The following is a 72,089-nucleotide window of genomic DNA, read 5'->3' as shown; positions in this document are numbered from 1 at the left end:
TATTAACACATACCAAGTAAATATTAACTTAAAATGAATAATAAACATAAATGTAGGAGTTAAAACTGTAATTCTTGTGGAAGAAAACATAGAAGAATATTTCTGTGATCATGCAATAAGCAAATATACTTATTTGCTTATAAATAAGACACACACACACAAAAATCAAAAAAATGATAAATTTAGCTTCATCAAAATTAAAATCTTCTGGTTTTGAAAGATGCTGTTAGGCAAATGAATAGCAAAATGGTTACTGAGGGAATATATTTGTAAAATGTGTATTTTATAACATACTTGTATTGGAAATATTTAAAAACCCTTACTACTCAATATGAGATAAAGAACCCACTTTAAAAAATGAAGGAAAGAGTTGATCAAACATTTCATTAAAGCAGAAGTATAAATAGCCAATAAGCATAGGAAAAGATTCTAAGCATATTAGTCAACAGAAAAATGCAAATTAGAACAATACTATGACAATACTCATCAGAACAACAAAAATTAAGACTAACAAGACCATGTCCTGGCAAAAATGTGGAGCAATGTGGTACATTATACATGGTTAGTGGGAGTGCAAAATTGTACAAACACTTTGTAAAATCTTCAGCAATTTCTTAGAAAGCAAGATATGCACTTACCACTCTGACAATCACATTCCTAGGTATAAAATGTGATACTACTTCAAATAAAAAATTAACTACTGATAAATGCAAAACCATGAATGATTCTCTAATGACTAATGCTAAATGAAAGAAGCCAGAAGCAAAACGATACATTATGTATGAGTCCATTTATATGACTTCCTGGAACAGGCAAAATCAAAGCTACAGAAAACAAACTAGTGGTTTTTGGAAGAGACGATTAATTGCCAAATGCCATGAGAGAATTTAAGGAGCTTAAGAAACAGTCTGTAGCTTATTTTGGCAGTAACATGGCCCTATCTATTTACCCAAATTCATAGAACTGTGTGCTTTAAAATAGGGAATTTCACTGTATTTAAATTGAACCTAAGTATAACTCAGTTTAAAAAAATCTACCCTTTTGGGCTTCCCTGGTGGTCCATTGGTTAAGAATCTGCTTGCCAATCCAGGGGATATGGGTTCAATCACTAGTTCGGGAAGAGTTCACATGCTGCAGAGCAACTAAGTCTACAAGCCACAACTACTGAGCCCATGTGCTGCGACTACTGAAGCTCATGTGCCTAGACCCCATGCTCTGCAACAAGAGAAGCCACCACAATCAGAAGCCCGTGCAATGCAACAAAGATTAGCCCCCACTTGTAGCAACTAGAGAAAGCCTGTGTGCAGCAATGAAGACCCAGTGCAGCCAAAAATAAATAAATAAATCTAAAAAAAAAAAAAAGCCCCCCCTTTTATTCTACTGGTCTGTCTACTTGCAACCAACAGTAGCCAAAACCTGGAAGCCATTGTCATTACTGCTACCTTGAATTTATTTGGTGACGGCTTTGGGATACGAGGGTAGGGGATGAGGGTCAGTAGTGCAACTAAAAACAGTGTGATCTATGTTGAATAACTGTTGCTTTCAGAGCTTTAAAATTAAAGGCTTTGAGGGCTTTTAATTAAAATTACAGTCCAAGAATCTCTGTACTTAGATTGTAACTCTCTTTAAGAGAAGAACTCATTTTTGTTTGCGTGTTTTATCTTTTTTTTTTTTTTTTTTTTTTTTTGGTCTTTCTAAAAATATTCCTATGGATTCATAGAGTAGCATGTGCTTAACAAATGTTTGATTAAATGAATGGAGGAGCATTGTGAATGAATGCATTTAAGAATTATAATCAAGAGTGTTAGAAATGAATGTTTCAACAGACGGGTATGGTCTACAAGAGAAAGTTGATTTGAATACTTTAGTGACTGTGTTTCAGTAGTTTTGCTGGGATAGAGAGAGATGCAATTCCACACTCTACTGCAGATTATTTGCAAATGTCTGAGGATGTTTTAGGTTGTAATAATGATTAAGGACATTCAATGACTGTGGGCCAGATATTATGTTTTCCTGCAGTGTTTGCAACAGTTCTGTGTAATTAAATATCACGCTGTGTCTTACTTGACTTTAGAATGTCATGTAGGTGAAGCACCTCTTTATAATTATTTTAGCTTAGAGGTGATTTCATTTTATACACAAACAGAAAAGCTTTCTGCATAGTTTTAGCCACCATAAGCTTTCCAAGAATGCAAACACCATGTAAGTAGAGAGAAAGTGTAATTTGATGCATTGGAATTTTACTGAAAAGTATTCACTACTTCAAAAAATATTTTAATGCCATGAATGTTGAGATGCAGTTAAAGTGTCTATGTAAGAATGCATTCATGGTTATTGCATTTACAGTGATACGTTCTGTAAGTGTGAGCATCTGTGATCTTCATCATAATTTCTTGTGGAGTCTTGTCCAACATGTATGTATCAAAAAACAATCCTTTTATAAATTATTTTTTCTTTTCTCCTTTATACTGTAATTTGGGCTTAAGATAACATATGCAGACAAGCTTAACTTTATACATTTTCTCTTGGCCTAAATCTGATGTTGTAATTGTTGTCGAAGTTGTGTCCAGCTCTTTGAGAACCCATGGAGAATACTCATTAGGTTCCTCTGTCCATGGGATTTCCCAGGCGAGAATACTGGAGTGGGTTGCCAGTTCCTTCTCCAAGGGATTAAACCTGTGTCGGCTGCCATAGCAGGTAAATCTGATGTAACTGAGAGCAAGCTGTGGGTAATCATTGAGCTTTTTATACTTCTCTTTCATGTATACATATAGCACAAGTCCAGTCATCCCACATTTATTATTTTAGTTTTAATATGCTTTAACATATTTTCCCACTTTTATGGTGATATAATTGACAAATACAACTGTAAGGTATGTAAACTATATACATGATGATTTGATATATGTATACATTGTGAAAAGGACCCCTCCCCATCAAGTTAATTAACAAATCCATGACCTTACATATTTCCTTTTTCTGTGTGAGAATATTTAAGTTCTATTCTCTTAACAAATTTCACTTATACAATATAATATTAGCAGCTGTAGTCTCCAATTATACACTAGATTTCTGACCTTATCCATATTGTAACTGAAAGTTTGTGCTTTTATCTCTTATTTTAATTTTTAATTTGAAATAATCTCCATCCACATCAAGCATGTTATTTGTCGTAGTTAACTGTAAAAATGGTAAATAGCAAGAAGAGCACTTTTCTAAAGAAATTAAGCCACACTCTTCAAGTAATTATGATTTATCATTCAGATGACATTAAATATATTATAATATTTAATGTCTATAATTCAACAGTAGGAAAGTCTTCTGAGTCAGGTAATATAAGAAAGAAAAATGATGATAAAGGAAAAATATGAAAAAAAGATTTAGTGTAGAAGAAATCAAGCAGATTAGCTATTGATCTAGTATAGTGTTAATAGAACATAATGAATAATAGAGGAATAAAGCAATATGTGAGTGCAAAGTTGCTTCAGTCATGTCTGACTCTTTGTGACCCTGTTTGTATAGCCTGCTGGGGTCCTCACCTCAGTCCATGGGATTCCCGAGGCAAGGGCACTGGAGTGGGTTGCCATGTACTCCTCCAGAGGATCTTCCCCATCCTGGGATTAAACCTGCATCTCGGGAGGCGGTCCTAAGATGGCAGAGGAATAAGACAGGGAGACCACTTTCTCCCCTACAAATTCATCAAAAGAACATTTTAACGCTGAGTAAATTCCCCCAGAACAACTTCTGAATGCTGGCAGAGGACATCAGGCACCCAGAAAAGCAGCTCATTGTCTTTGAAAGGAGGTAGGGAAAGATATAAAAGACAAAACAGAAAGACAAAAGAAGTAGGGATGGAGCTCCATCCTGGGAAGGGAGTCTTAAAAAGAGAGAAGTTTACAAACACCAGGAAACACTCTCACTGCTGAGTCTGTGGCCAGCCTTGGAAGCACAGAAGGCAACATAACAGGGAGGAAAAATAAATAAATAATTAAAACCCACATATTACAAGCCCAACAGTAACTCCCCCAGCGGAGAAGCAGCGCAGATGCCTGCAACCGCCATTAGCAAGTGGGGGCTGGGCAGGGAGGCGCGGGCTGCACTGCTTAGAGTAAGGATCTGGCCTGAATGCCCCAAGCGCAATCTGAGAGAACTAACTTGGGCTATCAAACCAGACTGTGGGATAACTACCACGTGAAAAGCCAGCCCTAACCTAAGATGGAGAAGGCGATGGCACCCCACTCCAGTACTCTTGCCTGGAAAATCCCATGGACGGAGGAGCCTGGTGGGCTGCAGTCCATGAGGTCGCTAAGAGTCAGAGAGGACTGAGCGACTTCACTTTCACTTTTCACTTCCATGCATTGGAGAAGGAAATGGCAACCCACTCCAGTGTTCTTGCCTGGAGAATCCCAGGGATGGGGGAGCCTGGTGGGCTGCCATCTATGGGGTTGCACAGAGTCAGACATGACTGAAGCGACTTAGCAGCAGCAACCTAAGACACCACCAGGCCCTCGCACAGAACAAAGGACTGAACAGAGATAGCCGGCTGCAGACCATCCCCCTCCGGTGACAGGCAGCCAGAGCCAGAAGGGGGCAATTGCAGCCCCAGAGAGGCATTATCTACCAAACTGCAAGTAGGCTTCAGGCTTCTTTGCTAACTAAGACTTCTTGGAGTTCTGGACGGTCAACATCCGCCTGAGAAGATGTGCTGGTTTTACATCCAGAAAACTGAGCGGCAGGGACAGGGAAGGCAATAAGTTGCAGTGACCGCACTTGCCAAACACCCCATCACCTGAGCTGCTCGGACCTGGGAAGGGCACAAAATGCAGGCCCAACCGAGTCTGTGCCTCTGAGGACTACCCGAGTGCCTGAACCTGAGCGTCTTAGACCTGGGAGGTGCATGCAGCCCAGGGCCAGCCTCGGACGGTTCTGGTGGAGCAACCTAGAGCCTGAACAGTGTGGGCAGGGAGGGTACATGTGCCGTGAGCGGGGGCAGGCCCAGTGTGGCTGAGGAAATGCGAGCACACGCCAGTGTTATTTGTTTGCAGTGCCCCTCCCTCTCTACAGCACGACTGAACAAGTGAGCCTTAAAAAAGTGTCCACCCGCCCCCCCCCCCCCACTTTGTGTCAGGGCAGAAATTAGACACTGAAGAGACCAGCAAACAAAAGAAGCTAAAACAGAGGGAACCGCCTTGGAAGTGACAGGTACAATAGATTAAAACCCTGTCATTAGTACCAACTACATAGGAAGGGGCCTATAGATCTTGAGAAATATAAGCCGGACCAAGGAACTATCCAAAAATGAACTGACCCTACAATACCCACAACAACACCAAAGAAAGTCCTAGATATATTTACTATTTTTATGATCATTCTTTTTTTTTTTTAATTTTTAAGTCCTCTATTACTCCTTTAATTTTCACTTTTATAACCTACTATTACTTTGCAAAAAAAAAAAAAAAGACCCTATTTTTTAAAAGCAAACTTCATATATATATATATATATATATATTTTATAATTTTTGTGACTTTGTGGGTTTTTTTTTCCCTCTTTTTTTCTTCTTTTCTTTAACAGTGTATTTTTGAAATTCCAAACTCTACTCTAGATTTTTAATCTTTGCTTTTTGGTATTTGTTATCAATTTTGTACACTTAAGAACGCTATCTTCAGTACCCATTTTTACTTGGGGGCGAGATTACTGGCTTGACTGCTCTCTCCTCCTTTGGACTTTCCTTTTTCTCCACTAGGTCGCCTGTGTCTCCTCCCTACCCCTTCTCTTCTCTACCCAAATCTGTAAATTTCTGTGTTCCAGATGATGGAGAACACTTAGGGAACTGATTACTGGCTGGATCTGTCTCCCTCCTTTTGATTCCCCCCTTTTATCCTCCTGGCCATCTCTGTCTACTTCCTCCCTCTTCGCTTCTCTGTATAACTCCATAAACATCTCTGAGTGGTACAGTTGTGGAGTGCACATAAGGAAGTTATTACTGGCTAGCTTGCTCCCTACTCTTTTGATTCCACCTGATCTCAGTCAGGTCACCTCTAACTCCCTCCTCCCTCTTCTCTTCTCCATGTAACTCTGTGAACCTCTCTGGGTGTCCCTCACTGTGGAGAAACTTTTCATCTTTAACCTAGATGTTTTACCAACAGTTCTGTAGAGAAGGAGAAGTCTTGAGACTACTGTAAAAATAAGACTGAAAACCAGAAGCAGGAGGCTTAAGTCCAAACCCTGAGAACACCAGAGAACTCCTGACTCCAGGGAAAGGAGCTCATCAAACGCCTCCATACCTACACTGAAAGCAAACACCACCCAAGGGCCAACAAGTTCCAGAGCAAGACATACCACGCAAATTCTCCAGCAACACAGGAACACAGCCCTGACCTCCAATATACAGGCTGCCCAAAGTTACTCCAAACCCATTAACATCTCATAACTCATTACTGGACACTTAATTGCACTCCAGAGAGAAGAAATCCAGCTCCACCCACCAGAACACCGACACAAGCTTCCCTAACCAGGAAACCTTAACAAACCACCTGTACAAACCCACACACAGCAAGGAAACGCCACAATAAAGAGAACTCCACAAACTGCCAGAATACAGAAAGGACACCCCAAAATCAGCAATTTAAACAAGATGAAGAGACAGAGGAATACCCAGCAGATAAAGGAACAGGATAAAGGCCCACCAAACCAAACAAAAGAGGAAGAGATAGGGAATCTACCTGATAAAGAATTAGAATTCCAAATAATGATAGTAAAATTGATCCAAAATCTTGAAATCAAAATGGAATCACAGATAAATAGCCTGGAGACAAAGATTGAGAAGAAGCAAGAAAGGTTTAACAAGTACCTAGAAAATAAAGAAAAGAGTCAATATATAATGAATAATGCAATAAATGAGACCAAAAACACTCTGGAGGCAACAAATAGAAGATTAACAGAGGCAGAAGATAGGATTAGTGAATTAGAAGATCAGATCAGATCAGATCAGATGTCCTACTCTTTGCGACCCCATGAATGGCAGCACGCCAGGCCTCCCTGTCCATCACCAACTCCCGGAGTTCATTGAGACTCATGTCCATAGAGTCAGTGATGCAATCCAGCCATCTCGTCCTCTGTCGTCCCCTTCTCCTCCTGCCCCGAATCCCTCCCAGCATCAGAGTCTTTTCCAATGAGTCAACTCTTCGCATGAGGTGGCCAAAGTACTGGAGTTTCAGCTTTAGCATCATTCCTTCCAAAGAAATCCCAGGGCTGATCTCCTTCAGAATGGACTGGTTGGATCTCCTTGCAGTCCAAGGGACTCTCAAGAGCCTTCTCCAACACCACAGTTCAAAAGCATCAATTCTTCAGCACTCAGTCTTCTTCACAGTCCAACTCTCGCATCCATACATGACCACAGGAAAAACCATAGCCTTGACTAGATGAACCTTTGTTGGCAAAGTAATGTCTCTGCTTTTGAATATGCTATCTAGGTTGGTCATAACTTTCCTTCCAAGGACTAAGCGTCTTTTAACTTCATGGCTACAGTCACCATCTGTAGTGATTTTGGAGTCCCCCAAAATAAAGTCTGACACTGTTTCCACTGTTTCCCCATCTATTTCCCATGAAGTGATGGGACCAGATGCCATGATCTTCGTTTTCTGAATGTTGAGCTTTAAGCCAACTTTTTCACTCTCCCCTTTCACTTTCATCAAGAGGTTTTTTAGTTCCTCTTCACTTTCTGCCATAAGGGTGGTGTCATCTGCCTATCTCAGTTTATTGAGATTTCTCCCGGCAATCTTGATTCCAGCCTGTGTTTCTTACACTCCAGCGTTTCTCATGATGTACTCTGCATAGAAGTTAAATAAGCAGGGTGACAATATACAGCCTTGACGAACACCTTTTCCTATTTGGAACCAGTCTGTTGTTCCATGTCCAGTTCTAACTGTTGCTTCCTGACCTGCATACAAATTTCTCAAGAGGCAGATCAGGAGGTCTGGTATTCCCATCTCTTTCAGAATTTTCCATAGTTTATTGTGATCAATAAAGCAGAAATAGATGTTTTTTCTGGAACTCTCTTGCTTTTTCGATGATCCAGCGGATGTTGGCAATTTGATCTCTGGTTCCTCTGCCTTTTCTAAAACCAGCTTGAACATCACGAAGTACACGCTTCACATATTGCTGAAGCCTGGCTTGGAGAATTTTGAACATTACTTCACTAGCGTGTGAGATGAGTGCAATTGTGCAGTAGTTTGAGCATTCTTTGGCATTGCCTTTCTTTGGGATTGGAATGAAAACTGACCTTTTCCAGTCCTGTGGCCACTGCTGAGTTTTCCAAATTTGCTGGCATATTGAGTGCAGCACTTTCACAGCATCATCTTTCAGGATTTGAAATCGCTCAACTGGAATTCCATCACCTCCCTTGCTTTGTTCGTAGTGATGCTTCCTAAGGCCCACTTGACTTCACATTCCAGGATGTCTGGCTCTAGGTCAGTGATCACACCATCGGGATTATCTGGGTCATGAAGATCTTTTTTTGTACAGTTCTTCTGTGTATTCTTGCCACCTCTTCTTCATATCTTCTGCTTCTGTTAGGTCCATACCATTTCTGTCCTTTATTGAGCCCATCTTTGCATGAAATGTTCCTTTGGTATCTCTGATTTTCTTGAAGAGATCCCTAGTCTTTCCCATTCTTTTGTTTTCCTCTATTTCTTTGTAATGATCGCTGAAGAAGGCTTTCTTATCTCTTGTTGCTATTCTTTGGAACTCTGCAATCAGATGCTTATATCTTTCTTTTTCTCCTTTGCTTTTTGCTTCTCTTCTTTTCACAGATATTTGTAAGGCCTCCCCAGACAGCCATTTTACTCTTTTGCATTTCTTTTCCATGGGGATGGTCTTGATCTCTGTCTCCTGTACAATGTCATGAACCTCATTCCATAGTTCATCAGGCACTCTATCTATCAGATCTAGGCCCTTGAATCTATTTCTCACTTCCACTGTACAATCATAAGGGCTTTGATTTAGGTCATACCTGAATGGTCTAATGGTTTTCCCTACTTTCTTCAATTTAAGTCTGAATTTGGCAATAAGGAGTTCATGGTCTGAGCCACAGTCAGCTCCTGGTCTTGTTTTTGCTGACTGTATAGAGCTTCTCCATCTTTGGTTGCAAAGAATATAATCCATCTGATTTCAGTGCTGACCATCTGGTGATGTCCATGTATAGAGGCTTCTCTTGTGTTGTTGGAAGAGGGTGTTTATTATGACCAGTGCATTTTCTTGGCAAAACTCTATTAGTCTTTGCCCTGCTTCATTCTGTATTCCAAGGCCAAATTTGCCTGTAACTCCAGGTGTTTCTTGACTTTCTACTTTTGCATTCCAGTCCCCTATAATGAAAAAGGACATCTTTTTTGGGTGTTAGTTCCAAAAGTTCTTATAGGTCTTCATAGAACCGTTCAACTTCAGTTCTTCAGCGTTACTGGTAGGGCATAGACTTGGATTACTGTGATGTTGAATGGTTTGCCTTGGAAACGAACAGAGATCATTCTGTCGTTTTTGAGATTGCATCCACGTACTGCCTTTCGGACTCTTTTGTTGACCATCATGGCCACTCCATTTCTTCTGAGGGATTCCTGCCCGCAGTAGTAGATATAATGGTCATCTGAGTTAAATTCACCCATTCCAGTCCATTTCAGTTCACTGATTCCTAGAATGTCAACATTCATTCTTGCCATCTCTTGTTTGACCACTTCCAATTTGCCTTGAATCATGGACCTGACATTCCAGGTTCCTACGCTATATTGCTCTTTACAGCATCGGACCTTGCTTCTATCACCAGTCACATCCACAGCTGGGTATTCTTTTTGCTTTGGCTGCATCCCTTCATTCTTTCTGAAATTATTTCTCCACTGATCTCCAGTAGCATATTGGGCCCCTACTGTCCTGGGGAGTTTCTCTTTCAGTATCCTATCATTTTGCCTTTTCATGCTGTTCATGGGGTTCTCAAGGCAAGAATACTGACGTGGTTTGCCATTCCCTTCTCCAGTGGACCACATTCTGTCAGATCTCTCCACCATGACCCGCCCGTCTTGGGTTGCCCCACGGGCATGGCTTAGTTTCATTGTCGCGGCTGCCTGCGTTTTGGCGCACCCATCACAGCTGCCTGCACTTTGGCGCGCCTGTCACAGCTGCCTGAGGTCAGGGACAGCGACGAGAAGAGTTACCCCGTGTCCAAGATCAGGGGCAGTGAAGAGAGGAGTTACCCCGCATCCGAGGTCAGGGGCGGTGGCCGGGAGGAGATAACCCACACCCCAAGCCCGAGGCCAGGGGCAGCGGGTGGGAGGACCAACCCCAGGTCCAAGGAGCTGTGGCTGCACGGGCTCAGGAGGGCCTAGAGGAGCTATCCCATGTTGAAGGTCAGGAAGGGCGGTGTTGAGGAGATACCCCTTGTCCAAGGTAAGGAGCAATGGCTGCTCTTTGCTGGAGCAGCTGTGAAGAGATACCCCACGCCCAAGGTAAGAGAAACCTAAGTAAGACAGTAGGTGTTGCAAGAGGGCATCAGAGGGCAAACACACTGCAACCATACTCATAGAAAATAGTCAATCTAATCACACTAGGACCACAGCCTTGTCTAACTCAATGAATTAGAAGATAGAATGTAAAAATAAATGAATCAGAGAGGAAAAAAGAAAAACGAATTAAAAGAAATGAGGCCAATCTCAGAGACCTTCAGGACAATATTGAACACTACAACATTCAAATTATAGGAGTCCAAGAAGAAGAAGACAAAAAGAAAGACCATGAGAAAATACTTGAGGAGATAATAGTTGAAAATTTCCAAAAATGGGGAAGGAAATAATCACCCAAGTCCAAGAAACCCAGAGAGTCCCAAACAGGATAAACCCAAGGCGAAACACCCCAAGACACATATTAATTAAATTAACAAATATCAAACACAAAGAACAAATATTAAAAGCAGCAAGGGAAAAATGACAAATATCACACAAGGGAATTCCCATAAGGGTAACAGCTGATCTTTCAATAGAAACTCTTCAAGCCAGGAGGGAATGGCAAGGCATACTTAAAGTGATGAAAGAAAATAACCTACAGCCCAGATTATTGTACCCAGCAAGAATCTCATTCAAATATGAAGGAGAAATCAAAAGCTTTACAGACTAGCAAAAGCTGAAAGAATTCAGCACCACCAAACCAGCTCTCCAACAAATGTAAAGGATCTTCTCTAGACAGGAAACACAAAAAGAGTGTATAAACTCAAACCCAAAATAATAAAGCAAATGGCAACAGGATCATACTTATCAATAATTACCTTAAACGTAAATGGGTTGAATGCCCCAACCAAAAGACAAAGACTGGCTGAATGGATACAAAAACAAGACCCCTATATATGTTGTGTACAAGAGACCCACCTCAAAACAGAGGACACATACAAACTGAAAGTGAAGGCCTGGAAAAAGATTTTCCATGCAACTAGAGACCAAAAGAAAGCAGGAGTAGCAATACTCATATCAGATAAAATAGACTTTAAAACAAAGGCTGTGAAAAGAGACCAAGAAGGACACTACATAATGATCAAAGGATCAATCCAAGAAGAAGATATAACAATTATACCTATATATGCACCCAACATAGGAGCACCGCAATATGTAAGACAAATACTAACAAGTGTGAAAGGGGAAATTAACAACACAATAATAGTAGGAGACTTTAATACCCCCCTCACACCTATGGATAGATCAACTAAACAGAAAATTAACAAGGAAACACACTTTAAATGATACAATAGACCAGTTAGACCTAATTGATATCTATAGGGCATTTCACCCCAAAACGATGAATTTCACCTTTTTCTCAAATCCACAGGGAACCTTCTCCAGGATAGATCACATCCTGGGCCATAAATCTAGTCTTGATAAATTCAAAAAAAAATTGAAAGCATTCCAAGCATCTTTTCTGACCACAATGCAGTAAGATTAGATTTCAATTACAAGAGAAAAACTATTAAAAATTCCAACATATGGAGGCTGAAAACACGCTGCTGAATAACCAACAAATCACAGAAGAAGTAAAAAAAGAAATCAAAATATGCATAGAAACGAAGGAAAATGAAAACACAACAACCCAAAACCTGTGGGACACTGTAAAAGCAGTCCTAAGGGGAAAGTTCATAGCAATACAGGCACACCTCAAGAAACAAGAAAAAAGTCAAATAAATAACCTAACTCTACACCTAAAGCAACTAGAACAGGAAGAAATGAAGAACCCAAGGGTTAGTAGAAGGAAATAAATATTAAAAATCAGGGCAGAAATAAATGCAAAAGAAACAAAAGACACCATAGCAAAAATCAACAAAGCCAAAAGCTGGTTCTTTGAAAGGATAAATAAAATTGACAAACCATTAGCCAGACTCATCAAGAAACAAAGGGAGAAAAATCAAATCAATAAAATTAGAAATGAAAATGGAGAGATCACAACTGACAACACAGAAATACAAAGGATCATAAGAGACTACTATCAGGAATTACATGCCAATAAAATGGACAATGTGGAAGAAATGGACAAATTCTTAGAAAAGTACAACTTTCCAAAACTGGACCAGGAAGAAATAGAAAATCTTAACAGACCCATCAGAAGCACGGAAATTGAAACTGTAATCAGAAATCTTCCAGCAAACAAAAGCCCAGGTCCAGACGGCTTCACAGCTGAATTCTACCAAAAATCTAGAGAAGAGCTAACACCTATCCTGCTCAAACTCTTCCAGAAAATTGCAGAAGAAGGTAAACTTCCAAACTCATTCTATGAGGCCACCATCACCCTTAAAACAAAACCTGAAAAAGATGCCACAAAAAAAGAAAACTACAGGCCAATATCACTGATGAACATAGATGCAAAAATCCTTAACAAAATTCTAGCAATAAGAATCCAACAACACATTAAAAAGATCATATACCATGACCAAATGGGCTTTATCCCAGGGATGCAAAGATTCTTCACTATCTGCAAATCAATCAATGTAATACACCACATTAACAAATTGAAAAATAAAAGCCATATGATTATCTCAATAGATGCAGAGAAAGCCTTTGACAAAATTCAACATCCGTCTATGATAAAAACTCTCCAGAAAGCAGAAATAGAAGGAACATACCTCAACATAATAAAAGCTATATATGACAAACCCACAGCAAACATTATCCTCAAAGGTGAAAAATTGAAAGCATTTCCCCTAAAGTCAGGAAGAAGACAAGGGTGCCCACTCTCACCATTAATATTCAATGTAGTTTTGGGAGTTTTGGCCACAGCAATAAGAGCAGAAAAAGAAATAAAAGGAATCCAAATTGGAAAAGAAGAAGTAAAACTCTCACTGTTTGTAGATGACATGATCCTCTACATAGAAAACCCTAAAGACTCAACCAGAAAATTACTAGAGCTAATCAATGAATATAGTAAAGTTGCAGGATATAAAATCAAAACACAGAAACCCCTTGCATTCTTATACACTAATAATGAGAAAATAGAAAGAGAAATTAAGGAAACAATTCCATTCACCATTGCAACGGAAAGAATAAAATACTTAGGAATATATCTACCTAAAGAAACAAAAGACCTATATATAGAAAACTATAAAACACTGGTGAAAAAAATCAAAGAGGACACTAATAGATGGAGAAATATACCATGTTCATGGATTGGAAGAATCAATATAGTGAAAATGAGTATACTACCCAAAGCAATTTATAGATTCAATGCAATCTCTATTAAGCTACCAATTGTATTTTTCACAGAGCTAGAACAAATAATTTCACAATTTGTATGGAAATACAAAAAACCTCGAAGCCAAAGCAATCTTGAGAAAGAAGAATGGAACTGGAGGAATCAACCTACCTGACTTCAGGCTCTACTACAAAGCCACAGTCATCAGGACAGTATGGTACTGGCACAAAGACAGAAATATAGATCACTGGAACAAAATAGAAAGCCCAGAGATAAATCCACGCACCTATGGACATCTTATCTTTGACAAGGGAAGCAAGAATATACAATGGAGAAAGACAATCTCTTTAACAAGTGGTGCTGGGAAAACTGGTCCACCACTTGTAAAAGAATGAAGCTAAACACTTTCTAACAACATACACAAAAATAAACTCAAAATGGATTAAAAATCTAAATGTAAGACCAGAAACTAGAAAACTCCTAGAGGAGAACATAGGCAAAACACTCTCTGACATACTTCACAGCAGGATCCTCTATGACCCACCTCCCAGAATATTGGAAATAAAAGCAAAAATAAACAAATGGGACCTAATTAAACTTAAAAGCTTTGCACCACAAAGGGAACTATAAGCAAGGTGAAAAGACAGCCTTCAGAATGGGAGAAAATAATAGCAAATGAAGCAACAAACAACTAATCTCAAAAATATACAAGCAACTCCTGCACCTCAATTCCAGAAAAATAAACGACCCAATCAAAAAATGGGCCAAAGAACTAAATAGACATTTCTCCAAAGAAGACATACAGATGGCTAACAAACACATGAAAAGATGCTCAACATCACTAATTATCAGAGAAATGCACATCAAAACCACAATGAGGTACCATTTCATGCTGGTCAGAATGGCTTTGATCCAAAAGTCTACAAGCAATAAATGCTGGAAAGGGTGTGGAGAAAAGGGAACCCTCTTACACTCTTGGTGGGAATGCAAACTAGTACAGCCACTATGGAGAACAGTGTGGAGATTCCTTAAAAAACTGGAAATAGAACTGCCTTATGATCCAGCAATCCCATTGCTGGGCATACACACTGAAGAAACCAGAATTGAAAGAGACACATGTACACCAATGTTCATCACAGCACTGTTTATAATAGCCAGGACATGGAAGCATCCTAGATGTCAATCAGCAGACGAATGGATAAGAAAGCTGTGGTACATATACACAATGGAGTATTACTCAACCATTAAAAAGAATACATTTGAATCAGTTCTAATGAGGTGGATGAAACTGGATATAGAGTGAAGTAAGCCAGAAAGAAAAACACCAATACAGTATGCTGCTGCTGCTGCTAAGTCACTTCAGTCGTGTCCGACTCTGTGCGACCCCATAGATGACAGCCCACCATTCTCCCCCGTCCCTGGGATTCTCCAGCCAAGAACACTGGAGTGGGTTGCCATTTCCTTCTCCAATGCATGAAAGTGAAAAGTGAAAGTGAAGTCGTTCAGTCCTGTCTGACTCCTAGCGACCCCATGGACTGCAGCCTACCAGGCTCCTCCGTCCATGGAATTTTCTAGGCAAGAGTACTGGAGTGGGGTGCCATCGCCTTCTAATGCATATATATGGAATTTAGAAAGATGGTGATGCTAACCCTGTATGTGAGACAGCAAAAGAGACACAGATGTATAGAACAGTCTTTTGGACTCTGTGGGAGAGGGAAAAAGTGGGATGATTTGGAAGAATGGCATTGAAACTTGTATAATATCATATATGAAACAAATCGCCAGTCCAGGTTTGATGCATGATACTGGATGCTTGGGGCTGGTGCACTGAGACGACCCAGAGGGATGGTATGGGGAGGGAGGAGGGAGGGGGGTTCAGAATGGGGAACATGTGTATACCTGTGGTGGATTCATGTTGATGTATGGCAAAACCAATACAATATTGTAAAGTAATTAACCTCCAATTAAAAATAAATAAATGTATATTAAAAAAACACACCTGTGTCTCTTATGTCTCCTATATTGGCAGGTGGGTTCCTTACCACTAGCACCACTTGGGAAGCCCTAGTAGAGAACCACCTAAGGTAAATTTCAAACTTTCAACTAAATAGAAGTCCTTCTTTATATGATTTTTCCTTTATTTTTTAATATCATTTTGCTATCTGTTATGGACTTAACTGTTTGTCTTCAGAATTATTTTTTGAAATCCTAACCTCAAATGTGATAGTATTTGAGGATAGGGCTTTTAGGAGATAATTAAGTTTAAATGAGCTTATAAGAATGGTGTCCTTATCCCATTGGGCTGGTCTCCTTTTAAGAAGACTCAGAGACTCCAAGTCTCTCTCCCTATCTGCCCACACAGAGAAAATGCCATGTGAGATAACAGCAGGAAGGCAACTGTCAGTAAGTGAGAAAGAGTGTCCTCATTAGGAAACAAACTCTTTAGCATTTTGATCTTGGACTTTGAAAGTGCAGAAGTCTGAGAAAATAAATTTCTGTTGCTTACACCACCCTGTCAATGGTATTTTGCTAAGGCATCCCTAGCAGACCAATATACTACCTATTGTCCCCACTAACCATTTTTAACTTACAGGACAGAGCTTGCTGTCCCTTTTACTTAGTCATATATTCCCAGACATATTCTCTATATTAGATATTATTTAAGTTACTAGGGGTATAGCAGTGTACTATACCTATAAAAATTTCAACCTCATAGAACTTACACTCTGGTAGGAAAGAGAAAAGAAAATAGATCAATAATTTCACAATTATAGAATCAATTAATTGCTAAGACAATCATGACAAACAGCAAGATGGAAGTAATGGTAGGGATTGATACTCTAAAGAGTCAGAGAGTCCTTTCTGAGAAGACAACTGGATAGAAACATGAATGAAGGGAGCAAGATGATCATGTGACTGTGGAGTGGAAGAGGATACTTAGCAAGTGCAAAAGCCTCAAGGCAGTAATAGGCTTGGCATAGCAGAAGAATCACCCAAAGGCTGGAGTCTTGACCTCTATGAGCAAGTGAGAGTAAGAAGGGAGAGTTTCAGGCTTTGGTAAGAACTTCGAGGAGAGTGTTGGAAGATGCATGAGTATGGTCTGTTAGAATTTTAAAGGGATATTTGGACAACGATTTGAATAATTGAATTTAAGGAGAATGAAGGAAAAAACAGGCTATTATTAATAAGAAACACTCATCCTTTATGTTTTCATTCTTAATTTTTCAACAGTACCCTGTGAGAGTTAGCTTGTCAAAGGTTGCAGTTGAAGAATAAGAAGAAATAAGAAGAAAAACAGACAGTATGGATTAATTCTCAAGTTAATATAAACTCTTTTCCAGGAGTTGGATGAAATGAATTGTCCCATAGACAATTTTACTTCAATCCCTCAAAGATTTAGGGAGGCTAGCCTCAAAAGAGTGATGAAATTATATCTGTATTCTGCTAAGGTACTGTGATTATAAAATCAGTAGTTGTATGTATCCATTTAAAAAATACAGCTGCATATTTCAATAGACTTTGGTTATTCATGGAAAAGTTATATAAGTTTATTAGCAATTTTTACAGTCATATGAAATGCAATCAACTGACTTAGGCTAATATCAAATAAATTTCATCTTGGAAAACAAATGAAATAGCATCCTGTTTTACAAACAACTATGAAGAAATAGTATCTTTCATATGTCATATAGTAAACATTAAATTTTTATGTGCATGTGTTGTATGTGTGTATATGTGTCTGATTTTAAAGGAATTTCTTTCATATACTGAAAAGAAATATTTGCATTCATGTGATCTGGAATATTGGAGAAGGAAATAGCAAACCACTCCAGTATTCTTGCGAGGAAAATCAGATGAACAGAGGAACCTGGCAGGCTATAGTCCATAGGGTTATACATGACTGAAAGACTAAACAAAAACAACAACCTAGAATATATACTACTGAAGTAACTGTTAGTCAATTAAATGTCATGAATCATAGTCATTTTTATGGCTGTATTGTATTCAATTATTAGAAAATTGTGTCTAAATGACACAATAATGTCAATATTTCCAAAATCAAGTCCATTGCTATTCCTTAAAATACTGCTTCATTAATTGTCTTGATAGCTCATATTTTGCCAGGCCAAAAATTATGAGAAATATAGTATTTTATTAATAATAGTCAATATTCTTTCTGGCTTGGCCTGAATCTACCAAATTTCCTGAATTATATTCAACCTCTAAGCACTGTTCACATGTACTACAATATGTAATTATGTTTCTTTCCTCTTTTCCTACCATCATTGATCACATGCACCACTCTTGTTTCTGATGTAAAACTCTTCATTATCCAATAGGTTTCAACAGTGTTTGCGTTAACTTCTATCCATCAAAACCTTATGAGACTTTAACTCACGGTTTCTCCATGTTGTCCCAGTCCCCAGTTGGAAACTTAAAAACACTGATGTTTGAACCCTTTTCTTTCAGAGGCTTTCTCTGTTTTGAGAAAACTGGGCTACTGGAGTCTCTAAATATTTAATATCCACTATGTTGTGTGTGGGTATGGGTGTGTGCTCAATAGTGTCCCACTCTTTGAGACCACAAGGACTAGCCTACCAGGCTCCTCTGTCTATGGAATTTTCCAGGCAAGAATACTATAGAGGGTTGTCATTTCCTACTCCAAGGGATTCCTGACCCAAAAGCTGCATCTCTGGTGTCTCCTGCATTGGCAGGTGGATTCCTTACCACTAGCACTACCTTGGAAGCCCTCTGTTGTATCCAAATGCAAACTATTCCTTCTTTATGTTTAAATATGATGGGCCGAGCTTCTGCACATCAATTCTGCTAGAATTAATTTCTTACTGGGAAAATATTCAGTCTTCATATCTCTGAATGAGTCAAAATGTTTCAAATATAACTCAGAATCAGTTAAAATGGTTGAACCTCAAACATGCATATCATCCCAAATTATAAATCGAAGAATCAAGGGTACCTAGACTCTTTGTGATCCTATGAACTACAGCATTCCAGGCTTCCCTGTCCTTCACCAACTCCTGGAATTTGTTCAAACTCATGTCCATGGAGTTGATGATACCATCCAACCATCTCATCCTCTGTCTTCCCCTTTTCCCACCTTCAATCCTTCCCAGTATCAGGATCTTTTCCAGTGAGTCAGTTCTTCGCATCAGGTGGCCAAATTATTGGAGCTTCAGCTTCAGCATCAGTCTATCCAGTGAATATTCAGGACTGATTTCCTTTAAGATGGACTGGTTTGATCTCCTTGAAGTCCAAGGGACTCTCAAGAGTCTTCTCCAACACCACAGTTCAAAAGCATCAGTTCTTTAGCAATTAGCCTTCCTTATAGCCAACTCTCATATCCATACATGACTCCTGGAAAAACCATAGCTTTGACTAGAAAGACCTTTATCAGTAATGTCTCTGTTTTTTAATATGCTGTCTAGGTTGGTCACAGCTTTTCTTCCAAGAAGCAAGTGTCTTTTAATTTCATGGCTGCAGTCACCATCTGCAGTGATTTTGGAAGCCAAAAAAATAAAGTCTGTCACTGTTTCCATTGTTTTCCCATCTATTTGCCATGAAGTGATGGGACCAGATGCCATGATCTTCATTTTCTAAATGTTGAGTTTTAAGCCAGCTTTTTCCACTCTCCTCTTTCACTTTCATTAAAAGGTTCTTTAGCTCTTCTTTGCTTTCTGCCATAAGGGTGCAAGGTGCCAGTATACAGCCTTGATGTACTCCTTTCCTGATTTGGAACCAGTCTGTTGTTCCATGTCCAGTTCTAACTGTTGTTTCTTGACCTGCATACAGATTTATTATGAGGCTGGTAAGATGGTCTGGTATTCCCATCTCTTTAAGAATTTTCCACTGTTTGTTGTGATCCACACAGTCAAAGGCTTTGGCATAGTCAATAAAGCAGAAGTAGATGTTTTTCTGGAACTCCCTTGCTTTTTCAATGATCCAACGGATGTTGACAATTTGATCTCTGGTTCCTTTGTCTTTTCTAAATCCAACTTGAATATCTGGAATTTCACAGTTCATGTACTGTTGAAGCCTGGCTTGGAGAATTTTGAGCATTACTTTGCTAGTGTGTGAGATAAGTGCAACTGTGCAGTAGTCTGAACATTCTTTGGCATTGCCTTTCTTTGGGATTGGAATGAAAACTGACCTTTTCCAGTCCTGTGGCCACTGATGAGTTTTCCAAATTTTCTGGCATACTGAGTGTAGTACTCTCACAGCATCATCTTTTAGGATTTGAAATAACTCAACTGGAATTCCATGACCTCCACTAGCTTTGTTCCTAGTGATGCTTCCTAAGGCCCACGCGCCTTTGCAAGGTAAAATGGTTTACCTAGGTAAACCCCATAAATGAGAGGATTATGGAGGCTGCTATGACAAAGTACTGACCAATAAGACATGAAAGTCAGTCTAAGGAGGAGATTCTGGAAACATGTACTTTTTCTAAAGTGAAACAATATAACAATAGCTAACATTCTCTGGGTTTATCACATATGAGTATAATTTGTGGAACTGTTACAGCCATCTATTACCACAAGGGCACCCTCCCCCTCTTCCCTGAAAATGGCAGTGAAGAGAAATGGAAAGTACCTGTGACAGTAATGAGCAAGCTGGGTATTGAAGCTCAGAGCTATTATTGCCCTTAGTTCTCCCAATGCTACCATGAAATGGGAATATATATAATTAATAAGAGAAGCAGGTAACATACTAAAAAAGCTATTTTTATTCATTAATATTTGTTTAAAAAGTCATTAATTGAGCATAAGCTCTATGGTACAACAGCTAATCTCAAAGAGCTTTGGGTATGGTGAAAGCAAAAAAGTGAAAATTAGTCGCACAGTTGTGTCTGACTCTGCGATTCCATGGACTTCAGCCTGTCCCACTCCTCTGTCTATGGAATTCTTCAGGTGAGAGTACTGGAATAGGTTGCCATTTCCTTCTCCAGGGGATATTCCCAACCCGGGGATTGAATCCAGATCTCTGGCATTGCAGGCAGATTCTTTACCAACTGAGCCACCAGGAAAGCCTAAGTGAAAAACATTCAGTAGTATCCCACTCTTAACCCCAAGGACTATACAGTTCATGGAATTCTCCAAGCCAGAATACTGGAGTGGGTAGCCTTTCCCTTCTCCAGGAGATCTTCCCAACCCAGGGATCAAACCCAGGTCTCTGGCTTGCAGGCAGATTCTTTACCAGTTGAGCCACAAGGGAAGCCCAAGAATACTGAAGTGAGTAGCCTGTCCCTTCTCCAGTGGATCTTTCTAACCCAGGAATCAAACTGGATTCTCCTGCATTGTAGGTGGATTCTTTACCAACAGAGCTATCAGGGAAGCCTTGGGTATGGTAGAATGTGTTAATATGTATCTTAAAGAAACTGAGTGGCTAAGAAATCAAGGATTTAAACAATTATAGTTGCAATTGCCTGCTTACAGACAAATCTAATCAAAATTGAAGGAAATTTTAATATAAATATATTTTCTATCCCAGATGGAAAGAATCTAATATTTGCATGTAATTTATTTAGCTCTCTGTCTTCCATATTGGTTTCTACAAATTCCAATTTTTTGAATCTATTTTGTTAATTTTTACATTTCCAGTAGTTCCCCAATAACTTATTAATAGTAGACATTAATAAACATCTGATGAATGAGGAGTGTATAAAATTATTGAATATAAATTAGTAAAAAGAAAATAAAACATAACTACTAAAACTTAATTCAATACTTGAATTGGAGAAAAATAGATTATTTCTATTTATTTATTAACAAGGACTTTATGTGATCAGGATGAAATATACATTATTCTCTTTTGAGCTTCTTTTTTAAAGCCATATTTTCATTTCATTACCAAAACTTTTTAAAGACAATTTATCTATAAATGAAATAGCAGCTTTCCTATTTGCAAAAAACCCCAATATTTTATATCTATTCTTACATTGTCCTAATGATATGCTTTTTTAAACCCACATTTGACTGGTAAAATTTGTCATCCTATGCTTTATGTCATAAAATGAGCTTACTAAAATTTTAATGCTATGTAATTAATATCAAAATTCTTTTGCAAATATATATATAGTTGAAATACTTTTTAATTTTTCAGATGATGGTGATTTGAAAATTTCAATTAGTAAGCTCAGAATAAGATGTCCCTTGATAGTTAAGTCAAATTTCAGTGGTAATATTCTACCTGGCATCTATGCAGAGATTCTTGGCATTGATGTAAAATCTGCCATTGCAATCTAGACATTCTTCTTTTGTTTTCTCTGAGAATTGGCTCTGTTCTTATTTTCTGCCATCATCCCAATAAGACATTTGGAGAAACTGCCAGATGGCTCATCCTGTGAAGAACTCTATGTAATCAGGAAGAATTTTGAAATAAAGCAAGCCTTGGCAGAAACCAGTTAGCAGAACTCATTATTATTGCTGTTGTTTGATGATCTGTTGTCCTTTTCTGAAGGCGAAAATGCAATAGCTGAAAACCCAGAGTTCCACAGAATTAGATGCCATAACTTTATTTTATTTTATGGGAAACTTTACTAATTAACTTATATAAACAAGATTAGCACATAGATAACATAAATAGCATAGATAGCAAAGAAGAAGGCTTTCAAATTATCTGTAAGTTCAGTACTTTATTTATGAAGGAAATAGACCATCAGAAAATCTGATAATTGAATAGTCACCACAATTTTTGTGTCATTTTGTATCATTGTATAATTTTGTATGTAAGGACCTAATTTCACCTATTTATTTAACATATCAAATACAAACTCTGAAACTTGAGCTGTTTCTTTTTTATATTCATTCTGTTTCAACTCCTAACACACCCTTATCTCTTCTCTCAATTCAATATATCTTCTTTTTCCCCATCACCATGCTATTTTGCTTACCTGGAACATACTTTCTACTTAATGCCCAAATCCTATGCTTACTTCATAACTAACTTTTCCATTAAGTCTTTAAAACACATAGCCACCAAAAATGACTATGCTTTACCTCAGAATTCCTTACATAGTTGTGTATATACTGTACAACATTTGCTAGTATTCCATCTTAAAACAACCCTCAACAATTTTTACAATCTAAATTGGAAAAGAATTTGATAAACAATAGTATATGTATATGTATAACTAATTACTTTGCTATACACCTGAAACTAACACAATATTGTTAATCAACTATACTCCAATGTAAAATAAAAGTTAAAATTTAACAACTTTTAACTGGAAAAGAGTTTTCATACCTGCCTCCCCAAAGAAAAGGGAGATTGGATATTTATGGAATAAGCAAGATATCCTTAAGTGGAAAAGATGATTGGAGGGAGGGAAAAAATGAGGTAATTAGTTTTCTACACAGATGCATCTCAGTTCCATGCCTCTTCATTTTCAGAATGAATTCTCTTAGCATTATCTGAGGGTGGAGTTTTGAAGCTCTTGAAGTCAAAAGGCAATTTATGTATATCTATACAAGTCCCCACATCCAAAGGCAAAGGAGAATCCCAGAAGACAGTAGGATGGGAAAAATCACATTTAGAATCAAGCCCCTTTCCCACCAGAGACACTTAGAGTGCTCCAACAAACCTTGTGTGCACCAGGACCCAGAGACCCCACAGAGACTGAGCCAGAACTGTGTTTGAGTGTCTTCTGTGAAAGTACAGGTCAGCAGTGGCCTGCAGCAGGGGAACAGATACTGGGTGCATCAGACCTGGGTATGCCATAATTCCTCTTGGAGGAGGTCTCCATTAACTCCACCAGAGAGTCACCAGAACTGACACAGGACTGGGGAAACAGACTCTTAGAGGGCACAAACAGAACTTTGTGTACTCCAGGACCCAGGAGAAAGGATCAGTGATCACAAAAGTGACTGACCCAGACTTGCCCATGAGTGTCCAGAAGTCTCTGGCAGAGGAGTGGGTCGATGGGGGCCTGCTGCAGGGCTTAGGGAACTGAGTGCAGCAGTGCACTCATGGGACCTTTTGAAGGAGGTAACCATTATCTTCATTACCTCCACCATAGTTAGGCCTCAGGTCAACCAACAGAGAGGGACAAAGCCCACTCATCAACAGAAAATTGGATTAAAGATTTACTGAGCCCCGCCCATCAGAACAAGACCCAGTTTCCCCCTCAGTCGGTCTCTCCCATCAGGAAGATTCCATAAGCCTCCTTCCTTTTCAATCAGAGGGCAGGCAGAATGAAAACCACAATCACAGAAAACTAACCAAACTGAGCACATGGAATACAACCTTTTCTAACTCAATGAAACTGTGAGCCACACTGTGTAGGGACACCCAAAACAGATGGGTCATGGTGAAGCATTCTGACAAAACATGATCCACTGGAGAAGGGAATGGCATACCACTTCAGAATTCTTGCCTTGAGAACCCCATGAACAGCATGGAAAGGCAAAACGATAGGACACTGAAAGATGAACACCCCTGGTAAGTAAGTGCCCAATATGCCACTGGAGATCAGTGGAGAAAAAACTCCAGAAAGAATGAAGAGATGGAGCTAAAGCAAAAAAACACCCAGTTGTGGATGTGACTGGTGATGGAAGTAAAGTCCAATGCTGTTAAGAGCAATACACCATAGGAACCTGGAATGTTAGGTCCATGAATCAAGATAAATTAGAAGTGGTCAAACAGGAGATGGCAAGAGTGAATGTGACATTTTAGGATCAGTGAAATAAATGGACTGGAATGAATGAATTTAACTCAGATGACCATTATATCAACACTGTGGGAAAGAATCCCTTAGAAGATATGGAGTAGCGTTCACAGTAAACAAAATAGTCTGACATGCAGTACTTGGATGCAATCTGAAAAACAACAGAATGATTGATCTCTATTCATTTCCAAGGCAAGCCATACAAAATCGCAGTAATCCAAATCTATGCCCCGACCAGTTCCTGAAGAAGCTGAAGTTGAACGACTCTATGAAGACCTACAAGACCTTCCAGAACTAACACTCAAGAAAGATATCCTTTTCATTATAGGGGACTGGAATGCAAAAGTAGGAAGTGAAGAGATACCTGTTGCTGCTGCTGCTGCTAAGTCGCTTCAGTCGTGTCTGACTCTGTGTGACCCCATAGACGGCAGCCCACCAGGTTCTGCCATCCCTGGGATTCTCCAGGCAAGAACACTGGAGTGGGTTACCATTTCCTTCTTCAATGCGTGAAAGTGAAAAGTGAAAGTGAAGTCGCTCAGTCGTGTCTGACTCTTTGCGACCCCATAGACGGCAGCCTACCAGGCTCCTCCGTCCGTGGGATTTTCCAGGCAAGAGTACTGGAGTGAGTTGCCATTGCCTTCTCCCAGAGATACCTGTAGTCACAGGCAAATTTGCCCTTAGAGTACAAAATGAAGCAGGGCAAAGGCTGACAAGAGTATTGCCAAGAGAATGCACTGGTCATAGCAAGTACCCTCTTCCAACAACACAAGAGAAGACACTACACATGGACGTCACAATATGGTCAATACCAAAATGAGATTGATTATGTTCTTTGCAGCCAAAGATGGAGAAGCACTATAAAGTCATCAAAAACAAGACTGGTAGCTGACTGTGGCTCAGATCATGAACTCTTTATTGCCAAATTCAGACTTAAGTTGAAGCAAGTATGGAGAGCCACTAGGCCACTCAGATAATGACCTAAATCAAATCCCTTATGATTATACAGTGGAAGTGACAAGTAGATTCAAGGGATTAGATCTGATAGACAGAGTGCCTGAGGAACTGTGGACAGAGGCTTGTGACATTGCACAGGAGGAAGTGATCAAAACCATCCCCAAGAAAAAGTAATACAAAAAGGCAAAATGGTTTTCTGAGGAGGCCTTACAAATAGCCATGAAAAGAAAAGAAGCTAAAGGCAAAGGAGAAAAGGAAAGATAAACCCATTTGAATGCAGAATTCCAAAGAATAGCAAGGAGAGATAAGAAAGCCTTCCTCAGTGATCAATGCAAAGAAATAGAGGAAAACAATAGAATGGGAAGGACTAGAGATCTCTTAAAGAAAATTAGAGATACCAAGGGAACATTTCATGCAAAAATGGGCATAATAAAGGACAGAAATGTATGGACCTTACAGAAGCAGAAGATGTTAAGAAGAGGTGGCAAGAGTACACAGAAGAACTATACAATAAAGATCTTAATGATCCAGATAATCATGATGGTGTGGTCACTCACCTAGAGCCAGACATCCTGGTATGTGAAGTCAAGGGGGCCTTAAGAAGGATCACTGCGAGCAAGGCTAGTGGAGGAGATGGAATTCCAGTTGAGCTATTTCAAATCCTAAAATATGTTACTGTGAAAGTACTGCACTCAATATGCCAGCAAATTTGGAAGACTCAGAAGGGGCCACAGGACTGGAAAAGGTCAGTTTTCATTCCAATCCCAAAGAAATGCAATGCCAATTAATTTCCAAACTACCACACAATTGCGCTCATTCTCACCCTAGCAAAATAATGCTCAAAATTCTCCAAGCCAGGCTTCAACAGTATGTGAACTGTGAACTTCCAGATGTTTAAGCTAGATTTAGAAAAGGCAGAGGAGCCAGAGATCAAACTGCCAACATACGTTGGATCATCAAAAAAGCAAGAAAGTTCCAGTAAAACATCTATTTCTGCTTTATTGACTATGCCAAAGCCTTTCACTGTGTGGATCACAAGAAAACCATGGAAAAATCTTCAAGAGATGGAAATATCAGACCAACTGACCCGCCTCCTGAGAAATCTGTATGCAGGTCAAGAAACAATAGTTAGAACTGGACATGAAACTACAGACTGGTTCCAAATTGGGAACGGAGTATGTCAAAGCTGTATATTGTTGCCCTGCTTATTTAACTTATATGAGGAGTATATCAAGAGAAATGCCAGACTGAATGAAGCACAAGCTGAAATCAAGATTGCCCAGAGAAATAGCAATAACCTCAGATGTGCAGATTTCACCCTTATGGTAGTAAGCGAAGAACTAAAGAGTATCTTGGTGAAAGTGAAAGAGGAGAGCAAAAAAACTGGCTTAAAACTCAACATTCAGAAAATGAAGATCATGGCATCTGGTCCCATCACTTCATGGCAAATAGATGGGGAAACAGTGACAGACTTTTTCTTTCTGTTCTCCAAAATCACTGCAGATGGTGACTGCAGCCATGAAATTAAAAGACTCTTGCTCCTTGGAAGAAAAGCTGTGACCAACCAGTCAGCATATTAAAAACCAGAGACATTACTTTGCCAACAAGGTACTTCTAGTCAAAGCTATGGTTTTTCCAATAGTCATGTATGGATGTGGGAGTTGGACTTTAAAGAAATCTGAGTACCAAAAAATTGATGCTCTTGAACTGTGGTATTGGAGAAGACTCTTGAGAATCCCTTGGACTGCAAGGAGATCCAACTAGTCAACTCTAAAGGAAATCAGTCCTGAATATTCATTGGAAGGACTGATCCTGAAGCTGAAGTTCCAATACTTTGGCCACCTGATGCAAAGAACTGACTCACTGGAGAAGACCCTGATAATGGTGAAGATTGAAGGCGGGAGGGGAAGGGGACAACAGAGGATAAGATGGTTGGATGGCATCTCTGGCTGGATGGTCATGAGTTTGAGTAAGGTCTGGGAGTTGATAATGGACAGGGAAAATCAGCATGCTGCAGTCCATGGGGTCCCAAAAAGTCAGATAAGCCTGAGCAAATGAAGTGAACTGAACTGATACAGGTCCAGTTTTAGCACTGGAGGTCCAAACCAGACCACGGGCAGTTTTCAGCGAGTAAGAGCTGACTCCAAGTTTCTGGCAGTGTGAAACTAAGTTATACAATTAAACAGGGGGATAAAAAGAAAGGGAAAATGTGAAATTAATCAATGAAGGCTACTAAGAAGCAAATGGATTTTAACAAGCTGATTGATCCCTTGTCTCTTATTCTATAAGACAAGTTCAAGAATTTCTATTAGTTATCACCTTATGCTAACTCCATGGGTCAAAGTTTTGCTGGAAGAGTAGAGAAATTACTTCCTTCCTGATGACACCTACTAAAAAGATGTCTTTGAAGAAAATAAAACATTTTGCATTTTGTTACTTTGTTTTCATTTTTTATTCTTGAAAAACCTTTAAATCCTTGAACTGATTAATTTTAATATCAGAGATCAGACAATTACAAGAAATTTTATTTTAATTAGAGGCTAATTACTTTACAATATTGTATTGGTTTTGCCATACATGTCACAAAATTATATGAAAAAATAATCAAAAATATAAAGATTTCTTTGGCATGTTATTTCTTTAGAAATTATACCAGTTTTTTTTGTTTGTTTGTTTTTACCAAAAATGCATACAGTTTTGGCAAGTATGAAGTATATATTTATACTTTATACTTTGGCAAATATAAAGTACATATTATACAAGTATAAAGTATATAAAGTATATATTAGCAATGTTCACTATGTCTTGATTTTCAACTATGTGATCCACTTATTTAATGTGTTAAATTGCTGTCATTCTTTTGAAATAAACTCCTTGCTAGATCAGAGATCTTGAGTAAGGTCATATACAAAACCACTATTAACAGAAATAACTGCATGCTTAATCTTTGAAGTGAAATTCAGAAAAATGTACTAAGCATTATAAGGGGTAGTTTTATTTTTAATATTTTATTTGATTCATATTTTGCTTTATTGACTATGCCAAAGCCTTTGACTGTGTGGATCACAATAAACTGTGGAAAATTCTGAAAGAGATGGGAATTCCAGACCACCTGATCTGCCTCTTGAGAAATCTGTATGAAAGTCAGGAAGCAACAGTTAGAATTGGACATGGAACAACAAACTGGTTCCAAATAGGAAAAGGAGTAGGTCAAGGCTGTATATTGTCACCCTGCTTATTTAACTTCTATGCAGAGTACATCATGAGAAATGCTGGACTGGAAGAAACACAAGCTGGAATCAAGATTGCTGGGAGAAATATCAAAAACCTCAGATATGCAGATGACACCACCGTTATGGCAGAAAGTGAAGAGGAACTAAAAAACCTCTTGATGAAAGTGAAAGAGGAGAGTGAAAAAGTTGGCTTAAAGCTCAACATTCAGAAAACGAAGATCATGGTATCTGGTCCCATCACTTCATGGGAAATAGATGGGGAAACAGTGGAAACAGTGTCAGACTTCATTTTGGGGGGCTTCAAAATCACTGCAGATGGTGACTGTAGCCATGAAATTAAAAGACGCTTACTCCTTGGAAGGAAAGTTATGACCAACTTAGATAGCATATTCAAAAGCAGAGACATCACTTTACCAACAAATGTCCGTCTAAGTCAAGGCTATGGTTTTTCCAGTGGTCATGTATGGATGTGAGAGTTGGACTGTGAAGAAAGGTGAGCACCGATGAATTGATGCTTTTGAACTGTGGTGTTGGAGAAGACTCTTGAGAGTCCCTTGGACTGCAAGGAGATCCAACCAGTCCATTCTGAAGGAGATCAGCCCTGGGATTTCTTTGGAAGGAATGATGCTAAAGCTGAAACTCCAGTACTTTGGCCACCTCATGGGAAGAGTTGACTCATTGGAAAAGACTCTGATGCTGGGAGGGATTGGGAACAGGAGGAGAAGGGGACGACAGAGGATGAGATGGCTGGATGGCATGACTGACTCGATGGACGTGAGTCTAAGTGAACTCCGGGAGTAGGTGATGGACAAGGAGGCCTGGCGTGCTGCGATTCATGGGGTCGCAAAGAGTCGGACACGACTGAGCGACTGAACTGAACTGAACTGAACTGATACATCTTAAATTCAGTTTCTTCCTGTGATAATTGGTTTTTATCAAAGATTTAGCAAATATTTTGTTTGTATGAAGCTATGTATTTTGTATGTTTTTATCTAATTTGCATAAAACAACATACAGTAAATATAATCTATCAAAATGATATTTGTATTTTCTTTCCTATAAATATGCATTCCTTTGAATGATGCATTCTGATGAAAAAAACAAATCAGGCATATTTTTATTTCTAATTGTTGAGTTTTACTTTATTATATAGTAGAAAGAAAAAATAATTCTTTATAGCACAAATCACATAAATGTATAAGCATCATGTTAAAATAGAATTCAACATATTTTTATCTGTATTGTATTGAATCATTTGAAAATATATTCATTTAGTAAAAGAATTTGCATCATATCTGAGTTTTGAACAAAATTAGTGCCAATTTGTTTAATTTATTATCTTTAGATGAAATGTCCCTTATAGTCATTTTGAGAAAAATTATTTTCCAAAATGGGTACACATTTGCTGGGTTGCCTTAATTTGCTAGGTACAAGTTGCATTTTTGTGGCCTATATTGCAGCAGATTATTAGGTATTATTATTATTATATTAGAGGTCTAAAATATAGAGTATGTCTTCAAATTATTATCTGCCATTTATACATTTATTTCTTGCTTACTTATTCACTCAGTCATGTCCGACTCTTTGCAACTCTTTGGACTGTAGCCCCACCAGGCTCTGATACATTTATTAACTAACTGAATGTGTGTTAACAAGTTTATATGGACATAAGATTCCTCATACTATGCCTTCAAGAAATTTGCACCATATTGAAGTAAGTAACCCTTGTGTCAATAACATGTTATCTAATTTTGAAAATTCTTATTTGATATATAAACCCAAATGAAACTGTGACCAAATCTAAGCCATGGTTGCTAAGTATCAGCAATATACTGAGGATTATAAGTGTTCTAAAAATCCAAAGAATAGATTTTTCAATGAAACTTGTTGTAGTTAGTGAATCCATTTTAATGCAAGTAAGAATGAGCTGAACTTTAAAAATCTTTCTGGAAAACATACTCTCTTTTCTTTCTTCAGTGATCCCTGCCTGTCATTTCTCTTCCTTTTCTTGAGCTCCCTCACCCAATAAATTCAACCCATCCATATTCATCTGAAAACAGTCCTTCAGCTCAATTAGAAACTTTAGTAGGATTTTATTCATTGTATTCTATCATCAGTAATCATGAATATTTAATTGTATAAGTTGTGATTCAGTCTTTAATAGTTTCCACCCATAATCAATTCTAGCTGAAGACATTGCCCATCTTAAGTCTCATTCTTTGTTGGGCTCATCCACAAATTCATCCATAGTTGTTGTTATTGTAGGATTAGTAATGAAGTTGTGTCTAATTCTGCCAACCCATAGACTGTATCCTGCCAGGCTCCTCTGTCCATGGGATTTCCCAGGCAAGAATACTGGAGTGAGTTGCCATTTCCTTCTCCAGGGGATCTTCCCGACCCAGGGATCAAACCTGCTTCTCCTGCATTGGCAGGCGGATTCTTTACCATTAAGCCACCAGGGAAGCCTAGCAAAGTGTTACTGAATGCAAATTCATGTGCCTCATCCACAATGAGCCCAAAGAAGATGAAATATTGGAGTCTGGAGAAGGGAAAGGTTAATTGCAGGGCTATGCAAGGAGAATAGGTGACTCCTGATCAAAAAAAAAAAAAAACAAAAAAAAAACAAAACAGAACTCCCCGAAGGGTTTTAAAAAATCATTTTTAAAGGCCAAGTGCGGGAGGTACATCCCAGGGTATTGGTTGATGTTAAGGTAACAGGGCAGGATCAGGAATATAGCTTTATCAACCCTTAGGCACCAGAATGTCTGGAGATTAGGTGCTTGTGATAATCAAGTAGTTAATTTCTTCCATTTGTTAGTGGCTTTTAGCATCTGAAAAACTCAGGAAATATGCATGAGAATTTGTGATCTGAGTACTTCAGAGAGGAGTTACAGGGTAGGATATGGGAGAGGCATCTGTCACTAGAAGGGCCCTATACTTCTCAGTTATACAACCACTAAGTCCTCTTTTATATTTTGGCAGATATTGGTAGTTTTTCATCAAAACTAATTTCCATGTCTTTCTGCACACACATCTGAACCACATTTCCCAATCTCCCTACAGTTAGGTATGGCCATATCAGTAATTTCTAAACAATACATTTTGAGTGAACTGAATTCTGCTACTCCCAAGTTTGTTCCATAACCTTTACAACACACAATTCTTCATGTTTTTCTTTTCTCAATCACATTGAAGGGTAAACAGCACATGAGTGACCACATCACACACATGTGGAAAATAGAGTTCCTGTCAATCTGAAACTATACTGATCTGTTATATAATAAAGAAAAGAATCTGATATTATATTGAGCTATTGTTTGTAGACTACCATGGTTAGATTATAGAGGATCAGAATTTGCCACCCAAAAATATGTCTCTTTGGGGTATAATTCTTTTAAGCTGGTTATTTTCTAAGAAACAGCAGACAGGCAAAAAACTCTGAAAACCAAGTCAGAGTTGCTCTTTCATAGTAAACATTTACATCTGTAAGGGAACCATCCATTAGGGTGTCTTCCTTATGTACCAAGAAGAGGAAGACCCATTATCAGTGAAGAAGTCCATGACTGAAATCTATGTGAAACATTACTGTTGTTTATTGTGCTTTTCTTGGTAATTTTCTACAACTGACTCTCCCCACCTCTAACACTCTTCTGTCTTTTGCTGAGGATGATATTTAAGGTGAAAATTCTACCATTTTAGTGAGTTACTCAGTTTTCCTTGATTTTTCCTATGTATTTGTTATTGTTGTTTAGTCACTAAGTTGTGTCGAGCCTTTGGGGACTGTAGCCCTCAAGGCTCCTCTGTCTACGAGATTTTCCCAGGCAAGAATAATAGAGTGGGTTGCCATTTCTTCCTCCAAACGATCTTCCTGGCCCATGAACCTGTGTCCCTTGCATTGACAGATGGATTATTTATTGCTGAGCCATCAGGGAAGCCCCTCTCCCATGTATACATGTTATTCAAATTTTGTTTAGTTTTCTCCTGTTAACTTGCTTCATATCAGTTTTATTCTTTGTCCAGCTAGAAGACCCCAGAAGGGCAGAGGAAAGTGTCTTCCAAAATAAAAAGATTTATACCATAACTTTCCATTCTATTACATAATCTAAACTCCCATTGTTTGCTTCTGCTACATATCATAGTTTATGTGTTAATGCAGTCTGACCTAACCTAGCAAATATACAAATGGCCCCTAAAATTGGTGTAATCTTAACTATTATTGTTGATATCTTTGGTGATACCCTTAGGATCTTTGAATTACTTCACTAAGCATTGAGTTAAAGCATTTTCTAGGTTTTCTTATTGAATTCCAAATTCTAAAAGCTGAAGGCTACAGTTAGGATTTCAGATGATGCTCTTGTGATCAGGGTCCCTGATTTTTGGGGGATGCATAAAGCCCAGTCTGTCATTTGAAACTGAACTACATAAAGAGGGGCACAGCATGGAGCCTCCATTTTCTTTTGTCATGAATCATGGCCAGGGCAGAATTGTTTTAGGTTTGGCAGGTGGTTTCCTAAGTCAGTGTTTTCCTGATCATAGCAGAGTCACTGCAAATGTGCAGATATAGCTTTTCATCTACAGCCTCTTCAGTTAGGTAGGAAAATCAGCTTCTTTGAAATCCCTGCTATATGGTATATTTTAACAATGAGATTTAGCTTAGAATCTGTTTTCAGTCCTCTCTCTCCCTTCATGTTCTAATTGATCTCTTTCTGCTCAGTACAGCGGATTCCCTATCTACAAATAAGAGCTCTCACCAATTAAGAGACTGCTATTCAACTCTGTCTCTTCCATAATCTCCAACACCACCTATATCTTCTCTGCTGACTCTATTCCCAAGGTACTGTCATTGAAAATCACAATAGACAGTGTTGGAAATAAATCAGAATTGGCTGAGAGGGGAATTACCAGTGCAGATTTTGATAATGAAGCCAATCTTTATTGAATCCATGTTTTGCTCTATTTTGTCCAAAATGTAATTTTACTTCAACACTTCATATCTATTTCCTATTCACTAGTTTTTCTTTATGAAAGTCATAGCCTTTTAGAACCAGTTAAATATGCTCTGACTCCTAATTTATTTTAATCCAACAGAGCCATTTGTTTTCATAAGACAGATGTAGTTCAAACAGCAATTATTACCAAAAAAAGAAAGAAAATATTTGGCAAAACTAATACAATTATGTAAAGTTTAAAAATAAAATTAAAAAAAATAATAAAAAAGAAAAAAAGAAAATAATTTAACCTGGATATTTTAATTTATGATTTTATTTTAAAAATTAACAAATGTTACTGAGATAATTGACAATTAAAAATCAACCAGTTAAATGTCTATTTTGATGAGTATTTGTAATGAATTTTCCCACATAACTACCATCACAATCAAGATTTAGAACATTTTCATCACCTAAGAGTGAATTCTACTCACCCACTGGCCAAGACAAAAATAGATCAGCTTTCTGCCACCAGTTAGTTAAGTCCATTGTAAAGTTTCATACAAATTTAATCATTCATTTTACTTATTATTTTTCTATTTTTTGAGTTCTTCTCTGGTCTCTATTTTTTGTCTCCTTTGCCTATTTTCATTTAATTTCTCTCCTATTTCTAATTTCCTACAGTGAAAACTTAGATTATTGAGACCTTTATTCGTTGAAACCTTTAATCTTTTCTAGTATAAGAATATGATGCCACAAATTTCCATTTAAGCACTTATTTGGTTGCATCCCACAAATTTTAATGTGCTTTGTTTTCATTATCTTTCCATTCTTATATTTTCCAATATCTTGTGATTTATTCTTTGACACATAGGCTATTTAATAGAAATGAGTTTTTTGCTCCCCTGGTGGCTCAGTGGTTAACAGTCCACTTGCCAATGCATGAAATGTGGGTTTGATCCCTGATCCAGGAGGATCCCACATGCCATGGAGCAACTCAGCCTGTGCAGCACAGCGATTGAGCCTGTGCTCCAGAGCTCAGGAACCACGACTACTAAGCCCATGTGCTGCAGCTACTGAAGTCCCTGCACCCTAGAGCCAGTGCTCTGCCACAAAAGAAGCCACGGCAAAGAGATGCCCGTGCACCACAACTGGAGAGTGGCCCCTTCTTGCTGCAACTTAGAGGAAAGCCTGTGCAGCAACAAAGACCCAGCATAGTGAAAAATAATAAATAAATAAAGTTATAAAAATAGATAAAATGTGAGCAAGATGAGACTTAAACAGAAATGAGTTTTTAAATTCCTAATTATCTGTGGAATTTTTCTAGAAACCTTTCTGCTATGGTTTACAACTTAATTCTCTTGGGGATGAGAGAGCTACTCCAAATGATTTTCATATTTTTAATGAGTATATTTCATGGCATAGTACATAAACTTCCCATATAAATATGAAAAGAACGGGATACGTTCTATGCATTTTGTGGTTATTGGGTCAAGTGCTCTAATAGGTGGGTTAGAAAAGTTGGTTTATAGTATTTTTTGAGTTTTCTATATACTTTATTGATTTTTCAATCTAATTGTTCCACCAATTACTGCAAAATAAGTGGTGGTATATCCAAACATATTTATCAGTTACCTATTTCCCCTAGTAGGTTGGTCAGGTTTTCCTCTATATATTTTGAAGTCCAATTGATAGGGGTGTTCACATTTAGAATTTTTATGTCTCTGATGAATTTATCCTATATTATTAGGAAATATCCTTCTTTATTCTAGTAATATTGCTTCCTTTGACATTTACATTAATTAATATGTGTATAGCCATTCAAACTTTCTTTTGATCAGCATTTACTTATTATATCTTCTTTCATCTTATGTATTTTAATTTATACATAAAATGGGAAAGTAAATTGATTGTAAATAGTATAGAGTTGGATCTTTCTTGCTCATCCAGTCTTACTATATCTTCCTTTTACTTCACTTATTAGATAATTTTCACTAATGTAATTATTAATTTGATTTAAATCTATCTTGCTAATTTCTTTCTTTTTTCCTGTATTTGTTCTTTGCTATTTATTTCCTTTTGTTTTGCATTTATTGGAGTTAAATAACATTTTTATGATTTGCTTTTTCTTTTCTATTGTCTTATATGCCATAATTTTTGCTTTATTATTCTTAGCACTTTCTTTAGGGTTTATAATACACTTTTAGTGTATTATACTAAACTTTTAGTTTATCACACTGTCTCTTTAGATTGTACTATACCAGTTCACACCATATATGAAAATCCTAAACTCTATGTTTTATTTTCTTCTTCCTGCCCCTTTTTCTATTATCATTAAATATTATGGTCCAATATGTGGCTCAGATGGTAAAGAATCCATCTGCAATGCAGGAGACCTGGATTCGATCACTGGGTTGAGAAGATCCTTGGAGGAGGGCATGACAACCCACTCCAGTATTCTTGCCTGGAGAATCCCCATGGCAGAGGAGCCTGGCAGGCTACAGTCCATGGGTCACAAAGAATCAGACATGACTGAGCAACTAAGTACAGCACAGCACTCATGTTATAAAATCCACTGAACTATTATTTTTCAGTTTGTCAATTCTCTTTTAAATAAAAGTTTGAAATGCAGAAATTACGTTTGCCCACATATTTATGTCGCTCCACATGAAGAACTACTTTTAACATTTCTTACAGTGCAAGTTTACTGGTAACAGATATCTTACTTTGCTTGCCTGAAAAAAAAATATTATTTTTATTTCATTTTTGAATGACTTTTTTTTATTGGATATAGAATTCAGAGGACTTTTTCTAGGAAATTTGTTGTAATGTATTTTGGTCTTGTCAACTGAAACCAAATACACAATATGAGAGTTGTGAGTTAATTTTTACTTGGGACAAAGTGAAGACTGTACCCCAGGAGAAGCATTTTACATAGTCTGAGAAGCTTCTCCAGAGAGGTAGTGGGGAAAGGTCTGTACATATGTGGTTTTGGTGAAGGTGGAGTTCACACAGTTAAGCAAACATTTTCGCAGAAGGTTGTTGCTAGTCTTGTGACGGTTACTGCTAGTCACAAGGAGCAGATGCCACCTTGAAGGATTTTAGTGCTTTTCTAGATAACAGAAGATGCAAAATTGAGCTCATAAGATCTCCTGAAAATATTGAACTGTCTGAAGACCTATTCTGCCAGTTTTTCCCACAGCACAGTGCCTCATTCTTGATCTCCAGCCTGAACTCCTTCAGGCAGAGTTGAAGGACAACAGGTGCAGCAGCTCATGATTTAATCCTTGCAGAGGTATATTGGCAAGTGCCCTTGCAAGGGCCAGTTTTTAGTTGGGCAGTCTTATTTATTTTTGTTGCTGTTTTTATCTTGTTTTGAGTTTGTTGAGCTTCTTAAATATGTTTGTTAATAGTTTACATAAAATTTTGGAAAGTTACTAGCCATTATTTCTTTAAGTATATTACACCACACTTTTTTCTCCTAATATTAGAATTACTTGCATATTTTGCCACTTAATATTGTCTCAAATGTTGCTGAAGTGCTGTGTCTCTTTGCAGATTTTTTTTCTCTATTTTAGTTCAGAAAAGTATTATTTCTATGACTTCAAGTCATTTTTTCCTGATTTATCTAATATGTTATTAATTTAATTAATTTTTAAAATGCATATTGTGTTATTCTACTATAGTTATTTAATTTACAATATCTTTAATTTCTCTTCTCCTCCATTATCTTTGGTATTGCTAAATCTATTTCTATTGACTCAGTTTTCTTTTTATTTACATCACATTTTAATGTTTCTATTTCTCCTACATGTTTAATAATGTCTCCTTTCTGGCTGATACAAACTTAAATATGCTCCAATACTATTTAACAGAAACTTGATATTTAATTTTTCCCTCCTGGTCTTGTGGCAGTTTATTCTATGCTTGTGGGTACAGTATGCAGGGAAACATAAAATGGGATTCCTGCGAAGATTCCAATATACATTTCTGTCAAAGGATTTTTTTTTCTGTACTTTATCCTGCCTTGTATAGCTACCTTAAGCTTCCTGAAAAGTAACTCTGCCTCTTCAAAACATTATCATCAGGATTTGTTGTGCCTATGCACATCCTCACCCTAACCTCCCAAACTCCATTACATTCAAGGATTTGCTTCTATATAGAAAAACATATATTATCTTGTTGTATATATATAAACAACAAGGTTATCATTGTTGTTTAGTCCCTAAGTCATATTAGACTCTTTTTGTGACTCTATGGACTGTAGCCCAATAGACTCCTCTGTCCATGGGATTTTCCCAGGAAAGAATACTGGAGTGGGTTGCCATTTCCTTCTCCAGGGGATCTTCCTGACCCAGGGATTGAACCCACCTCTCCTGCATTGGCAGGTGGATTCTTTACCACTGAGCAACTAGGTAAGCCCACAGTGATAATAGGCTCATGTGATTTACTTACCTTCTCTCTGGGGTACAGTAGTCTACTTCCTGTTGTGCAATACATAGTCTATGTATTTGTTAGTTTTCTAGTTGTTTATCATGGAAAGGAAATTCTGAAATCTGAAACTTCCTCATAGTTGACAATTTTGTCAAATTTTAGCTTACCTTAGTAAACTAAACACATTTAATTTACCTTGATTTTTCCATTAGAAAAATTATGAGGAGAAAAATAATGATTTATGAAAAATACGGGATTATGTAAAAGCCATTTTATATTAGTAATATAGAGTTTAGTAGGATGAAAAAATAACTAGAAATATTCTGTGTTGTATCTTAGCTCTTGTTGCTGTTCAGTCACTAAGTCATGGTAGACTCATTTTGACCCATGGACTACAGTATGCCAGGCTCCTCCATCCTCCACTGTCTCCTGGAATTTGCTCAAATTCATGTCCATTGAGTCAGTGATGCTATCTAACCATCTGATCCTCTGCTGCTTATTTATTTACTGTCAGTCTTTCTCAGGATCAGAGTCTTTTCCAATGAGTCAGCTATTCACACCAGGTGGCCAAGGTATTGGAGCTTCAACTGCAACATCAGTCCTTTAAACGGATATTCAGGGTTGATTTCCTTTAAGATTGACTGTATTGATCTCCCTGCAGTTCAAGACACACTCTAGAGTCTTCTCCAGCATCACAATTCAAAAGCATCAATTCTTCAGTGCTCAGCCTTCTTTATGGTCTGTCTCACATCTGTACATGACTACTGGAAAAACCATAGCTTTAACTATGTGGACCTTTGTCCACAAAGTGATGTCTCTGTTTTTTAATATAGTCTCTAGGTTTCTAGGTTTCTTTTATTTTCATGGCTGTAATCACTGTCCTCAGTGATTTGGTAGACCAAGAAAAGAAAATATGTCACTGATTCCACTTTTGTCCCTTCTATTTGCCAGGAAGTGATGGGAGCAGATGTCATGATCTTAGGCTCTTTATGCAGAGATTCCAGCCAGCTTTTCCACTCTTTATTTCACCCTCATCAGGAGGGTTTTAGTTTCTCTTCACTTTCTGCCTTTACAGTGGTATCATCTGCATATCTGAGGTTGTTGATATTTCTCCTGACAACCTTGATTGCAACTTGGAATTCCTCCAGCCTTGCATTTTGCATAATGTTAACTGCATAGAAGTTAAATAAGCAGGGTAACATCATACAGCCTTGTCATTCTCTTTTCCCAATTTTGAACCAATCCATTGTTCCCTGTCCAGTTCTAACTGTTGCTTACTGACTTGTACACAGGTTTTTCAGGAGACAGATATGGTGGTCTGTTACTCCCATCTCTTTAAGAATTTTCTACAGTTTGTTATGGTTCACACAGTCAAAGGTTTTCATATTGTCAATTAAGTAGAAGTTGATGCTTTTCTGGAATTCCCTTGCTTTCTCCATGATCCAGCAAATGTTGGCAATTCAATTTCCAGTCCCTCTGCCTTTTCTAAACCCAGCTTGTACATCTAAAAGTTCTCAGTTCACATACTGCTGAAGCCTAGATTGAAGGATTTTCAGCATTAGCTTACTGGCATGTGAAATGAGTGCATTTGCACAGTAGTTTGAACATGGTTAGCATTGTCCTTCTTTGGAACTGGAATGAAAACTGACCTTTTCCAGTCCTGTGACCACTGCTGAGTTTTCCAAATTTGCTGACATATTGAGTGCAGCACTTTTATAGTATCATCTTTTAGGATTTGAAATGGCTCAGCTGGAATTCCACCACTTCCACTAGCTTTATTTATAGTAATGTTTCCTAAGGCCCATTTGAGTTCACATTCCAATATGTCTGCTCTAGGTGAGTTATCATACCGTCATGCTTATCCAGGTCATTAAGATCTTTTTGGTATAGTTCTGTGTATTTGTGTCACCTGTTCTTAATCTCTTCTGCTTCTGTTAAGTCCTTACTATTTCTGTCCTTTATCATGCCCATCCTTGCATGAAATTTTCCATTGATACCTCCAATTTTTGTGAAGAGATCTCTAGTCTTTCCCATTCTATTGTTGTCCTCTATTTTTTCACATTATTCATTTAAAAAGGGCTTCTACTCTCTCCTTGCTAATATCTGGAACTCTGCATTTAGTTGGATATATCTTTCCTTTCTCCTTTGCTTTTACTTCTCTTCTTTCCTCAGCTATCTGTAAAGTCTCCTTAGACAACCACTTTGACTTCTTGTATTTCTTTTTCTTTGGGATGGTTTTGGTCCCTGCCACCTGCTCAATATTACAAACTTCCATCCATAGTTCTTTGGGCACTCTGTCTACCATATCTAATCCCTTGAATCTATTTGTTACCCCCACTGTATAATCGTAAGGGTTTTGATTTAGGTCATGCCTAAATGGCCTAGTAGTTTTCCCTGCTTTCTTCAATTTAAGCATGATTTTGCTATAGGTCACTGATGATCTGAATCTCAGTCAGCTCCTGGTCTTGTTTTTGCTGACTGTATAAAGCTTCTGTCTCTTTAGCTGCAAATAATATAAGCAATCTGATTTTGGTATTAACGATCTGGTGATGTTCATGTGTGTAGTAGTTCCCTGGGTTTTGGAAACAGGTTTACTGTGACCAACATGTTCTCTTGACAATCTCTGTTAGCCTTTGCCTTGCTTCATTTTGTACTCCAAGGCCAAACTTGCCTGTTATTAATGGTATCCCTTGACTTCCTAGTTTTGCATTCCTGTCTCCTAAAATGAAAATAATTTTCTTTTCTTTTCTTTTCTTTTTTTAGTGTTAGTTCTAGAAGATCTTGTAGATCTTCATAGAACCATTCATCTTTTTCAGATGAGTGATTGGGGCATAGACTTGGATTACTATGATGTGAATGGTTTGCCTTGGAAACGAACTGAGATCATTCTGTCATTTTTGAAGTTGCACCCAAGTATTGCATTTCAAACTCTTTTGTTGACTACAAGGGCTACTCCATTTCTTCTTAAGTATTCTTGCTCACAGTGGTAGATATAATGATCATCTGAACTAAATTCACCCATTCCCATTCATTTGAGTTCACTAATCCCTAAGATTTTGATATTCAATCTTGCCATCTCCTACTTGACCATGTCTTATTTACCTTTATTCATGGGCCTAACATCCCAGGTTCCTATGCAATATTGTTCTTTATAGCACCGAACTTTACCTTCACCACCAGACACATCCATACCTGAGTGTTGATTCCTCTTTGGCCCAACTACTTCAATCTTTCTGGAGCTATTAGTAATTGCACTCTGTTCTTCCCCGGTAGCATATTGGACACCTTCTGCCCTGGGGGGATCATCTTCCGGTGTCATACCTTTTTGCCTTTTCATACTGTTAATTGGGTTCTTGCAGCAAGAATAAAAACAGAATGGGTTGCCATTTCCTCTTCCAGTGGACCATGTTTTGTCATAACTCCTCACTATAACTCATACATTTTGGGTGACTCTGCATGGCATGGCCCGTAGCTTCACAGAGTTATGCAGGCTCCTTTACTCCAACAACATTGTGATTCGTGAAGGGGTGTTACATGTTCTGTGCATCTAATTAGGCTCCTTGAGCTAGTCAACTTTTGTGGCAGAATAGCATGACTGTCATTATTTACTAATTTTAAAAAGCCTCTGGGGACTTCCTTGGAGGTCCATTGGTTAAAACTTTGCCTTCCAATGCAAGGGATATGGATTCAATTCCTGGTTGGGGAGCAAAAATCCATCAGGCCTTGTAGCAAAAAAAGCAAAACATAAAACAGAAATAATATATTACCAAATTCAATAGATTTTTAAAACAATAGTCCACATCAAAAAGTCTTTTAAATTTACCAAGGCTAGCTTTATGGCCCAGGATGTGATCTATCCTGGAGAAGGTTCCATGTGCGCTTGAGAAAAAGGTGAAATTCATTGTTTTGGGATGAAATGTCCTATAGATATCAATTAGGTCTAACTGGTCTATTGTATCATTTAAAGTTTGTGTTTCCTTGTTAATTTTCTGTTTAGTTGATCTATCCATAGGTGTGAGTGGGGTATTAAAGTCTCCCACTATTATTGTGTTATTGTTAATTTCTTCTTTCATACTTGTTAGCATTTGTCTTACATACTGCGGTGCTAAAAAATGGGCCAAAGAACTAAATAGACATTTCTCCAAAGAAGACATACAGATGGCTAACAAACACATGAAAAGATGCTCAACATCACTCATTATCAGAGAAATGCAAATCAAAACCACTATGAGGTACCATTTCACACCAGTCAGAATGGCTGCGATCCAAAAGTCTACAAGTAATAAATGCAGGAGAGGGTGTGGAGAAAAGGGAACCCTCTTCCACTGTTGGTGGGAATGCAAACTAGTATAGCCACTATGGAGAACAGTGTGGAGATTCCTTAAAAAACTGGAAATAGACCTGCCTTATGATCCAGCAATCCCATTGCTGGGCATACACACTGAGGAAACCAGAAGGGAAAGAGACACGAGTACCCCAATGTCCATCGCAGCACTGTTTATAATAGCCAGGACATGGAAGCAACCTAGATGTCCATCAGCAGATGAATGGATAAGAAAGCTGTGGTACATATACACAATGGAGTATTACTCAGCCATTAAAAAGAATACATTTGAATCAGTTCTAATGAGGTGGATGAAACTGGAGCCTATTATACAGAGTGAAGTAAGCCAGAAAGAAAAACACCAATACAGTATACTAACTCATATATATGGAATTTAGAAAGATGGTAACAATAACCCTGTGTACGAGACAGCAAAAGAGACACTGATGTATAGAACAGTCTTATGGACTCTGTGGGAGAGGGAGAGGGTGGGAAGATTTGGGAGAATGGCATTGAAACATGTAAAATATAAAACATCATGTATGAAATGAGTTGCCAGTCCAGGTTCAATGCATGATACTGGATGCTTGGGGCTGGTGCACTGGGACGACCCAGAGGGATGGAATGGGGGAGGGAGGAGGGAGGAGGGTTCAGGATGGGGAACACATATATACCTGTGGCGGATTCATTTTGATATTTGGCAAAACTAATACAATTATGTAAAGTTTAAAAATAAAATAAAATTAAAAAAAAAGTCTTTTAAAAAATAAATAAAAATTTAAAATAAACTAACTTTAAAATAAATACAAGATGGATGATACATGAAGTTATTGATTTTATGTAAATGAATTTTTATATAATATGCCTATTGATGTTATTCTGCATGTAATTTATACTTACAAGTTATCCTTCTAAGACTTCATTGAGTACTTGTATAATCCTTATACAGTAAAACAGCAAAGTTATATTACCACCTAATCTTTCCTCAAATATTTGTTATTAGATTTGGAAAATATCAATTTGAGACTTCTTTATTCTTATGACATTCTTATGACATTATTCTCAAGAATTTTAGAGGACGCCTAGAATTAAAAGACTAGAATAAGTTTTGGTATCATCTACTCAGAACTTCCCAAATGCACAGTAAAGAACCCACCTGCCAATGTAGGAGACATAAGAGATGCAGATTCAGTCCCTAAGTTGGAACATCCCATGGAGGAGGGCATGGAAATTGATTCCAATACACTTGCCTGAAGAATCCCAAGGACAGAGTATCCTGGTGGGCTATAGTCCATAGGTTCGCAGATAGTTGGACATGACCATAGTGACTCAACACACAGGCATGCACACATCATCTACCCAAAGTCTCTCCTATTACAGAATACACACACACACAGATATACATACACTGATATTAAAGTAGCTGCTCATTATGACTTAAACACCAGTACTCAGCTACAAAACTTAAGGCACATTAAATTGCCTTTAAGTGAAGAAGTGAGTAGTTATCAGAGAATTTAAGGGAGAATTAATTTTGATGATTTCCTTATTAGAGAATTGGTCCTGAAAAATCAGTTTGCCACTGAGCAGTCTGATTATGTAGATAGGCCTTGTGGAGTACCTCATGTGATTTTAAGTGAAGTGTGGCTCAACTGTGTTAAACAGCAGTGAACATTTAAAAATAATTTTGGAAGCAATTTTTCAGAAATTTAAAAATGTACTTTTCAGATACACTATTTAATACAATAACTGTGTTATCTCAATTCACTAGGGATATGAATCACTCCTGTTGCCCATATGTTCATTTGCTGTGTACTAAATTATCCCAAGCTTTATGGCTCAAAGTAAATAAATCTACAGTTTGAATAATTTCATCAAGGAATACATAGGTAAAGATGTTTTATTTACCTATTGACAAACTGTAGGTTAGAATGACATGACAGCTGAGGGCAGGAATCATTTGAAAAATTCTCGCATCGTATATCTGGTGGCAATGTCTGGCTATCAGAGGGGATCTCTCTGGAGCTGTCTGAGAAAACACGTTTAAAATGCCTTTCTATCTGGCTATTTGGCTTTCTCACATGTTGGCTGAGTTATAAGAGTGAAGATTCCAAGAAAAGTACAGTGTGTGTCATTTTTATGACCAATTTAAATGTTTACACTCATATAACATCACATCTACTGTACTCTACTGATCAGATAGTCATGAAAGTGAACTCTGTTTCAAGATGAAGTAACTTACATATTCTTACTTAAAGAGTAGTATCAATTTCACATTTCAAGAAGTATGTGTGTGTGTGTGTATAATATAATGAACGTTTTTGGAAAATAATTTGCTCTTTAGACACAATTCACATCCCTGTCACATGCAAAACAAACAAACAAAACAAAACAAAACAAAAAACAAGCAATCAAAATAAGTGAAAAGTATTCAAATTCCTTAGTTTCTTTGTATTATTTATGGCATTATGTAAAAGTTCAGGTCCTTGTCATCTACATCAAATTCATGTGCAAATGAGGTTCATTGGGCATGGTTGATCAGACAGACTTTTGAAGACAAATCCTGTTTATTTAATAATTGTGAATTAAATGTAGATGTTATCCAACATGAAATAGTGGAATAGGCATAGAGAAACTACTAGAGACACTTATCTTTAATAATACTGTAGGAAACTGAGTGGAGAACAAACAGCAATTATTGGTCCCTAGCAATTCTAAAATCCAGCTAAGCACTCATTGCCCTTTTCTTGATTAGGGTTCATGCCTAAAAGTGGTTCTTCATGACCTTCAACTGACATCTGGGTTCTTGGTCTAACCTTCTGAGTCATTCTTTCTTTCCCATACCACATATTTGCAGGGGAGTACTTTGAGGTTCCAAAGTCATTTTTTCATTCTGCACTGACACTCTTTCTTTCAGCCCAAGCTGGCATAATTAATTTAAAAAAATAAGAGCATTGTGGAAATCAGTGGACATTTGCTTCAGTTAAAAAAAAAAGCATGTAGGATTATATATATATATAAAATTTTTAAATTATATAAAGCTCCATTACTTAGCAGAGAAGATCTAGAGAGCTCACCTTTCAGGTTTTTAGAAGGCCTTTGTCTATCTCAAAATGCACAGTCCTTGTAAATATTTTATTAAATTTGTCAGTTTTTTTAATGTAATTATGTGTTCTTATTTTATTAATGTAATCTTTCAGTTGTTCATTTCTAGCAGAGAGAAATATAACTGATTCTTGTCTAATCATCTTATACTTGTAATCCTGCTCAATTCACTTGCAGTAGCTGTTTTTAGACTTTAGGACATAATCGTATCTTCTGCAACTAGAAGCTGTATGTCTAGTTATACATGTTTTGTAAGTATTCTTAGAGGCAGTTTCAATATCTCATCATAAAATATGGTTTTAGTTGTAGTGTTTTATAAGGCTAAATAAATTTTCTCCTAGTCCTAATTTTCTCATAGATTTCATCGGAAATGGACTTTGAATTTGCTGAAGCTTTTTCCTCCACATATTTGTTGATTTTTATTTTAACCCTTATTCTTTCAGTATGATAAATGCCAATGATTCTGAATGTCCAATGTTAAACTTTCATTTATGGGAATAAGCAAACTTGATCTTAATATAATATCATCACTTTGGGTATGTGCACACTCAGTTGCTCATTTGTGACTGACTCTTTGCAACCCCATGGACTGTAGCCAGCCAGGCTCCTTTGTTCATGGGATTTCCCAGGCAAGAATACTGAAATGGGTTGTCATTTCCTTTTCCGTGGGATCTTCCCAAACCAGGGATTGAACCCGTGTCTCTTGCAAACCATTTCCTCTTCCTCTATTTTCTAAAATAATTTGTTTATATTTGGTATTTTGTCTTATAGAAATAGTTGAGTGAATTCATCAGTGAAGCCATCTGGTCCTCTTGTTTACTTTTGGGAAGGATTTAATTATTAATTAAGTGTTTCTAATTTATATAAATCTATTTATATTCTTCATTTCTATTTCACCTTAAATCAGCTTTTGTAGTTTCTGTCTTCCAATAAATTAGTTCATTCTACCTAACTTGTCAAAATTACATTAAGATTTTTATAATATTTTCATTAAGATTTTTATAATATTTTCTTATTTTACATTTAATATCTGTATTATCTACAGACATATCCCTTCTTTCATTCCTAATATTGGGAGGTATGTAACTTCCTACTTTGTTCAGGATAAGGAGTTTATTAATTTTACTAATCTTTAGGAAATATAAAGCTTTTGGCTTTATTGATATTCTCTATGTCAATTTCTGTTTCATTAATTCACTCATTTCTATCATTTTCTTTCTTCTACTTATTTTTCATTTGATATACACTATTTTTTTACTTTCTCATGGTGGAAACACAAATTATTGATTTGTAGACTTTTTTACTCTAGTCAAATATAAATATTTAAAGTTGCAAAATTTCTTCTAAGCTCTGATTTAACTGTATCTCATGTCTTTGATATGTTGTGTTATTGTTTCCAAATTTAGTTCAAATTATTTTCTAAGTATGCTTGTGTTTTGTTCTCTGACAATAAACTATTTCGATTGCATTCTTTTTTCTTCCAGTTTTACTGAATTATGATTGACATGGAGCATTGTACAAGTTTAAGGTGTTCAGCATAATGATTTCACTTACCTACATCATAAAATGATTACCATAATGAATTTAGTTAATATGGATCATTTCATATAGATAAAAAGGAAAATAAAATGAAATATTTGTCCTTGTGATGAGAACTCAGGATTTATTGTTTTAACAGTTTTATATATAACATACTTTTACTTCAGAGTCATGTCTGACTGCAACCCCATGAACTATACAGTCCATGGAATTCTCCAGGCCAGAATACTGGAGTGGGTAGCCATTACTTTCTCCAGGGGATCTTCCCAACACAGAGATCAAACCCAGGTCTCCCGCATTGCAGGCAGATTCTTTACCTTTACCAGCTGAGCTACCAGGAAGTCCAAGAATACAGGAGTGAGTAGCCTATCCCTTCTGCAGCAGATCTTCCCAACCCAGGAATTGAACCAGGGTCTCCTGCATTGCAGGCAGATTCTTTACCAGCTGACCCTACCAGGGAAGCCCATAGATAACACAAAGCAGTGTTAATTATATTAATCATAATGTGCATTTATCTTTATTATTTATCTTACAATTGGAAGATTCTGCATTCTTGAATCTCCACGTATGTCAGGAATTTTTAGATTCTTTTATCTTACTGATTTTTTTAAAAACTATGACTTGGAAAACATACTATTTGCATTTTAAATCTTATATTTATTTATTTATTCATGTGTTATTGCCCAGAGTGTGGTCTTTTTTGTGTGTGAATGGTTTACACGCATCTGAAAAGAATGTGTATTCTGATGTCATTGGGCAGAGTGTCCTATTAATATCAATTTTTAGTAGTATTGTTAAAATTTTCTATTAGCTTTAAATTTCACTTTAGTTATACCATCAAATACTAATAGAAGAGTATTAGAATATTCACATGTAATTTTGGGCTTGTACATTTTTTTTCTTCAGTTCTTGTTGTAATAAGTGTTTTACATTTTAATTATTATGTTCATGCATACATATTTAGAATAAATTTGTGTTCAGGATGAATCAAGCTTTTATTATTAGGAAACATCCATTTATATATCTGGCAATACTACTTGATTAAAGACCATTTTGTCTGAAGTTAATATTGTCCTAGGATTTTTTTAATGCTACTGCTTATTCCCTCATTTTAGTTTTAACCTCTCTTTATATTAAAGTAAGTAACTTGGAGACAACATATGACTGTTTCTTGGATTGTATCTTGTGTCTTTATCCAGTCTAATTTCTCAACATTTTTTTTTTTTAGTGTTAAGACATTTACATATAATAAAATTATCAATGTTATAGGCTTTATTTTTGCGTTTGTTTTTCCTAAGAATTAAACAAAAGTCTTTCAGTTCAGTTCAGTCACTCAGTCATGTACGACATTTTGCAACCCCATGGACTGCAGCACTGTAGGCTTCCCTGTCCATCATTAACACCCAGAGCTTACTGAAACTCATGTCCATAGAGTGGGTGCACCCATCCAACCATGTCATCCTCTGTTGTCCCTGTCTTCTCCTGCTTCAATCTTCCCAGGCCTCAGGGTCTTATCAAATGAGTCAGTTCTTTGCATCACATGGTCAAAGTTTTGGAGTTTCAGCTTCAGCATCGGTCCTTTCAATGAATATTCAGGACTGATTTCCTTTAGGATTGACTGATTGCATCTCTTTGCAGTACAAGAGATTCTCAAGAGTCTTCTCCAACACCACAGTTCAAAAGCACCAATTCTTAGGCACTCAGCTTTCTTTATAGTCCAAATCTCACATCCATACATGACTACTGGAAAAACCATAGCTTTGACTAGATGGACCTTTGCTGGCAAACTAATGTCTCTGCTTTTAACATGCTGTCTAGGTTGGTCAAATCTTTTCTTCCAAGGAGCAAGTGTCTTTTAATTTCATTGCTGCAGTCACAATCTGCAGTGGCTTTGGAGACCAAAAAAAAATAGTCTCTCATTGTTTCCCCATCTGTTTGCCATGAAACAATGGGACCAGATGCCATGTTCCTAGTTTTCTGAATGTTGAGTTTTATGCCAACTTTTTCACTCTCCTCTTTCACTTTCATCAAGAGGCTCTTCAGTTCTTCTTCACGTGCTGCCATAAAGGTGGTGTCATCTGCATATCTGAGGTTATTGAGATTTCTCCCAGCAATCTTGATTCCAGCTTGTGCTTCATCCAGCCTAGCGTTTTTCATGATGTACTTTGCATAGAAGTTAAATAAGCAAGGTGACAATATACAGCCTTGATGTACTCCTTTTCCTATATGGAACCAGTCTGTTGTTCCATGTCCAGTTCTAACTGTTGCTTCCTGACCTGCATATAGGTTTCTCAAGAGGCAAGTCAGGTGGTCTGCTATTCCCATCTCTTTCAGAATCTTCTACAGTTTATTGTGATCCACAAAGTCAAAGGCTTTGGTGTAGTCAATAAAACAGAAATAGATATTTTTATGGAACTCTCTTGCTGTTTTGCAGAGAAGGCAATGGCACCCCACTCCAGTACTCTTGCCTGGAAAATCCCATGGGCGGAGGAGCCTGGTAGGCTGCAGTCCATGGGGTCGCGAAGAGTTGGACACGAATGAGCGACTTCACTTTCACTTTTCACTTTCACGCATTGGAGAAGGAAATGGCAACCCACTCGTGTTCTTTCCTGGAGAATCCCAGGGATGGGGGAGCCTGGTGGGCTGCCGTCTATGGGGTCACACAGAGTTGGACATGAACTGAAATGGGTGAAACGACTGAGCGAGTAAACTGAACTGAACTGTGATATTGAATGGTTTGCCTTGGAAACAAATATAGATTGTTCTGTCATTTTTGAGATTGCATCCAAGTACTGCTTTTGGACTGTTTTGTTGATTATGATGGCTACTCCATTTCTTCTAAGGAATTCCTGCCCACAGTAGTAGATATAATGGTCATATGTGTTGAATTCACCCATTTCAGTTCATTTATTTCACTGATTCCTAAAATGTCAATGTTCGCTCTTGCCATCTCCTATTTGACCACTTCTAATTTGCCCTGATTCATGGTCCTAACATTCCAGGTTCCTATGCAATATTGCTCTTTACAGCATTGGACTTTACATCCATCAAGAGTCACATCCACAACTTGTAACTGCTTTTCCTCTGCTTCATCTCTTCATTCTTTCTGGAGTTATTTCTCCACTGATCTCCAGTAGCATATTGGACACCTACAGACCTGGGGAGTTCATCTTTCAGTGTCCTATTGTTTTGTCTTTTCATGCTGTTCATGGGGTTCTCAAGGCAAGAATACTGAAGTGGTTTTCCATTCCCTTCTCCAGTGGATCACGTTTCATCAGAACTCTTCACCCTAAACAGTGACCCATCTGTTTAAGGTGGCCCTACAGGGTATGGCTCATAGTTTCATTGAGTTAGACAAGGCTTTGTTCCATGTGATCAGAGTACTTAGTTTTCTGTGATTGTGATTTTAATTCTGTCTGCCTTCTGATGGAGAAGGGTAAGAGGCTTATGGAAGCTTCCTGATGGGAGAGACTAACTGAGGGGGAAACTGGGTCTTGTTCTGATGGATGGGCCCATGATCAGTGAATCTTTAATCCAATTTTCTGTTGATGGACAGGGCTGTGTTCCCTCCCTTTTGTTTGACCTGAGGCCAATCTATGGTGGAGGTAATGAAGATAATTGTGACCTCCTTCAAAAGGTCCCATGCAGGCATGCCTGCACTCAGTGCCCCTGACCCTGCAGCAGGCCACCATTGACCCACGCCTTTGCCAGAGACTCCTGGGCCCTCATGGTCAAGTTTGGTCAGTCTCTTGTGGGGTCACTGCTCCTTTCTCCTGGGTCCTGGAGTAGACAAGGTTCTGTTTGTGCCCTCCAAGAGTCTATTTCCCCAGTCCTGTGTCAGTTCTGGTGGCTTTCTGGTGGGGTTATTGGTGACCTCCTACAAGAGGGCTTGTGCCATACCCAGGTCTGCTGCACCCAGAGCCCGTGCCCCTGTGGCAGGTCACTGCTGATCCATACCTTCACGAGAGACATTCAAACACAGTTCTCGCTCAGTCTCTGTGAAGTCTCTGGGTCCTGGTGCACACAAGGTTTGTTGGAGCACTCTGAGTGTCTCTGATGGATAAGAGGTTTGATTTTAAATGTGATTTTGCCCCTCCTACTGTCTTGCTGGGGCCTTTCCTTGGCCCGTGGGCCTGGGGTATATTTTTTTGGTGGGATCCAGCATTCTCCAGTCGATGGTTGTTCAACAGTGAGTTGTAGACCTTTAGTGAAGTGAAAAAAAACCTTCAAAATGTTCTAATTGTGTAGTTTTTCATTCTCCTCTAATATCTTTTTATATTTTGTTGAAGTTTTAGTTTAATTGAATTTATAATCAATTATTATTTATCTCTCCTACTGGCTTATTGTTTATGACATTTGTTTGAAATTTTCAGTCATTACTCTACAGCAGTGGTTGGCAACTCTGGCCTTGAAAAGGCAATGTTATTTGTAGATTAAGTTTAAATGGAACAGAGCCAAATATATAAATTTACATGCTGTCTCTGTAGTTACCTAAGGATGCTTTTGTATTACTCTGCCAGATTTGAGTAGATAAGACAGAAAATGATTGGCCTGCAAGCCTAAAATGTTTAATATTTAACTTTTAAGGTAAACTTTGCAGACTTCTTCATAAAGAAGTCTACTTCCCTGTAACATCATGGCAATTCAAATATAACATAACAAGGTTTCACCTGTACACACTCCACCTCATTCTTTGTGCTGTTTTGTCAAATATCTTCTTTCCACATGTGTTAAAATTTTAGAGTGTATTTTCATTGAAATTATTTTTCTTGAAACAGTAAATACTTCATTAAGGAATGTTAGAAAATGCGAAAAAAGTCATTTTCATTTATCCAAACATTGTTTTTATTTCCAGCATTTTTTTATTTCTTTATGTAGATCCAAATTTCTGCTTGTCATTAGTTTCTATTTCCCTAAAGAAATTCCTGTTTACTTTCCTGTTGTTCAGATCTACTACAGACTCTTTCTCTAAACGTTTGCTGATTACAAATGTCTTTACTTGCCTTTATTTTTGAAGCATATGTCAATATACAGTATTGAGGTAACAAGACTTTTTCTTCCAGCACTTTAAAAATATTGCCCTATAATATTCTAACTTGCATTGCTTTTTGTAAGAAGATTGTGATATTCTTATACTTTATTCTCTATGTATTTTTTCTTTATTCTCTGGCTATTTTTTCAGTTGTTTTTACACAATTTGATTATGATATACCTTGGTCTGTTTTTATTTATTTTAATCTGTTTTGTGGTCAATGAATTATGGTTTTCTGGTTTTCATCAAATTTGGTAAAAATTGTTAATATTTCTTTAAATATATTTTTCTTTTACTTCACTCTGATTCAAATTGCACAAACATTTAAATGCCTGATATGGGATTTTTGATAACAATTAATTTTTTCAGTTGTTTTACTCTTCATAATTCAATATGGATATTTTCCACTCAAATATTGTCAAGAACAGTTATTTTCTTTTCTTATGCAATTGTCTAATTTGCCATTAACTTCATTAAGAACAGTTTTCATTTGAGAGATTGTATTTGTAATTAGTCATAGGATTTTAAAAAATGTTCTTTTTGCCTTTTCAGTACAGTTGACCCTTGAACAACACAGTTTTGAACTGCACAAATCCACTTATACTTGGAGTTTTTCAAGTTATCAATATTACACAATCTGTGGTTGGTTGAATGTATAGATGTAGAGACATAAATACAGAGGAGCTGCATATACTGATGGCTGAGTATAAGTTATACGTGCCTTTTCAAATGCTCTGTAGGTTGGTGCTCCTAATCCCTAAATTGTTCAAGGATCAACTATATATTAATTTTTTCTCTAAGTCCCAGTGCATCTTTATACTAGTTCTTTTAGAGTTGTTGTTTGCCAATCCATCAACTCTATCCTCTCTGTATCTGTTTCTATTTGCTGATTTGTCTTGGTCCAGCTTACATGTTCCTGCTTCCTTTCATGCCTAGTAATTTTGATTAAATACTGAACAATGTGATTGTAACTTACTGTGTTCTTTTAAGGAATATTGGATATATTTTTTCAGGAAGCTAATAAACTTATGAATCAACTCAGTAACTTTAATGAGTTTTTTTTAAGCTTTGTTAAAGTAGGTTTAAAGTAACCTTTTCTACTCTACCAAGTCTAGCCCTCTTGCTTAGGAATGAGCTATCTAGATCCTCTGTTGTAAAGCCTGGATATTTCATGATGTTTCTCCTGTCTAGTTTATTGAAACTCTATAAACCAATCTCTCTGGCCTGGAAAGCTCTTGGAATTTTTCATTTTACAGGTCCTCAGAAATACTCTTCTTGGTGCTGCATTTCACCCAACATATGTGCAGATAGTTCTTTAGTAACAGATTCAAAGGGACAATTATGCAGATATATGGAGATATTTCTCGGAGTAACTCCCTCCTCATCCATATTCTTACTGATAAATTCCAACTGACTCATCCTCTGTAAACTCAAATCTGTTTTATTCACTCATGCAATACCAAATGGTCTCTTCTTCCCATTCTACTGTCTAGAATGTACTTCCAGTAAAGAAAAACCAAGGGTATCATAAGTATTGCCTCATTTGATTCCATTTTATCCTGGAATCATAGCCCTATGCTGCATGAAGTCTAATACCTGAAAATGGCTGTTTCATATACAGTGCACAGTTTTCTAGTTTTCTACAATAAAAAGACAGTAACATGGCCAGCAGTAGAAATTATACTTCACTGATTTCTATTCATATCGTTACTGTTTTCTTCTTTCTAGACTAAAAAAAAAAAAGCTGTTATTTTTATAAACTCTTGAGTAAATCTAGTTTGATTTTAAATTTCCTTTTTATAAAAATTATTATATTTATGGGAAATTTCCCTTAATTCTTTTTGTTTAATTTGCAAATTATATTATTTCATATTTTCATTATCATATTAATTCAAACTATTTGAAAATTTATCCTCTCAAGCTCAAATTATTTTACATTTGTTAATTTCCATATATTAGGGCATATTTCTAGTTACTTTTTCATTATTGATTTCTATTTTAAATCCTGTGAAATCAGAGGAAATACTTGAAATTAATTCACTCTCTACTAATTATTTATTCTTGCTTTGGAGTCCAAGCTGTGGTCTATTTTTATGAATGCACCACATGCCCTTGAAAAAATATGTATTCTAGAGTGTTTGATGGATGTACATTCTAAAAATGTCAATTATATCAAATTTGTTGACTCATTATAAATCTCCCATATTCTGATGATTTTTTATCTTCTTGTGATCTCAGTAACTAAGAGATTGGTTTAGAAAGCTTTAAGCATGATTGGAGATTGGTCTATTTCTCCTTTCATTCTGTTGAATATTGCTTCAAGTAGTTTTAAAGTACACCACTGTGTTAATAATTTAAGATTGTTATTTTAACTATATTGATTTGTCTTTAAAATTTTTACTATAACATTTTAATAGAAGTATAGTTGATTTACAATGTTGCATTAATTACTATTCTACAGCAAAGTGATCCATATATATATTTATTTATTTTTTAATGTCTTTTCCCATTGTGATTTATTATAGGCTATTGAATATAGCTCTCTCTGCTATACAGTAGGACTTTTTTTTTTATCAGTTCTATATATATAATCTGCATCTGCTAATCCCAAAGTCTCAATCCATCCATCCTGCAACCCCCTCCTCCTTGGCAACCACCAGTCTGTTCTCTATGTCCATGACTGATTCTGTCTCATAAATATGTTCATTTGTATCACAGTTTGGATTCCACATACAGATGATATAGTAGAGCTTTTTTCTTTCTCTTTCTGACTTACTTCAGTTAGTATGATAATCTCTGTGTGTGCTTAGTTGCTCAGTTGAGTCTGACTCTTTGTGACCCTTTGAACTGTAGCTCACCATGCTCCTCTATCCATGAGATTTTTTCAGGCAAGAATACTGGAGTGGGTTGCCATTTCCTCCTCCAGGGGATCTTCCTAACCCAGGAATCAAACCCACATTTCCTGTGTCTCCTGCATTGCAGGCAGGTTCTTTATCTGCTGAGCCATTGGGGAAGCCCATTAGGTCTGTTTGTTTTGCTGCAAATGGCATGATTCCATTCTTTTATATGGCTGAGTGATATTCCATTGTACAAACGTACCACATCTTCCTTATCCATTCATCTGTCAAGGGGCACTTAAGTTGTCTGCATGTCTTGGCTACTGTGAATAGCGCTGCTGTGAACATAGGGATACTTGTATCTTTTTGAATTAAGAGTCTTGTCTGGATTGTGCCCAGGAGTGGGACTGCTGGATCATATGGCAACTCTAGTTTTAGTTTTCTGAGGAACCTCCACACTATTTTCTATAGTGGCTGCACCAACTCACATCCCCAACAACAGTGCAAGTTTCCCTTTTCTCCACATTCTTTCCAGAATTTGTTATTTGTAGACTTTTTAATATAGACCATTCTGACCAGTGCAAGCTGGTACCTCACTATAGTTTTGATTTGTATTTCTCTGATAATTAATGATGTTGAGCACATTTTCATGTGTCTATTGGCTATCTCTAGTGTGGTATCTTTTTATATAGACAAAATTATAGTGAGTGAAAGAAACCAGTGGCAAATATTATTCATTTATATACTTTACAAAATTTTAGAAATGGAGGACAGACTAGTGATTGCTAAGGAAAGTATAGGGAGGAGTGGAAGTTGATATAACTATAAAAATGAAACATGAAGGACCCTGGTTGTGATATTGTGCTATAATTTTGTAAGATGTTACCATTGGGGGAACTGAGTAAAGCATGTCTAAGATCTCTCTTTATTATTTCTTGCAATTGTATATAAACTTAGTACACTTCGGAGAAGGCAATGGCACCCCACTCCAGTATTCCTGCCTGGAAAATCCCATGGATGGAGGAGCTTGGAAGGCTGCAGTCCATGGGGTCGCTGAGGGTCAGACACGACTGAGAGACTTCACTTTCACTTTTCACTTTCATGCATTGGAGAAGGAAATGGCAACCCACTCCAGTGTTCTTGCTTGGAGAATCCCAGGGACGGGGAGCCTGGTGGGCTGCCATCTATGAGGTCACACAGAGTCGGACACGACTGAAGCAACTTAGCAGTAGCAGCAGCAGTTAGTACAGTTATCTCAAAATAATAACTTTAACTAAAAGATTACTCTTAACATTTAAAATAACATTTCTTAATAATATTTAAAAAATTCTATCAGTTCAGTTCCTTTCAGTTGCTCATTCGTGTCTGACTCCTTGCAATCCCATGGACTGCAGTACACCAGGCTTCTATATTTATATATTTTTGCCTTTTATTTTATCAGGCAGAATTTTTTTTTAATTGCATCATAGTTTTTATACTTACATTGATTTTTTTTTTAAGGTAACAATTCATAGTTCTTCCTTTTGTGACTTTTTAATATTTAAGAGTAGGAATTATTCCAAAAAATGATATGAATTATTCTTCTATTCCCTGTTTTTTAATTCTACCTGTTGTGAACTAAAAGTAATGCATATGATTACTAGAGATGGGGAGTTGGTCATAGGGAACACAGCAATTTGACATTTGTCATTTAAAACATATTTTTATGTTATTTCCTACAGACTCTCTAATACAAAAAACAAATTAGATGTTATTTAGGCACTAGGGGAAGGAAAGCAAACAATTGATTTTTCACATTTTATAGGAGTAGTTCACACTGCCTAGAGTTCATAAAAATCCTTTTCCTCATATCCTGGGCACATGATTAGATTACATTTTCAGCATCCTTTATAGTTAGTTAGGCCTTGTCATTTGGTCAAGTCAGCTGAATGGAATGAGGGCCAACAAAAGTCAAATTTATCATTTCAAGGTGTACCTCCCTCCCCCTCCCCCAATATCTGGCATGATACAGAAGATCAGTGAAGGATACAAAAGCTCTAATCATTGACAGGGTCCCAGAACAGAAAGAGGCCAAGTAGCTGAGCAACCAGAAGGAAGGGAGATTACAAATATCAGCTGAAAATTATTGTTTTATGCTGCTCATATGTTTAAAGTTTTTTTTCAGCAGTCAGTTTTACACTACTACTATTACATCATAATTTTCTTTAACTTTATAAGAAACAAAATTTTCTCCCAAAGTGGCCAAGTCACCTTGCTTTTGTACCAACAACATATGCTATTTTGAGTTGTTCCATATTCTTGTCAGCACTTAGCATTGTTATTCTTTTCAATTTTTTGCATTTCTAATGGGTGTGTGGTTATATGTAATTATTCCTTTTAAATTTATACTACTTTAATATGTAATTATTTTATATTTAATTATATATTTTTTCATGTGCCTCTTTGACATTCATATACCATTTTTTTGAAGCATCTATTCATGTTTTTTTTTCTGATTTTACTAGGGTGCTTCAAGTACAATTGAGATATAAGAATATTTTTAGTATATTTTAAATACAAATACATTATATATATATATATATATATATAAATTTTCAGGTCTGTGACCTGTATCTTCATTTCTTTATTTTTAAAAATTTTTAAATTTTAAAACATTTTCAGCTGCACTGGGGCATTTGGGATCTTAGTTCCCTGACCAAGGAGTGAACCCACACCCCCTGCATTAGAATCACAGAGTCTTAACCACTGTACCATCAGGGAAATCCCTGTAACTTTATTTTTTTTTTATTTTATTTTAACCAAATTTCCAATTTTAAATGAGATCCTTATGACTATTTCTTTTATAATTCTAGAATTTGTTTCTATCAAAGATATCTTTGCCTAATTCAAAATCATTGAGACTTTTCTCCTATGTTGCCTTTAAAGGTTTTATAGTTTTAATGCTTAAATTTGGTTATATGATCTATATTAATTAGTTTCTCTATTTGGTAGGAGTTTGTTTCTTTGCATAGGGAAATCCAAGTGTCTTACCTCCACTGTTGAAAGGTTCCTTTGTTTCTTACTGAAATGACATTTGTATCTATTTTCTGGACTTTCTGTTTGGTTCCATTTATTTATGTATTCCTTGCTTATCCTTTTGCCAGTATTGCACTATACTGATTATCATTGTTTCATAATATGTTTGAAATTGGTAATTTAAAAGTACTCAGCTTTATCTTCCTTTTTAAAATTACACTTTAAACATCTCAAAAAATCTTCCGAGTAATGAGCATGAGATATGTCTTCATTAATTTAAATCTTTTAAATTTCTGTGAACATTATTTTACGTTTTTCAATGCATTCATCTTTGATGTTGATTTAAAAGGTAGTGTAAATGGTATTTACTTTAAATTGAATTTTATTTCTAATTTTTAATATGATGGTTATATTAAAAAATGGTTTTGTATATTAAAATTGTATCTTGAGCAGCCCATATTATTCCTAGTACCTCTTTTGAGGATTCCTTATTTTCTACAGAGATGATAATTTCTTCTATAAGTAAACATTAATCTCTCTTTTTTTTCTATCTATATAATTTCATTCTTTTTCTTCCTGTATTCAAATAGTTAGAACTCTTTGCCCATTGTTAAATGGAAGCAGCAAGAGAGAATATTCTTGCCTTTTTCTAATTCTGAGGGAAATGTATTTAGCTCCCCCCCCCATTTTAGAGTGTTCATTCTAAGTCCAGTAGAATATTAGCTGCATGTTCTCCATAAATTCCCTTTACCGGTTTGAAAAAGCTCTATTTCTCTTAGTTTCCTATGAGAATTTTATAATGAATTCCTGTTGAATTTGTTTCTTTTCCATCTGTTAATAAGATGAATTAAATTATTATGTTTCTGGGCAAGGATGGACACTCACTGGTCATAATATATTTATCCCTTATATACAATGTAACAATAAAATTTAATTCAAATAATTCTATGTTTTTAGTATTTTATGAAAATATTTAAAAATTTTAAAATTAATAGTTAATTTTTGCTTGCTTAAAGCATTTCAATAATTTACAGAATCAGTAGGGAGACAAAAACATGGGCAAGTCAGTCAGTCAGTTCAGTCACTCAGTCATGTCCGGCTCTTTGTGACCCCATGAACCGCAGCAAGCCAGGACTCCCTGTCCATCACCAACTCCCGGAGTCTACCCAAACTCATGTCCATTGAGTCGGTGATGCCATCCAACCATCTCATCCTCTGTTGTCCCCTTCTCCTCCTGCTCCCAATCCCTGCCCTCCCCAGCATCAGGGTCTTTTCCAATGAGTCAATTCTTCGCATCAGGTGGCCGAAGTATGGAGTTTCAGCTTTAGCATCAGTCATTCCAATGAACACCCAGCACTGATTTCCTTTAGGATGGAATGGTTGGACCTCCTTGCAGTCCAAGGGACGCTCAAGAGTCTTCTCCAACATCACCATTTAAAAGCAGCAATTCTTCTGTGCTCAGCTTTCTTTATAGTCCAACTCTAACATCCATACATGACTACTGGAAGAAAAACAGCCTTGACTAGACAGACCTTTGTTGACAAAGTAATGTCTCTGCTTTTTAATATGCTGTCTAAGTTGGCCATAACTTTCCTCCCAAGGAGTAAGCGTCTTTTAATTTCATGGCTGCAGTCACCATCTGCAGTGATTTTGGAGCCCAGAAAAATAAAGTCAGCCACTGTTTCCACTGTTTCCCCATCTATTTCCCATGAAGTGATAGGACTAGATGCCATGATCTTTATTTTCTGAATGTTGAGCTTTAAGACAAATTTTTCACTCTCTTCTTTCACTTTCATCAAGAGACTTTTTAGTTCCTCTTCACTTTCTGCCATAAAGGTGATGTCATCTGCATTTCTGAGGTTATTGATATTTCTCCCGGCAATCTTGATTCCAGCTTGTGCTTCATCCAACCCAGCATTTCTCATGATATACTCTGCATGTAAGTTAAATAAGCAGGGTGACAATATACAGCCTTGATGTACTCCTTTTCCTATTGGAACCAGTTTGTTGTTCCATGCCCAGTTCTAACTGTTGCTTCCTGACCTGAATACAGATTTCTCAACAGGCAGGTCAGGTAGTCTGTTATTCCCATCTCTTTCAGAATTTTCCACAGCTTATTGTGATCCATACAGTCAAAGGCTTTGGCATAGTCAATAAAGCAGAAATAGATGTTTTTCTGGAAGTCTTGCTTTTTTGATGATCCAGTGAATGTTGGCAATTTGATCTCTGGTTCTTCTGCCTTTCCTAAAACCAGCTTGAACATCTGGAAGTTCACAGCACAAGTATTGCTGAAGTCTGGCTTTGAGAATTTTGAGCATTACTTTACTAGTGTGTGAGATGAGTGCAATTGTGCAATAGTTTGAGCATTCCTTGGCATTGCCTTTCTTTGGGGTTGGAATGAAAACTGACCTTTACCAGTCCTGAGGCCACTACTGAGTTTTCCAAATTTGCTGGCATATTGAGTGCAGCACTTTCACAGCATCATCTTTCAGGATTTGAAATAGCTCAACTGGAATTCCATCACCTCCACTAGCTTTGTTCGTAGTGGTGCTTTCTAAGGCCCACTTGACTTCACATTCCAGGATGTCTGGCTCTAGGTCAGTGATCACACCATCGTGATTATCTGGGTTGTGAAGATCTTTTTTGTATAGTTCTTCTGTGTTCTTGCCACCTCTTCTTAATATCTTCTGCTGAATTGGAATTCAAATTTTAAAGCATTAACAATAATTTCAACAGCAATAACAGTAATAAGGATAACACTTTGTCCTTCCCTGTAAAGGACACCATGAGAGTGAGAGGCATCTCTAGTTCTTCTGAAAGACAGTTTTGTGTACTTTTATAACTGCAATTTTTCATTTCTGTTGCCAGTACCAGAGAAGTTTGATTTGTAATCCATGAGGCAAAACAATGGTCATAAAGTTTGGTCCAATCTATATGATTACAGGATATGATTAAAGATTTGTCTAATATAGATTTATAGAGGTGGCTTTATAATAATTAAAGGAAATAGTGTCTTTAGTTTCTCTTTGAAGATATCTTCCTACATGTAATATCCATCATCTTCTGCAAAACCATCTGCTATGAAGAATATTTTTGTTTTTTTAATAAGGTAATGAAAGCATGAAATTAAAAGTTACAGCACATTACCTTTTGGCATATCTTTAAAATTGCATTTACAACATTGTACTTACAAATCGCTAAATTTATATGACATTCTTATGTGATTGCCATCTGTTGAGGATAGGGAACATATTCTTTTGTCTTTGTATTTCTAGTACCAGGCACAGGGATTGAAAAATATTTTATATTAACAAAGCATGTGAAGTGAATTACCTTATTCAAGCTGACTGCTTAAGGCCAACAGTAGAATTCTTATGCACGTAGATTATTTCTAAATATTTAAGTGCTGCTGCTGCTAAGTCACTTCAGTCATGTCCGACTCTGTGCGACCCCATAAACGGCAGCCCACCCGGCTCCCCCGTCCCTGGGATTCTCCAGGCAAGAACAGTGGAGTGGGTTGCCATTTCCTTCTCCAATGCATGAAAGTGAAAAGTGAAAGTGAAGTTGCTCAGTTGTGTCTGACTCCTAGCGACCCCATGGACTGCAGCCTTCCAGGCTCCTCCGCCCATGGGATTTTCCAGGCAAGAGTACTGGAGTGGGGAGCCATTGCCTTCTCCATTTTAGTGCTACTATAAGTCAACTACAGGGCTTCCCAGGTGTTGCTAGTTGTAAAGAACCTGTCTGCCAATGCTGGAAACACAAGAGACAGAGGTTTGATTTCTGGGTCCGGAAGATCCCCAAGAGGAGGCATGTCAACTCACTCCAGTATTCTTGCCTGGAGAATCCCATGGACAGAGGAGCCTGGTGGGATACAGTCCATCAGATCTCAAAGAATTGAACATGACTGAAGTAACTTAGTGGTAAGTTAACTAACTTTTTACTTGAAAGAAAAACTCTCTTGTTATGCTCTCCAGATATTAAATTATGCTTTAAGAAAACTAGATGAATTTTTAGAAGAGGATATTTTGAATTCATGTTGTGATGTATCTCTGCTTAAATTTATTTTGTAAACGAGGTGTAGGTATTTAAATGATTGGAAAAGTGTATTTGAAATACTTTGCTTGACTATTTTAATCTCCTGAAATTAAAAGGAAATGCAAATGATCTTCTCAAAGATCCTGTCGCCGCCAGGCTGGGCGACCTGAGCCTTGGCAATCTCATCTGCCATCTCTGCCTCCCTCCCATGCGGCCAGCCAGGGAGATCATTTATGAAGATGACCAGTGTCTTGCTTTCCATGACATTTTCCCTCAAGCACCAACACATTTTCTGGTGATACCTAAGAAACATATATCCCAGATTTCTGCATCAGAAGATGATGATGAAAGTCTTCTTGGGCATTTGATGATTGTTGGCAAGAAATGTGCTGCTGATCTGGGCCTGAAGAAGGGATATCAAATGGTGGTGAATGAAGGTTCATATGGGGGCAAGTCTGTCTATCATATTCATCTCCATGTTCTTGGAGGTCGGCAGATGAACTGGCCCCCTGGTTAAGTGTGCTATAGGGATAATTTTGCCTTCTCTATGCAGTGATCAGGTTTGCAAGTTCCAATATGCTAAACAATTATTTTTTTTTTGCCTGTGTATGGAGGTATTGCAAAAATAATTTTAAAAACCCATACATAATAAAAGACATTGTTACATGGCCTGAGGGGGGGGGGGAAGGAAATGCAGTGCTATGTATACACACACACACACACACACACACACACACAAATGTATATTTTTCAAGAATATTCAGAATGTCCAAACTACAAGAAAAGAGCTCTCTGGCAATTAGACAAGGCTTTGAAACTGTGATAAAAAATTTGAGCATTTAATAAAGCATGTAAGCCCTATAACATTTGTTCACTTCAGTTCAGTCCAGTCATTCAGTCATGTCCGACTCTTTGTGACCCCATAAATCGCAGCACACCAGGCCTCCCTGTCCATCACCAACTCCCAGAGTTCACTCAGACTCATGTCCATTGAGTCAGTGATGCCATCCAGCCATCTCATCCTCTGTCGTCCCCTTCTCCTCCTGCCCCCAGTCCCGCCCAGCATCAGAGTCTTTTCCAATGAGTCAAGTCTTCATATCAGGTGGCCAAAGTACTGGAGTTTCAGCTTTAGCATCATTCCCTCCAAAGAAATCCCAGGGCTGATCTCCTTCAGAATGGACTGGTTGGATCTCCTTGCAGTCCAAGGGACTCTCAAGAGTCTTCTCCAACACCACAGTTCGAAAGCATCAATTTTTCGGTGCTCAGCTTTCTTCACAGTCCAACTCTCACATCCATACATGACCACTGGAAAAGCCATAGCCTTGACTAGATGGACCTTTGTTGGCAACGTAATGTCTCTGCTTTTGAATATACTATCTAGGTTGGTCATAACTTTCCTTCCAAGGAGTAAGCGTCTTTTAATTTCATGGCTGCAGTCCCATCTGCAGTGATTTTGGAGCCCAGAAAAATAAAGTCTGACACTTTCCACTGTTTTCCCATCTATTTCCCATGAGTAGAAATCAATGTAATTAATGTTTCTCTCTTTGTACAGATGAGAATTTAATGTAAGATAGCTTCTCATCTCATCATAGGAAGAGATTTTCATCATTTAAAGAAGATATCAGTTCATTTCAGTCTCTCAATCTTGATTGACTCTTTGCGACCACATGGACTGCAGCTCGCCAGGCTTCCCTGTCCATCACCAACTTCTGAGCTTTCTCAAACTCATGTCCATTGAGTTGGTGATGCCATCCAACCATCTCATCCTCTGTTGTCCCCTTCTCCTCCCACCTTCAATCTTTCCCAGCATCAGAGTCTTTTCCAATGAGTCAGTTCTTCACATCATGTGGCCAAAGTATTGGAGCTGCAGCATCAGTCCTTCTAATGAATATTCAGGACTGATCTCCTTTAGAATGGACTGGTTGGATATCCATGCAGTTCAAGGGACTCTCAAGAGTCTACTCCAACACCACAACTCAAAAGCATCAATTCTTCAATGCTCAGCTTTCTTTATAGTCCAACTCTCACATCCATACATGTCTACTGGAAAAAACATAGCTTTGATTAGATGGATCTTTGTTGGCAAAATAATGTCTCCGCTTTTTAATATGCTGTCTAGCTTGGTCATAACTTTTCTTCCAAGGAACAAGAGTCTTTTAATTTCATGGCTGTGGTCATGATCTGCAGTGATTTTGGAGGACAAGAAAATAAAGTCTGTCACTGTTTCCATTATTTCCCCATCTATTTGCCATGAGGTGATGGGACTGGATGCCATAATCTTAGTTTCCTGAATGTTGAGTTTTAAGCCAACTTTTTCACTCGCCTCTTTCACTTTCATCAAGAGGCTCTTTAGTTCTTCACTTTCTGCCATAAGTGTGGTGTCATCATCCGTATATCTGAGGTTATTGATATTTCTCCTGACAATCTTAGTTCCAGCTTGTGCTTCATTCAGTCCAGCATTTCTCATGATATACTCTGCACATAAGTTAAATAAGCAGGGTGACAATATACAACCTTAGTGTACTCTTTTCCAGATTTGGAACCCATCTGTTGTTCCATGTCCAGTTCTGTTGCTTCTTGACCTGCATACAAATTTCGCAGGAGGTAGGTCAGGTAGTCTGGTATTCCCATCTCTTGAAGAATTTTCCACAGTTTGTTGTGATCCACAAAGTAAAAGGCTTTGGCCTAGTCAATAAAGCAGAAATAGATGTTTTTCTGGAACTCTCACTTTTTCAATGATCCAATGGATGCTGGCAATTTGATCTCTGGTTCCTCTGCCTTTTCTAAATCCAGCTTGAACATCTGGAAGTTCACAGTTCACATACTGTTGAAGCCTCATTTGGAGGATTTTGAGCATTACTTTGCTAGCGTGTGAGATGACTGCAATTGTGCACTCATTTTGAGCATTTGAGCATTCTTTGGCATTGCCTTTCTTCTGGGATTGTAATAAAAACTGACTTTTTTCAGTCCTGTGGCCACTTCTGCGTTTTCCGAATTTGCTGGCATATTGAGTGCAGCACTTTCACAGCATTATCTTTTAGGATTTGAAATAGCTGAACTGTCATTGGGGAGTGTGCAGTAAATATCATCTCCTTTCATGCTCAGTTTTAATTTTGAACGTTATGTTTTCTATTTTAATCTTAGAAATCAGGGAAAATATCCCATATTTTAGAGCCTAGGAATCTGCAAATATGAAATGTTCTTTTATAGCAATGGAAATCCATGGGAAGTGTTTCATTGACTGCTCATTTTTTGTTGTTAAAGATTATCAATCTGAAAGACTCAAATTGCTTCTTAAGAATACAGAAGTATGATTTCTTACAGGTTAGACCATCCAAAACTGGGTGGAAGTATCTTTCACTTTAGGAAAGATAGCTTTTCCTAACTTGGAGACCATCAATGGGAGTGAGATAAATTAGAAAGTGAAGTAGCACTGGCTTGAACATCACATCAATTTGCTAGTAAACCTGAAAGTCTTTGCTCATTTTTATATGTGGCCACTGGATTCACAGCTTGACTGGTTGTACAACATCACTAAACAGAGCATTCCACAACAATCCAACTGAGGAAGATAATGTCAGGAAAGGAAGAATGAAGGCTGAGAACCCATAGGAATCAGCAAGAATTATGCAATTTTATACTATACTCTGGGTTGTTTTCTTTGGGGAAAAAAAAATATTTATTTATTTATTTGATTTGATTGCCTAGACCTTGGTGGCAGATGTGGGGTTTTTGGTTGTGTCTTGCAGACTTCTTTCTAGTTGTGGCCTGCGGGCTTAGTTGCCTGAGGTATGTGGGCAACTAAGTTCCCTCATCAGGGATTGATTCCGCATCCCCTCCATCGGAAGATGGATTTTTAATCACTGGACCATCGGGGAAGTCCCTCTGGATTATTTTCTGACTGGTATTCATTGCAGGTTAAAAATTGAAACCTTAAAGTAACGAAGGAGCCAACTAGAGGCATATAAGTTAGTTTGAAGTTTATATAAGGTAGTTGTCACTATGTACAGCCCAGAAATTTATAGTAGTCTACGTTCTGTTTTCCAGTGTCCTTAGTTCCTGTTTCATGAGGTTCTTTTTGTTAAAACTCATTTGTTTCATCTACAAAAGCAAAAATCTGCACAAAGTCCTGTAGAAAATCCAAACATTTTCATATTATGTATTTTGGACTCATTATCACTTCATAGAGTCACATGTAATGTAAACAACATTTATTTTATACTCAGCTTTTGTTTCAAATGTTTCATTTTTCTATTTTGATCTCAGACACCATAGAAAATGTCTCACAGCAATTTAAAGTCTAGAGATCAACAAATAAGAAATTTCTATCTTTTGTAGAAATGGAAATCCATGAAAAGTTTTTTATTGAGTTAATTTCACAACATAATAAATATCTTCTGTCACAAACTATTTTACAAATGAGAAAAAAAAAAGACACAAATGTGTGTAGGTTTTTTTCCCTCTAGTTGAGCATTTTCCTCTCTTCTAATTTTTCTCCTTTTCTCTTTATTCAATATTTATTTTGCAGGCAGTTTTTTGCTTATTATTTATCATGATATGCTAATCATATTTTCTTTAATAATGTCTTAGAGTATTGATTTTTCTCTCTGCTTTTTGTGTATGTGTACTCAGGAAATAACTATTCCTTAGTTTTCCTAAGAATACCTTCTGGGGAAAGCAGCCCAGGAGAAGATTACTATGGCATGTCAAACAATGGAAGTTATTATGGTTTATCAATGCAAAGCTGCTTTTTATAATTTCATTCAGATTAAAATGTTCTTATTTATATTGGCATAATTCTCTAGTTTTCCACATAGACCTAATTGCAACCCCAGATACACTTTGTTCAAATATCAATTTTTATTTAGCCTGAGGAAATAAAATATTCAAACTCTATAAATCACAGGAGTGCTAGTATGCCATGTTTTAGAAAGGGTATTGGTAAATGGCAATTATAAATTCAATCTCCATTAGAAAACTTCAATATCAGTTTATGCATGATGCAAAATCATACTTCCATCCTAAATAACGTTCTTTCCTTCTAGAACATCTGTTTATTAAAAGATTCTATTATATCCCAATTTTAATTTTTTTTTCCCTAAGAGAGTCATACCATAAATTTTTAAAACTTCAATAGAATAGACAGTTTTCTAGAAAAAAATATAGAGAAAGGGAATTGTAACATCACTTACTCATTAAACAAATGAATCAATAATTAAAACTATTCAATAAAGTAATCCAAAATATTACCTTGTCCCCATATATTTTATGGGCTAATTTTGCCAAAACTTAAAGTGATAGGAAAAGATGGAAGAAGATCAAAAATACTTATTTCACGAAATTATTATCTTGACATCAAAATTATGTAATAAAGCTACTAAAATATATATTTAAAGGGTACTCTTCCTCATGAATGTAGGTGCAGATATCCTAAACAAAATGTCAGTTAACAAACACTACAAAATTATAAGAAAAAACACTCATAACACATACACACTGACTCTCTAATAGACTGGTAGTAGAGCGTGTGATAAAACCACTTTAGAAAAACATGTCTAAGAAAATTTATAGCAGCAATATTAAAAATTAACAAAATTTTTAACAAAATATGAATTAACAGTAATGTGAATAGTAGTGGTAGTATATTCAAACAATAAAGACTATATGACAATGGAAAAATAAAGAACTTACTATGTGAGTAAACGTGAATCTCAGAGAAAGAGTGAAACAAATGGCACAAAAGAGTACATACATGCTATATAACTCACTTTATAAAATGGTCAAAACAGGTGAAACTAAGCTATGCTTCAAAAGAATACTGGTTACTTTGTGAAGGTGATGACTGGGATGGACCACTCAAGAAGCATCTGGAGTGTTACCCAGTTTCTGTATTTTTATCTATGAGTTGGTTACACAGAAGGGCAAAGCTTCATGGAGCAGTACACTTAAGATAGACACACTTTATAATTTGAATATGATATTTTGCACTTCAATAAAACTTTTAAAGAGAAGGTAAAGAAAATGAAGGAAGAATATACAAATAAATATATTAAACAAATGACAGACTGAGAGAAAATGTAGTATATTCATGTATCCAGATTACATTATTTAAAAAAGAAATATAGAAAACTGCACACAATACAAGCCCTTTCATATCAAATAGAAAATAGTTTATATAAAAAAAGGTTGCATGGACAAACGAAACAATGATTTAGGATAAAACTTGCTCAGTCCACTAGAAATCAGAAAACTGCACATTAAAAGGAATACAACCATTAGATTATTAAACTTAAGCCCAAATTAAGTCTGGCAGTAGTACATGACTAGAGTGTAAATTGGTATTGCTTTGAAGAAAAATTTAACAATATCTTATGAAATTGCAAATGTACATGCCCTGTGGTCCTGCAATTCCATTTCTATATCTAGAGACATACTGAGAATAATATTCAAGAGTATATTTATAAGCACATTTGTTGCAGTATTATTCAAATCAGAAGAAAAGAGACATAGTAAGTATCAATTTTTTAATGTATAAATAGATATATTTTCCCACATTTTATTTTACACCACAGTAAAGAATTTTAGTATATTCATAGTATATGCATAGTTTTAGGTACATTTTCAAAATTGTGAATGAATAACATAAAAGATAAATGAGATTCATGACACATTTCTGTAATTTTTACATATTAATGTAAATTTAAAAGCACATTATTTAAAAAATAATTTTAAAATAATTAAAAAATAAATAATTAAAAATATAAAGACATTCATAGATATCTATCAGTATGAATATATATTTACAAAATATTTGAAAAACATATATTTAAACTATGCCAAGCAATATGTCGATGCATGTGCATGTCAATGGGAGGCTAGAGAATAGGATTGGGGGTATCAGATGCAGAGAGAAAATTGAAAGCAATGTAGAATTAGACAATAAACAACAGAATTGGAAACTTCCAGTCTGTCAAGGTGAAGTAGCCCCATTCCTCCTATATCTTTCCTTTTATAACTAAAAAAAAAAAATTAGTTTTTGCATCGTAAACAACAAAACAAGCATAAGGACACTCTGACAGGTAGAAAGAAGAAAATAGACCTTCTGAGACTTTTCTTGCTGAATTTCTAATGGCAATGGATTTTCTCAATGGTGCCCATGTATCCCAGACAGGGTTTTGCGATAGTCTATAATGTAAAACCACCAAAAGGGCATAGGCATACAAAATCCCAAGAAAAACCTGTTTTTCCCTACTAACCCCCCACTCAAACAATATAAAAACTTTTTGGCAACAGTCCCCTAATTTCAGCCAACAGTAATGGCGAAACTGCATCACCTCCCCTGAGGTTTCAGTGAGCCAGTTGGAGAGTTGAGCTTCCAACCAATCCTCCTGCCTGCTTGAAGCAAGTGATGTTTCAGTTCCCCTGACTGGTGGTTTCTGTAGGACCCAGTGAGCCGCAGATATTCTATCCCTCACTTGTCAGAATCAGATGGCTCTGTGATCCTCCACTCCTACTCAGTAATGATGAGACATAACAAGGCAGTCTCTGTGAAGTTTCACCTTCCCCTCCACCCGCCAGCCACACACACATACACGCACACACACACACACACACAGTCAGTGGAGCTTGTATGGAACTGAGACTTTTTACCCACTCAGTGCCAAAGAAACTGAACAAGGTTATACAGATCAGAGATATCAAGCACATCACTTTCCCCTCTCCATTGTGTCAGCAAGGCTTATTATGAGGCTGAACCTCCACACCCACCTGGCAGGAACAAGACTGAACAGGCATTGTGATGTACAGTTCTACCCTCCCCTGGTATCAGTGAGAACTTTTCACCCACACTGGTCATCAGTGAGGTAGGGCAAGATGGCACTTCACTTCTCCCTTCCCCTGGTGTCATTGGATAGGGGAGGGAAAACAGCAAGGAGGAAGTGAGCTGAGTTCCTATGCCACCCTGCAGCATCAAAGCAGTTTATCAGCCTTCCATTTTCCCATCCCCTTTTTTTTTTGCAGGACAGGCCCATAGGGAGAAAAAAAGCAGCTACAAATGGTATCCACATTAACCAGGAAAGTGTCACTTGGGGTAAGGGGCAGCTAAACTTCCGTGCCACCTGTCTGTAATGGGGCAGCATGAGTCAGTGCTCTACTTTTGCTGGGGTGGTGTTGCCAGGCCCAGCAGGAAGCTCAACATACACGCCTGCAAGATCTTCACCTATATAAAATAGATGGATTACCCACTAAAAACAAGATTAAATAGGATCATGAGTCTCCTAATAGAATGTCCAAAAGTTCCAGAACAGAATAAAAAATTTACTCTTAATATCTTGAACCAAAATAAATAAATAAATAAATAAAAATAAGAAAAGCTAATTAATGTCAAAATCCACATTAAGCCATTAAACAGATGTTATAATTATCTGACAAGGATTTTAAACTAGTCATCACAGAAATGCTTCAGCAAACATTTATGGATTCATCTGAAAAAATGGAAACTTCTAGGAATGAAATCAAAGTTAATAAAAGAACCAATGAGAATTATAGAATTGAAAACTATAAAATCAAAATAAAAGTCTCAGTTTGCTCAAGAGCTCAGTGGAAATGGCAGAGGATAAGAACAGTAAAATTGACAATAATTCAATATAACTTGGCCAATTTGAAAAGAGAAAAATTTGAAATTAAAAATAAACAGAATTTTATGAGCCTCTGGAATAGTAATAAAAGAGTTAATATTTGTGTCATCAGAGTCTCAAAAGGAGGGGAAGGGAAAGTGGGATTGAAACATATTTGAAGAAATAATGATTAAAAACTTCTCACACTTGATCAAAACCAACTTTAATCTAAACTCATATTTTACACAAAAATTAACTTAAAATGAATCACAGATTTATGCAGAAACTGCAAAATTGACCATTTTATGGAAAATTATAAAAGGAAAGAGTCAGGATATAGGTTTAAGCAAAAAGGTCTTATATTTGGTGCCAAAAACTATCCATAAAGAGAAAAAATTTTGTTTGACTGTACTAAATTAAAAACTAGACTTTGAAAACCCTTCTGAGAAGAAGAAAAAGGCAAGTAACACCCTGAGAGAAAGTATTTGCAAATCAAATATCCAACAAAGTACTTATATCTGGAATATATAAAGAACTTTTCAAACCCCATGTAACTAACAAACAGAATAAGTCAGAATATAGTCAAGAGACATGAGAAGGCACTTCACACACACATGTGCATGTGTGCCAAGTTGCTTCAGTTGTGTCTGATTCTTTGCAACCCCGTGGACTGTAGCCCACCAGGCTCCTCTGTCCATGAGGTTCTCCAGACAAGAATATTGGAATGGGCTGCCATTTCCTTTTCCAGTTTTTTATATATAGTAGAGTGTATATGAAGAAGAAATGGCAACCCCCTCCAATAGTCTTGCCTGTAAAATCCCAAGGACAGAGGAGACTGGTAGCCTACAGTACATGGGATTGCAAAGAGTCACACAACACTGAGTGACTGAACAGCAGCAGTAGCATGTATATGTTAATTCCAAACTCCTAATTTCGTCATGGCCCCAAACCAGAAACAACATTCAATGGATAAGTGGTTAAATAAGTGTGGTGCATCTATTCCATGCAACACTACTGATTTGTTCCATGATGGTGGGTGTGGCTATAAAAGATCAAGATGAGAGATGCTTTTGGGGATGGAGTTGTTCTGTACCTTGACTGTATCAATGAAAATGTACTACCTATGGTGTTGTACTATAGTTTTATAAGATATTACCATTCAGGAGACTGTACAAAAAGTGCATGTGCTCTATCAGTATCATTTCTTAAAAGTCCATGTGAATTTATAATTTTCTAAAAAATATTCATTAAAATATATATTTTTGTGTTCACAATTATGATAACCTTCAATAAGCTGATGATTAAGGTCAATTAAATTCCATGCATTTAAGTTTTATAAGAGAAGTAATGGATAGAGACAGACCTTTTGTATTTAAACTAGCTCCAGTTCAAATATATGTGTTTATATTGGAAACATAAAATAATCATCCAGGTTTTTTCCATTTCAGAACCTAAGGTCAACATCTTTTTTCCCATTGGAAACCAAACCAAGCCAAAAAAAAAAAAAAAAAAAACCAACAAAGAAAGCAAACAAGGACACAAAACAAATAGTAACAACAGCAACAACAACGACAAAAATACAAAGGCTACATGAATCTGCATCTCAAAATCAGTTTTTCCTGTAAACTGTTAGAATTTGTTTCCCAGACTTG

Source organism: Bubalus bubalis, chromosome 4, assembly GCF_019923935.1.
Source record: "Bubalus bubalis isolate 160015118507 breed Murrah chromosome 4, NDDB_SH_1, whole genome shotgun sequence".
NCBI lineage: Eukaryota > Metazoa > Chordata > Mammalia > Artiodactyla > Bovidae > Bubalus > Bubalus bubalis.
Note: the sequence above shows the minus strand (reverse complement) of the source record.